The 70,301-nt window shown below is 50.4% G+C and overlaps 4 protein-coding genes and 2 pseudogenes across 4 annotated transcripts; 3 read left to right on the top strand and 3 right to left on the bottom strand.

Annotated features, from left to right (window-relative positions):
- Nucleotides 1-2,938, bottom strand: part of LOC143640155 (olfactory receptor 287-like) — an 11,081-nt pseudogene extending 8,143 nt beyond the window's left edge.
- Nucleotides 2,939-11,119: 8,181 nt separating this feature from the next.
- Nucleotides 11,120-11,998, top strand: LOC143640146 (olfactory receptor 6B9-like). The gene has a single exon (XM_077108053.1). It carries the CDS (start codon nt 11,120-11,122, stop codon nt 11,996-11,998), a length of 879 nt encoding a protein of 292 aa, XP_076964168.1.
- Nucleotides 11,999-18,621: 6,623 nt separating this feature from the next.
- LOC143640145 (shadow of prion protein-like) lies at nt 18,622-19,179 on the top strand (annotated as a pseudogene).
- Nucleotides 19,180-22,105: 2,926 nt separating this feature from the next.
- On the bottom strand, nt 22,106-29,376 carry LOC143640154 (mitochondrial ribosome-associated GTPase 1-like). Its single transcript, XM_077108058.1, is given in 11 exon segments — nt 22,106-22,260; nt 22,620-22,732; nt 24,978-25,059; nt 25,402-25,498; nt 25,909-25,970; nt 27,551-27,641; nt 27,861-27,899; nt 27,901-27,921; nt 28,318-28,398; nt 28,915-28,964; nt 29,124-29,376. Coding segments are annotated over 11 exon segments (1,044 nt in total).
- Nucleotides 29,377-31,917: 2,541 nt separating this feature from the next.
- On the bottom strand, nt 31,918-45,462 carry LOC143640153 (peroxisomal N(1)-acetyl-spermine/spermidine oxidase-like). Its single transcript, XM_077108057.1, is given in 8 exon segments — nt 31,918-32,061; nt 33,298-33,455; nt 34,174-34,286; nt 35,961-36,215; nt 38,117-38,314; nt 39,003-39,489; nt 39,972-40,276; nt 45,383-45,462. Coding segments are annotated over 8 exon segments (1,740 nt in total).
- A 1,246-nt stretch (nt 45,463-46,708) lies between these two features.
- LOC143640152 (enoyl-CoA hydratase, mitochondrial-like) lies at nt 46,709-52,385 on the top strand. The gene is made up of 6 exons (XM_077108056.1): nt 46,709-46,865; nt 48,371-48,568; nt 48,988-49,167; nt 50,773-50,877; nt 51,259-51,375; nt 52,300-52,385. Exons 1-6 carry the CDS (start codon nt 46,709-46,711, stop codon nt 52,383-52,385), a joined length of 843 nt encoding a protein of 280 aa, XP_076964171.1.
- Nucleotides 52,386-70,301: the final 17,916 nt, after the last annotated feature.

Below are 70,301 nucleotides of genomic sequence, written 5' to 3'. Positions count from 1 at the left end.
CTACATGGATTTTGTTAATAGACCAAAATGCTATTGAAAGGCAAATAGAAAATTCTGAAGTTGCCAACATGTTTGTGCTTACTCTTGGTCTTGAGAATGCCACCCAGGATTATAGGAGACATGCTAAAGGCTTGTCAGAATATTGGAACTGAAACCCAATATACTCCCTTTGGAAAATATAAATATATACATGTAACCATTGATACCTTCTCTATTATGATCTTTGCTATAGTACAAACTTCTGAGAATTTTAAAACAATAAGAAAACATTTGCTATCAGCCTTTGCCTTCTTAGGACAACCTAAAATAATAAAAACAGATAATGGTACAGCCTATACATCTAAAGCATTTTCTAATTTCTGTAGTCAATGGAATATTATCCTTATACATGATATTCCTTATAATCTTCAAGGACAAGCCATAATCAAACATGGGCCCCAAAATCTTAAAAACATGCATTTTAAATAAAAAGGGGAATAGACTCATTCACCACATGAACAATTAAAACAAGCATTATTCACTTTCAATTTTTTAAATCAAATGATCATAAGTTAACAGCTGTACAAAATCATGTTTATAAAAAGGTATTAGAGAATACCCAAGCTGCAAAAACACCTGAAAATCTTTTCTTGGAAATGATCTCCAAACCCATTGTATTTAGAGTGTTCCCATGTGCCTTTGTATTTTTATAGTTTAAGTTCTTGGTTGCTAACATATAACACTGATAATGATGTGCACATGGGAACTCTATAAATTATAATGGGTTTGGCATTGGGATGAATCTGAAACATTCACCATAGTTAATACTCCCAAAACATATATTTTAGTTTTAGTCCAAATAATTAATATTTCTAATACATATATTACCTCTTGGCCCATAAAATATCATTAGTAGTAAAACATACTTGCATAACTCCTTGCTATTTGAGGAGTTGCCTTACCACAGTAAATACATCTGCTATATTAATCCTCAAGTAAGGAGATAATGATTAGATGCCTGCCCATCAGTCTTACACTTCATTAGCATAACAAGGTTTCCTTAATGGATGTACCTACAAACTGTTAAACAAAAAGATTCATTGCAACATGGACAGCTGCAATTGTTGCTATTATAGTCACAGCTGCCATCCCTGCCACCAAGCAGCTAGCTTGGCTACTTCATTACAAACTGCACAACAAATAAATAGTTACATGAAAAATGTTACATCTCACAAGAATAAACTTTTACAGACCAACAAATCTTACAAAGCTTAGACCCTCTAGAAGCACCAGAGTCATGGCTTGAGGGACATCAAGAAGCCTTGTCCCTTCTGTGGTTCAGAAAAGCACAGATTTTGCATCACTCCATGACTACATAATGACTCCTGTGGAAATTTGTCTGTTATAAAAAATTCACTGTTGTCTGCATCTACTTTCCCATTGGGAAAGGTTGTAAATGCCTTGCACCAAGAACTGAATGAATAAATGCATTCTTTTTTAATATTTATTTTTTAGAAGTAGTTGGACACAACCTTCATTTATTTATTTTTAAGTGGTGCTGAGGATTGAACCCAGGACCTTGCACGTGCTAGATGAGCGCTCTATTGCTGAGCCACAATCCCAGCCCAACAAATTCATTCTTTAAAAGCACAAGGGCAAAGCAAAGCATTTCAACAGTGAGTTCAGTTTCTACATGATCCTTCTCCTTCTTGGTTTGCAGAATAAATCTTCAAGGATGGATCTTACCCATATTGTTGCCTTTTCCCTGGCTGATGATTCACTGTGATCCACCTGACCTGTTTGCTTGCTAAAGAGCATGAATCAGCAGTGTATGCCACCTGTCATCACTATGCCACTACCTACCACACCAGCACCAGAACTCACTGCTATGGCACTTTCACTACTAAATGTTTTTAAAGGGAGAAGTTTGAAATTCACAGTGAAGCACACTGACTGCCACGAGTGACTTCATTTGGTTTTCTGGCTCTATCTTGTGCTTGTGGGTGATTTTCTAAAGATAGACCTTGTAAAGAAATAGGGCAAAGGGAAGTTTAAAACAACAAGTGCTGAACACAGCAAATTATCTATTAACTGAAAACAGAACTTCCAAGAAAACTGTGACATTATTGGGAAAGTGGAATTGAACATTAACAATGGGAGAAAAACATCTCATGTTTTTATAAAGTTCTCGTTTGCTGGTTCATAATGCTGAGAACTATCATAATCAAAGGATGAGGACAGAACTCAAAGCATCGCAGCTCACTCATGACAACTCATGAGTTGTCCTTGATTTCGCTGCACTGCCACCCCAGCTGGGTCCAGCAGAGTGGATCTACCAGCCCTGACCCTCGAGCTCACCAGGAAAGGGAGTAGGCAGATCACCTGAGTCACTGTAGACTCACTGCTACCCTCATGGATGGGGGCCTCACTGGGATTTTCTTTATTTTTTTCTTTTTCGGGGCACTGAGGATGGACCGCGGCCTGGCACTAGCTAGGCAAGCGCTGTGCCGCTGAGCCACACCTCGCCTTCGCTGTAGCTTGGTCTATCTCCCTAACAGCTGTGGTGTTGATCATCTTTACAACTGGGGACAGACAGGCACCTGCAAAGACCAGGAAAGAACCCAAGAGGGCTCTGCTCAGGCGCAGAATAGGAAGCTGGCTCCAGGTGGCCTGGTGTACAAGCGCCCTCTGGCGGCTGAATCGGAGACCCCCACCTAGCACAGCAGGCTGTGTCCTGGGTCTGCAGGCAAAAGTGCCAGGTGTCCCTGGGCTAAAGTCAAGGCGCAGGAAGAGCTGACTTCTTCCAGGCTGCAGGGAGAGCCCACCTCCTGATGAGGCTCCAGTATCCAGAGTGTATAAAGGGCTTCTAAACTCAGCAACAAAAAGAGAAACAGCCCAATCCAAGCACTGCAAAACACCTCACAGGCGTTTTCCAAGCACCTATAAAGACCACCGACATGTCGCATAGCCATTGGAAAGACAGACCAACCACAGTGAGGGCGGCTGTGGCTCTGCGGTACAGCGCTGACCTAGCTCGTGCCAGGCCGCGGATGCCACTCCCAGTGCCCCAAAACAGAAAAAAAGTAAAATAAAAAACCCCGGGAGGCCCCACACCCGCGAGGACAGCGGTGAGTCCTAGTGGAAAGCGAGCGCAGCTGGCAGCGGGGGATGCAGAGCCCTGGAGCTGCCGGGTGGCCGCCAGAGGGCCACGCCTCCGGAGAGCCAGAGTGAAGTTCCCCGAGGGGGGCGCAGTCACCACAGGACCAGGAACTCCCCCAGGAGACTTGGAAACGGGCTTCAGCACCTGCGCGTGGACGCTCACAGCCGCAGAAAGGTGGCAGCCCACTGCCCATCAGCACTTCGGGATGCACAAGCAAAACCTGGAAGTGCGCAGCTTCTCAACTTGGAGGGAAAGGAGCGCCAAGGCGCCCACGAGGCTGCACACCCCGAAGTAGGTTCCAAGAAGAAGCAGAGCAGCACATCCATGGGGCAGAGGGCAACCTGCGTGCATTCCAGAGAGCACAGGGCCCACGGGCGGGCTGGACGCTCTGCAGCGGTGGTTGCAGGACCTTGTGGAAGGACTCGAGTCCACAGAACCGTGCGCTTTGAATCATTGATGTTATGTTATGGAGTCCCACCTCAATTGTTTAAAAAATAAGAAAGAGGAGAAAGCTAAGAAAGAAGGACCCTGAAGACACTTCACGAAAGTGTAGGTGGATGTCATTCCTGAAAGAAAGCAAGGACCCGGGAGCTGGAGACCGGCAGCCATAGCAGGAGAGCTTAATGTCAGAGCTGACAAATAAAGGCATTTCTCCATGGACGGAGAGAGCGGGGCAGGCTCAGGGATCAGAGCGGGCCTGGGTGCAGGCGGTGAAAGGTGGGGCTGCTGTGAGCAAGTGGTGAGCCTTTCTCAGGAACGCCCTTGGGCGGAAAAGCCAAATTGTCCTTAAATGGCTGCTGTCACTTAAGACGGCCATCCAGATGCTAAGCAAGTGATAAATCAAGCCTAATTCCCTCTTAAGATTGGGAGTCATCTCACCACAAAGGCATGAAAAGCTAATTTCGGCTTTACTATAAATTACTGGGATTTCTAAGCTGGGAATGCCTGCTCTGCCTTGAACTCACCCAGGTCTGGCTTTCCCTGAGGAGATAACAACCCTCTCTGAAACTTTAGTAGTGCCTCATAAGTTCTGGCTTTCCCTGGCCAGATAAGGACCCTCTCTGAAGCTGTGATGATTCTCATAAATTCTGATGTCAGGGCCAGATAAAATATTAACTAGCCTTTGTGTTATTATGCTTGTCAAAATTCTGTTATCTGTAAGTTCTCAAGACACCTCCCTTTTTGTAACTTTCTGGGCTCTAAAGCTGTGTTCCTAGAGAGCTGTGGGGCTGTCTTCTGTTCCCGTGGTTTTTGGGAGAGATAGCCTGGCTGGTCAAAATTATAAGGTTGCTTTAATTTGATACCAATTGGAATCGGTGGGTTTTTTTGTTTTATTTTTTGTTTTTTGTTTTTTGATGTTGTTTGTTTGTTTGGCTTTTTTTGCATCAGGGTCTAACACAAGGACCTTACAATTCCAAATTCAGGGCAGCCAAGAGCTGCTCATGAACCATGAAAGATGGAAATTTGGCTGTATCAAGACTTGACTCTTCACCACAGATACCTGGTGGGAAACACAAGAAGGTGTTTGGCCTGCTTTGTTTTCCTGCTCTGACTGTTCTCCTTCTGCCACTGCTCCCTGGTGTTTCTGGCCCCTGACACCCCATTGCTGGTTTTGCTTCTGCTTAACATTTCATAGCCCCCTGGGCTAGACACACTCCAAGCCCATCCTGTGCTTCTTGCCCCACCCTGGAAGCAGCTCCTCCAAGGTGTGCTGGCAGCTCTTATTAGGTGTGAGTACCAGTGGGGAAGAACGGCACAGGCACAGGGTGATTGCACAGGACCCAATTTTGTGTGTGCTCACAGGTCTGTAAGCTTGTCTCTGTGGCTTGTGGTTTTACTGGTCTTATGTGTTGCCTTTCCCATTTTCTATCCCACTGATTTCTGCTCTGATCTCCACGACTTCCTTGTTTTCCTCATTTCGGGCTTCACCGGTCACAATATCTCAGCTCCTTCAGGTGGAGGCTGTCACTGATTTAGGACCTTTTTCCTGTTCTAATACAGTCTGTGGTGTTATTTCTAAGTACTGCTTTAGTAGCATCCTGTGTCTTTTGATGTATTGTGTTTTCATGTTAATTTTGGATCCTTTTTTTTCACTTTATTTCTTCCTCTCTTTCTTCCTTCTGTAAGATTTATGTTTTCTTTTCTATCAAAGTTAAACCTGTAATGCAACACAGGCATGTTTACTGCAACGTAAGTTTCATGTGTATAATGGAGCTGTCTTAAGTTAGGGAATCTTGTGGTCAGCACAGAGCCATTTTTAAATTCCCTAACAGCCCCAATCCTGATGACAGCCCTTTTCCACGCCTGCCCCAATGTTGAATTAGCTGATCATGTAGATTGTCCCTCTTCCTGTCAGGAGCAAGGGCAGTGCTTCCTTAAGAATAGATATTGGCCAACTGCCTGCCCAGGTGTGCTTGCTCACCAGATTCCCTTTGGGGGCCCTTCTGCAGAAGTACAATTGTGCCTTGCCAACCTACTGCCGACTATTTGTTTAATTTCTTGTAGCATTTCAGCATTTCTAATACTTCTGTTCTTTTTTTCAGTGCTGAGGATCAAAACCAAAGCCTTACACTTGCCGGGCAAGTGCTCCACCACTGAGCCACACTTCTAGCCCTCAAATATTTTCTAATTTCCCTTATTTCTTCTTTGACTAATGGACTATGTAGAAATGCATTGTCTGAGTATTAGGACATTTTCCAGAAATATCTCTCTTTTATTGATTTTTATTTTAATTATATTGTGGTCAGAAAGCATACCATGTGTCATTTTGAGTTATTTAAGTTTGTGATTTCTTTCATGGCCTAAAAAATAAGTCTATCTTAATCAATGTCCCATATGCACCAGAAAAGAATGTGTGTGCTAGCCAGGCATGGTGGCAAATACCTGTAACCCCAGCAGCTCTGGAGGCTGAGGCAGGAGGATCACAATTCAAAGCCAGCCTCAACAACTTAGTGGGACCCTATTTCTAAATTAAATATTAAGAGGCTGGGGATGTGGCTCAGTGGTTAAGGGCCCCTGGGTTCAATCCCTGGTACAAAAAAAAAATGTGCATGCTGCTGCTGGGCGAGCACTCTGTGAATACCACCTGGGTCACCTTGATGGAGGGCCAGCCTTCCATGCCCTCTGGCTTTCTGCTGGCCCCTTTTAATGGGTTTCATGGAAAGAGCTGCTTTGGAGCCTGCTTCCTGGTAAGCCTGATGCTTGCTCTTCCACCAGCTCTTACTTCTTCTGGGGACATCTCCATGTGTTGGACACTGCTGGAAGGGTCACTTGAGGGAATGGTTCCACTCACTCTGATACTGACTTCCTCCAGAAGGGACTGTCTGTGTGTTTACTTCCTCCAGACACATGGTGGAAGTCTAGCATCATGTGACTCCAAGTTCAAGGTCTGCACTTTGACATGACTGGCGACCCCAAGTTGTCCTTGGCCCACAGAAGCTGGGTCCTATCTACTGTCCTCGATCCTGGGTTCAGCCCCTGGAACCCACCAGGCAGGATGGGGTCAAATAGTCCCTGGCTGCCAGGGTTTGGAGGCTTAAAGGGCTGGCATAGGCCTGGGTATGAGCCCTATGGCACTAGCCTTTCCTGCCCCTCAGCCTGGCAGCTCCTCCCTGACTTTTACCCTTGTGGGGTAAAATGATGGATGTCCCTCTTGTTAACAACATTCAGGGTGGCAACAGAATTGTTAACCTGTACTCTGTAGTGAAGACTTCAAGCAAGGTAGGGGAAGGGGAGCTGCAGAAGCTGCAGAAGCCCTCCAGGAAGCCACACATGCACAGGACAGACTCCACAGGAAGACAGGAAGTAGTGACCAGCAACAGAGGAACATTTGCAAGGACAGCACCTGTCCAGAGTCGCAAATGGCCATTATGAGCTGGTGTGTCCCACCTCTAGCTGGCCAGGGCAGACAGGAATTGTGGAGAACCTGGTGCTTTTAGCAAGGACTCTTGGCCCCTAAGACCTAGACCCCTTGGGGCAAGCACTGTGGCTCTAGACTTGCTGTATCGAGCTTAGAAAGAAGACTAAAGGGTCACAGTGACTCTACTTGAGCTAATTGTCTACCAAAACAGAAGATAGAACACTCACACACACAGTAACACAGAGCCCATGACCTGAAGCCATGCACGATTTATTACATACACAAAGGAGCAGAACTATAAGATCCAGAAGCTGGAAGAAAGTCTATCAAGAGAAGCAAAACCCTAGTGGCAACATCAGAACTAGACATCAAATATCTTCAAATTTCCATCACAAATATGATCATGCATTAAAGGAACACATGGGTATAATTAGAGAAAAGGGAATTATATAAAAGAAACAAGTTGGAAATTCTAAAATGAAAACACAGTGTGTTAGCTAAAACTTCACTGGATGGGCTAGAGTAAGACTGCAGACACAGAAACGACATCAGGAAGAGAGTTGGTGCTCACGGTCACAACAGGCCAGGTCAGCCAGCAACAGGAAGGACAGGAAGGGGCAGGAGGCAGGAGGAGGGGAAGGGCCGGAGCCCCATGGAGTTTGGGGAGGGACAAGCGCCACAGGGTAGCAGGATCAGCAGGTCCCCCAGGGTCAGCAAAGGATTGAATCAACAGAAGTTTGGGTCACTGGGGTCATTTCAGTGGGCTCTGGGCTGTGGGGTGGCCTCTAGCCTTCAGGCGCCTGGTCTTAGGGCAACTTAGGTCAGGAGAAGATCAGCTTGATGTGTGAGTTTGGTAAAGGAGATAGTTGCAATGAGGGCCCTGGATAGGTGTATCCGAGGTGCAGCACGGGTCCTTCACCTGTACAGGAAGCAGCCAAGCTGGGAGGGGACATCTCTCCAGGTTCACTCCCAAATGCCTGAGACTCAAGGACACAGAAAGCAATGAAATGTCACAGCCACAGCTAAACTGCACATTAGACACTGAAAATAATAGCTCTGAGAAACTGATAACAAGATGGAGGTTGTTCTAAAGACCCAGATGTCAACCAAGCCTCACTGCCCTGTGGCAGATACAAGCAGGCTACAGTAAATGTAACTGGACTCCCAGACAGAGGAGGAAAGGGAAAGAAAAAACCCATAAGTAACGACCTGATGCCCAGTGAGTGCAAGAGTTCAGAAGGAGGGGCACAAGGACCCCACACCAGGGGACATCAACCCACACAAGTGCTGTGCTCAGCAGTCACAGGACCCACATGCTTTGCAGGTGCATGTATGATACACATAGGGCAGGGCTAGTAAAGTTGGAAGGTTGAAAAAACTGCATACATTCTAACTACAACAAAATTAAATTTAAAATTAACAACAAAAATCTGAATGCCCCCATATCTTGATATTTTTTTTAAACTTTTAAATAATGACCTGCCAAACAAAATATTCTAAAACTATTTAAAGACATCCACTTTCAGACAAAATGGAGTAGCAGAAAATGAAAAAGAGGCTTTTAAGACACTGCACATCAGGCAGTGAAGGACAACAAGGCCAACAGATGGAAATGATCAAGGTGAACCTGCAAAGGTCCCAAGTGAGTCTTCAGGCCTCTGTGCAGGCATGAATTGATATGGGATGAATGAAAGAAAGCCAGGCATCTCCAGATGTTGGGAACAAATAAAGGAGAAAGTAGAGGTTGCAGAGAAAACCCCGCAGCCATGCAGAGGGTCCCCACATCCAGAGCCTCCTAGCATGCCTGGCAGGAAGCCTGTGGCTCTAATCACATTGCCTTCCATAGCAAATGAAGCTAATCTGCAAGGAAAAGAATCACAACAGAGCAAGGATGGCTAGGAAAGGGCATCAGGACATCTCTCAGCCAAGGAGTTACCTTGTTGAGCGTGATTTCCACGCACGCATGTGCACTTTGGTCAAAATCCATCAAACTCAACACACAGCATAAATTACACCTCAAAGAGATATTTAGAAAGTGATTTTTAAAAATAAGAGCTCCTACAAATCAAGTAAAAGAGGACACCATTGGAAGAAATGGACAAAAGATGGGGCACCTCACAGAAGCAGAAGCTCACATCTATAGGAAACACCCATGAGAAGCAGGGAAATGCAAGCCTCCGCACAGGGAAACACGGCTTAGCAAAGACTGAGCTTGTGGCCACCTGGCCTGTCGGAGAGGGTGGGAATCCATGTTAGGTGATAATCAGGCAGGGGCCTCCCCAGGATGGCGTCCGGCGGGCACCCAAGAGCAGACTCCTCTGGAGACCTCTTCTGGGCTGACTCCCAGCAGCGCGCCTCCTGGCTCCCTTCACAAATTGCCTGGAGAGCAATTAAGAGTCCCCCAAGTTAGGGAGCAGAAAGAAGACTGGGAGGAGGGCGAGGCCCCTGAGGAACCAAATAAAGACCACGTGGAGCCAGAGGCTGTAGGACCCCGCCCCCCACCCCCAGCCTCTCCCAGACCCTGTCCAGCTTCACCCAGACAAGGCGGAGACTGTGCTTTCCTACCCGGACCTTGATCTTGAGGCAATGCCCTGAAGGCCCCGTGAGCACAGCATTTTTCGGGCGACCCTCCGGTTGCCACCGGCGGGCTATCTGGCCCGAGCCACAGGAACCAAGACCCAGAGCTCTCCAGCCCCGAAGCAGCCAAGGCCAGACCCAGGCACTAAGCCCTGGGCTCAGTCTGCGTGTGAGTTGGGCCTAAGACCTGCGCGTCTTCAGCCTGCCAGTTCAAGGCGGGCCCACAGACCCTTGCAGGCCCCTCGCAGCTTCCTGACCCATCTCACTACCAGGGTGCTGAGACTTAGGGGCCAGTCCTCTGGGTCCTCCGCCAGAGGCTCTCTGGCCCCGCTGCGCCCCTGCCTGGGTGGGCTGCAGTGTTCCGCAGAGCTAGCCATTCGGCCCAGCGGGAGTCTGGCGTCTGCCTTAGCCATCGGTGGCTTTGGGGAATTCACCTTGGTGGAGCCCTTCTGCGAAGGGCGAATTGCCGAAGTAGAAGCTGAGCACACAGAGGAGCCAAGGACCTCAGACTCCCTCCGCACCATCAGCCCAGAAGAAACCCAAGTACAAGCTAGGAGAAGAGAAGCCTTGAGGAGCAGCCACAAGGCAGGGCCAGGAGCACCTGGCAGGACAGTGGGACACTTCCTCAGCCTGTATCTCAGGCCACCTCCTCCATGCAATCAGCCCATCTGCCCTCAGGCACATACCTGCAGGGGTGTCCTAAAACAGTTCCCAAACTGCACATCCAGTTTGAGGCTGGGAGAGGACATCTTCCACCCATTCCCCACAGCTACTTCGCAAGCTCAGAAAGCGCAGGCTCCAGGCCAGGCCAGTTGGAACCTTGAGGTGGGGACTCGCTCCCACCTCTCTACAGCCCCCAAGTTCTATTCACCCTGCAGGTTGCCCTGCAGTTAATGAAAGTAGTATCCTCTCTCCCTGTCTTTCCTGAAGCATGAGGGTCCCCTGGCCACAGAAAGCAGTATGAACCATCCAGGAGGCCTGGGAGTCAGCAGGGAAGGTAGGGAAGTGCCCCAGGGCACCCCAGGCAAAATAAGTCTTCCTGATGCTGTGTGTGTTCTGGCATGGCCATGTGTGTGTACACCTCCAAAGTCTGTGTGTATGTGCATCTTGGGGTGTGCATCTGATGTAGATTTCACCTGGGAGTGTACACCCTTGAATCCATTCTGTATGTTGAGGCAGGAGAGGATATATGCCTGAGGGCATATTTGTGAGGAGTGTCTCTGCTCAGACAGGTGTGTACAGGCCCTGTGGCCACTGATAGATGTTAGCCCTGGGTAGGTGTGCAAGTTGAGCTGAGAGGTGAGGTTGGCTGCAGTGGGTCCCAAAGGCGTGCTGTGTTCATGATGTCTTCTGCTAGTCCCTCAGTTCTTGGGCAGCCACATGGGGGTGGGGGAGGGAAGCCCTGCCTCTGAGACCCCCAGAAGGAGTGCAATGTTCACAGCTGCTCTCACCAGTGTAGAAGTAAGCCTAACCCTATTACGTGTCACATCTTAGTGTCACTGTTCCAGGGAGCTCAGAAGTGACTTCCCCTTCCAGGAAGGGCCATGAGCAACCCCAACAACACCTGGGTGGCAGAATTCATCTTGCTGGGCTTCCCCGAGCTGCACCACCTGCAAGGATTGCTGTTTGGGTCATTCCTTACCATCTATGTGGTGACAGTCCTGGAGAACCTGGTCATCATGGGCACCATCAGGGCCAGCCACCAACTGCACACACCTATGTACTTCTTCCTGGCCAACCTGTCAGTGCTGGAGACTTTCTACACCACAGTCACTGTCCCCAAGCTGCTGGTCAGCCTCCTGGCAGGAGTAGGGATCATCTCCTTCTCCTCCTGCCTCACCCAGCTGTTCCTCTTCCTTTCACTAGGCTCCTCTGAGTGCTTCCTTCTGTCTACCATGGCCTGTGACAGGTACCTGGCCATCTGCCACCCACTACGCTACCCAGCCCTCATGGGCTGGAGGCTCTGCCTGTACCTGGCGCTCAGTTCCTGGCTTGGTGGCTTTCTGGCCTCCTTTGTGTCCATAACTCTCATCTCCCACCTCAGATTTTGTGGCCCCAATGTCCTCAATCACTTCTTTTGTGACATCTCACCCCTGCTGCAGCGGTCCTGTTTAGATACCACTACCATCGAAACACTGGACTTTGTGGCAGCCCTGGCTGTGCTTGCCACCTCCCTGCTGGTGACTGTGGTCTCCTATGCCCACATCCTGGCCACAGTGCTAAGGATTCCAGGGAGAGGCAGCCGCCAGAAGGCTTTCTCCACCTGCGCCTCGCACATGGTGGTGGTTGTCATCTTCTACACTACTACCATCTTCATGTATGCCCAGCCTCACGCCATCAGCTCCTTCAACCTCAACAAGTTGGTGTCTGTGGTCTACTCGGTTGTCACTCCCCTGCTCAACCCCATAATCTATTGCCTGTGAAACCATGACATTAGGGAGGCCCTGACCAAACTCCTCCAAGTCCATGACCCCTCCTGAGGACCAGCAGCAGGATGCACACCAGAACTGCTGACCACTCTGCCCTGCTTGCAGACACTGCCTCACCACCAAGACCAGGCCAGCTGTCTCAACTGGCAGCAGAACTTCCTTCCTTTCCTTCCCCATCCCACCCTGGATTAGAGCTGCCCAGGACACAGTGGCCTCAAGTGGACATCTGAATGAGCACAGGAGGTGACTGAGACCTAAAGACTTATGTCCAGGCCCTGGACACTGCTGCCCAGGAGATCAGCACTGAACAATGGACAGCTCCCAGTTCTTCAGGCTTTTCCCAGTGAGATCAGCACTGAACAGGGGACAGCTCCCAGTTCCCCAGGCTTCTCCCTGGGAGATCAGCACTGGAGCAGGAATGGCTCCCTAGCTCCCAAGACCTCTCCCAGCAAGATTAGCACCCTGGCAGCCACTCAGCCTGAAAAGCTCAGTGCAGAGTCACAGGTAGTCCCTTTCTAGTGCCATTCCCCTGACCACTGGGGTCTGGACTGCTTTGGTGGTAGCCAGTCCCCTCTCCCTCTCCTAAGCCCTGCATGGATTGCCCTCTTCCCATGAGAACTTCAGAAGGCTCAGAGTGGGCATCAAGGAGCCCCAGGCCGCAGGTCTCAGCATCACTCCAACACACAGGTGACACCATTCCCCAGAAACAAGGGCATCCTCCTGCTTGATGCCTGGTAGGTTTTGTGACCATATAACATGCCCGTGCCCGAGTTTTCTGCCCCCTTTCTTCTCAGGATCATGGAACTTGGTAAACCACGCACTCCCTGCCCAGTGCTGTCAGGGCAAGACCTCTTGCACTTGATTTTTACTCCTGCCCCATTTCCTTAGTAATGGCACCAGGAGGTGTGCCTTGTTAGTGTGTATATGTGACAGATGTATCCCATGGTCTGTGTGAGAGTTAAATCTATGCAAAATTTTGTGCTATAAACATCATCTTTCTCATCATGTTGCTTTGTGCATTTTAAATTATGTCAGAATGAATACAATTTTAGGGTCATTTTATCATCTTGGTCAATTTAACCTTTATCATTAGGAGGTACTACTCTGCCTCTAGACAGTTCCCTGCCTTAATGTTTAAGGCTTAAATTCTACTTTGTCTGACGCTAATATAGTGACATCAGTTTCCTGTGGGCATTTTCCTGATACAGGAATCATTGCCTCTCAGCTCCTGGCTGCCTGCCATGCTTCTCCATGTGGCTCTGTAGAAGGCTCAGTGTCAGTCTTATTTTTATTCCTTTTGCAGGTGACTTGGGTTTCCTTTGCTTCTGGAAGCTTTAAGATATTTTTCATGGGGCTGGGGATGTGGCTCCAGCAGTAGCGCGCTCGCCTGGCATGCGTGCGGCCCGGGTTCGATCCTCAGCACCACATACAAACAAAGATGTTGTGTCCGCCAAAAACTGAAAAATGAATACTGAATTTCCCTCTCTCTCTCTCTCTCTCTTTAAAAAAAAAGAAGATATTTTTCATTTTGACCTCCAGCGTCTCTCCTGCACTGCTTCTCTGTTTCTGTTGCTCTTGGTTTGGATGCTTCCAAAGCTCAGATTTGCCCTCCTGTCCATTTTGGAAAGCATTTCCTTGAACAGTGCCTCTACCACATGCACTTTCTCCTCTTCCTCTGGTTCCAGAATCATGTACCAGACCTTTCCAGTGTCCCTCTGCTCCCGCCCTGATCCTATGCTCTCCTCTGTATATTTCTTCTGATCTTCCATCTCTCTAGCCATGTCCAATCTTCTGTTTTCACTTCCAGAATTTTCATTTTGTCCTTTTTATGTTTTCTGAGTAGATAATATAAACTCAGTTTCTCCAACTCCTGCTCAGTAGTCAACACAGAAGACTTCTGAAGCCAAGCAGGGGTCCCCACACACTCAGCAACAGTCTTGCAGCAGACACTGCTGGGTGTCCTCTATTCGGCTCATTCCTACACTGTTCACCTGGAGGTAGCTCAGTTCCCCCCAGGACTCAGACTTGAGGACCTGACCACTTCCATGCCAGTTTTAATCCTTGGATGTTTTATCTGCACTTCTGACAAACTGGCTATAAACTGGCATCCCACAACCCCTTGTTAGGTTGGATTATTTTATTAAAGGAGCTTACAGATCTCAGGAAACATTTGCTTACACATGCAACTTATGAAAAGGACTTCAGGAGATGCAGATGAAGAAATGTATGATCAAGGTATGGGAGAGCAGCTGGAAGGAATGGTCACCATGCCCTAGTTCCCTGTGCTGGTCTGCCTGTCCCTTGCCCAGGATGCTTCCTTACCATGACTTTCTGTGATGCCTCAATATCTGATATAGTGAGTCCTCTTTGATCTTCTTTCTAAAAATCATGTTAGTTAGTTTAGGCCTTTATGTTCTACAAAGAGTTTTTGATCCCTTGGGTCTATATTAGTTTTAGTACCATAACAAAATGCCACAAATAGCTTATATGATAGAAATTTAGCAGGAATGATTTGTAATTTGGCAGGAATGGTTCCTTCTGAAGCCTATCTCTATGACTTGTGGACAGCACCTCCTCTCCTCCCTGTGTCCTCACATGGTCATCCTTCTGTGCATGTCTGATCTCCCCTTCTTAATGATACCAGTCCTTTGGATCAGGGCAGCTCCTTATGACCCCAAATAAACTTGATTATTTCCTGAAAGGTCCTGTCTCCAACTACAGCCACCAGGGTTTGGGAGTCAGCATATGAATTTTACAGGGGTGCAGCTAAACTGACAGTGGGTTCCTTTAAAAATCATATCGAAATAATGCTCTAATAAAAAAAAGTGCAGGAATTTTTGTTGGTATTTCTTTGAACGAATTAACTTGTGGGTGGAGAATCATCACTTCCACAGTCCTGAGCTGTCCTATCCTTGTTCATGCCTCCATGCAAGCAGGTCTCCCTTTGTGTTCTCGAACAATGGCATCTCATTGTGGAATGCTAATTGCACTGCTGACTGCTTTCTCATTCTGGGGAGAAAAGCTAGAGCATTTACTCAAGTCTAAGATGAAGTTTTGCTGACACAGAATATCCAGTTGATAACTACTTTAACAAGCAGAGTCAGGAGGCAAGGTATGCCCAGCACAGGGCAATGGAGCAGCCGCGACAAGCAGGGACCCAGATCTCCACCCACCACCCTCACTCTGCCAACAGCACCCTGGGCACCATGTCCAGGCAGGACAGAAGGGTACAGAAAGGTTGTTCAATCTCTGCACAGACCCTCTTCCTAGGGGGAACAGAGACCCCCTGGAATGCCCAGAGCCCTCTGTGTGGGTCTCAGGGGCCCTCCAGTGCTTTGTGGCCCCTATTGCAGGTGGGAATTCAGCACCAGTGGGCAGCAGCAAGTGTCCTGCCACTGCTGACTTCACCCACTCCAAACACTGCTGTCTTGTAGGTGGCCCTGCCAGTCCTGTCTCACACAAAGTGGTGAAAGCAAGGCCATTCTCATTTGTGTTCTCAAAGGAGTGCATGTACAGCCCCACCACTGAGCAGGATGTTTGCTGTGGTTCTAAAACACAGCAGAGTAAAGAAAATTCATTTCCTTGACTCACTTTCTTGGCCTTTCTCCCCTCACCCCCACCACAAATGAGTGTTGGTTGAAATCCAAAGCTTTGTTTTCCTCTTTTGAGAAAATTAAGAGAGTCTCTCCCTCTACCCACTGAGGAATGAAGTCGCTGGCATGTCTTGAGACAAGACCTGAGTCCCACTGGATGCTGGCATGCTTCCTGCCACATCACCATGCACATTTTGCTAGTATTTCATTAAGAACTTTCATGTTCACACTCAAATATAAAGTAGCCCAAATGTTTTCCTTGCCTCCCTACATATCCTGAGACCATCCTACAATCTTCAGATAAGAGGAGGTGAGAGGACCTCTCCTGTGCATTTCCTGCTGGGTCACTAACCCTCCTGCTTCCATGTTCACCCTTGCACAACTGTCAGGGGTCAGAGCCCTCTCCTCTCATATTCTGTCTTTTGCCTGAGATTTCCTTAGCTTTATGACTCAATCCCTCTGTTCTCTTTTTTTTCAACAAATTGAGATTGAAAAGTTTCTTTTATTCTTTTTTCACAGCAACCTATTCTTATTTTATAAATATTGTAACTGCCAGTCATTCTAAGCCTTTGAGATTATGTATCCTTTAATGTCTGTTTTGAAGTTTCCCTCAGATTCCTTAAACTTCTTATTCCACTGTTCCATCTCTTTATCTTGGTCTAGCTTCTGTGTGTTGTAGTGCTCTTTGAATGTCTGAGAGGTTCTGGTTGTCATTTATGCTATTGCCATAAAGCTGTGGGAGGCTTCCTGGGAACTCTATGTACTTGAGTGGCCCCTTAGAATGAAGGGCAAGGAGCCAGGCACCGAGCTGGGCTCCTCCTCACTGCAGGTGACAGAAACCCAAATCTAACTGGCTTCAATGGGAAGAGAAGTTTCCCTCACTAACCTGGATCTGCTGGGGCAAATAAAACTGGGTCACCTTGACCAGCTCCCTTCCTCTGCCCCATCTGTAATAGGCTCCACTTCAGCTTCTGTGGGGCTCCTAGAACTCAGGCTGCAGACCCTGTGGCCAGGAAACTACATGCTTTTGGGAGCAGAGGTCATGCCCCTCTGAGGGCCAGGGAGGGCACAGCAACAGACTGACCCCATGGCTGGCTCCCCAGGAGAGCACTCCCAGAAGTGGTCCCAGAGCCAGGCCTGGCAAGTTCATCTAGTGCCATCAGGATACTCCCAGTGGAGCACAGGGTACCTGGCAGCATTTTCAGTGGCACTGCAAGAACAACAGGATGACCATGAGTCCCAAATTATGGTCAGGGGCACATCCCAGTGCCCATGAGCAAGTATCACAGACCTGGGAAGGGAGCCTGTTGCTAGTGGGACTCAGAAAGTTGGGACCCTGGGCAGGCATCCCCTCCTCTCCTCCTGGCACATTTTTGTGGCCCCTGTGGATGGGATGTCCACTCAGGTGGGGATAACAATGTGGAAGACCGGAAGGAGGAGCGTGGATGGGTTGGGGAGAGGCCCTGGGGAATGGGAATGGACGAAATGGGCAGGTGGGGAGGGCACGGAGGGAGGGGGCTGGTGTGTTCCGCTGGGTAAGACACAATCAGAGACGCCTGGGTGATGGGGACAAGAGGGTCTTTTGTGGGCAAGTGAGGAGCTGGGGAGCAAGGCGGGGAGAAGGAAGGAGGAGGGGGTGTGGCGACAATGGGGGCCGGACAACAAGAGGGGCTGCGCCCTCCTCCGAGCCTGCCTTATCTCCTCCCTTCCCCTCCGGTCTCCCGGGGCTGAGCCGCAGCAGCCACTGCTACCCTCAGTTCTCACTGAGGCCTCGGCAGCATCCAGCCGCGCGGGTTGGCAGAGGGTCTTCCCACTTGGCTGCGGCCCCGGAGCAGCATCTGGGCAGAAGTTCCGACCCAGGCCCGCAGCGGGTAAGTCCGAGCGGGGGTCCGGGCGCGGACCTGAGAGGCTGGAGTCGGGGCGATTGCGCGGTGCTGGAGAGGATGGAAACGCCGCCCAGACCCTCGGTGCAGAGCCGGGTGGGCCCATCCTTGTCCCCTTCTCCTCCCCCACTGCTGGGCCTCGGCCTGGAAGGGTGGGGTGCGGGGCGGGGACAGGAAGGGAAATTTCTGGGGTCAGGGCCTTCCCGGGTGGAGTCCAAGCAGTGTTACCAACCCCGCACCCATTTCGCCGCGGCCACTGGCTCTAAGGCTGCGGAGATACGAGATCGGGGTTGCCAGTGAGATCAGCACTGAACAGGGGACAGCACTGAACAGTTCTCCCTGGGAGATCAGCACTGGAGCAGGAATGGCTCCCTAGCTACCAACGGGCTTGCCAGGTCGGGTCACATGCCCGTTCTTTCTCTAGATGCTGATCTGAGTGTTTGGCATCCTTCAGTCACGACCCCCTCCAACACCCCCAACATGGCTGCGCAGAGCCGGGGATATGAAGCCCCTACCGCTAGGCCTGAGCACCCCCACCACAGGCGCTCAGCACCCCCCAATTCTGCGCCCCATCCCACCCCAGGCACATAACAGTCCTGCTGTGTTAATCCCTCCCGGCCCACCCCATACCCTTCCCAGTTGAACAGGACCCCAAGCCCCTACACCAGGCCTGAACACACACACATAGCCCAGTCCAGCCTCACCACAAGTGGTAAGCCTCCCAGATCTTCACAAAAGCAGCTAAATCTGTCCTCAGGCTCTGAGCCCCTGTCCCCAGATCCTGAACCCTATCCTCCCAGGACTTGAGCCACTTCACCACTGTCAGCAAGCCCTGAATCCCCTAACCCCATCCTGGTCCCTAGATCACAAACCTCTGTTGCCTCAGGCCCTGAACCCCCTCACCCAACAGCCTGGTCCCCAGGTCCTGACCTATATCTCCTCAGAACCTGAGCCTCCCAAGTCTCCAAGCTCTCATGTTCCTGTATCCAGACCCCGAGCCCACTGGTCCCAGACCCTAATTCCAGACCCTGTCTCCGGGCCCTAAGTTCCCTGTCACCTCATCTCTGCCCCATGCCCTTGTGCCCCTTCTCACAGAAGCTGAAGTCCCTTCTGCTTCCTTTCTGCAGTTTTGCCAATGAAGATGAACTGGACAGCTGCAACTTGCTGGGCTCTGCTACTGGCTGCAGCTTTCCTCTGCGACAGCGGTGCAGCCAAAGGTGGCCGTGGAGGAGCCTGGGGCAGCGCCTGCGGAGGCCTGCACGGTGGAGCACGTGGGGCCTCAAGGGTGTGCCTGAGGCCTGCCCCCCCCCTACAGCGGAGCGGGCTCAACTCTGTGCTTGGCAGCAGCAGGGGCTGCAGCAGGGGCTGCGGCGGGGGCAGCTGCCAGCTTGGCTGGGGGCCCAGGCTGGAGAAGGGCCACAGGGCCAAAGGAGGGTGGCCGGGAGGATGACGAGGTGCTAACCACTTGCCTAGGGCAGGTCCTGAAGATTTCACAGCACAGTAATGTTTTGGGGAGGAAAGCCATCCATTCCAGAAGGACCACGAGGACTGGGCACCCGGCGGCAACGGGACAGGCATGGGTGTGTGCAGCTACTGGACCTGGACTTCTGGTGCAGAGTCCACCCACCACCTGTGCCTCTGCCTGCTGCTGGGTGGTGCCCTTGGAGCTCTGGGTACCCTGGGGCTGCTACAGCCCTAGGCACAGCTGGGCTTGGGATCCATATCCTGGCCCCCAGCCCAGCCTTCTCCATAGGCCCCTCAGGCTGTCCCAGAGGCCAACAGCATTTGAACACATCTTCCCTCCACTGCCCACAGTCCTCAGGCCTGGAGGACCCCACCCTCCACCTAAGACTGTCCCAGCCTCCCCATCTCCCCGCCCTACCATGGAATCAGCAGCCCCCAGCTCCAGGATGTCAGGGTCCCCTGAGAGAGGCAATTAGCTGTGGCTCCTGCTCAGGCCTGCAGGCTGGGAGGTGTCAAGACCAGACATTCAGGCCACTCCTGCTCCCTGGCCTTCCTTGGACAGAAGAGTGTAGACAGTGTTGACCAACCAGGCAGAGGCCACCTTCAGAAAGGTTCCACTCTGCCACTGAAGCCCTGAGGATGGAGGACCAAGGGCTTCCCACCAGAGCAGCTGGAATGGACTTCCCACAGGAGCAGAATATCAGCGAGGGATGAACATTCAACTAGGCTGCAGTGAGAAACGTCAGGTGCTAACCACTTACCTAGGGCAGGTCCTGAAGATTTCACAGCACAGTAATGTTTTGGGGAGGAAAGCCATCCATTCCAGAAGATGCCCACTGTGGTTCTCAGAGCTCCCAGCAGAACATGCCCTGGGAGTGAGGCCACGGCAGCATCCCTCTCGGCCTGGCAGACTTCCCACAAAGCCCTCTGCCAGGTGATGGTCTCTACCTTAGAGCCAGTGGGCCCTAAGGATCATTTAACTCATCTTGAGACCCATTCTGGGGAAAAATCCACATTCAAGAGAATTCCATTTTCTTGTAATTTAATTTCACATCCAGTGATCACTCAGGGGACAGCAGCTGCCAATCCCACTATAGAGTCCCCCTGTGCTGTAAGTGGTCCTACACTTCAGGTGAGCAGCAGCATCTCCAACTGGGCAGTCCCTCCCTCAGAGCAGATGGACCAGGTGGAGACAGAGGGTCCTCAGTAAGGTTGTGGCACAGTGGCCGAGGACAGACAGGAGATACCATGGTTCATCAGACCCAGGGCCACCTGCAGGTCTTTGGAGGAAGGCTGACCAAAGCAGTGGGGCCAAGGCTCCGGCAGGTATAGTCAGACAAGAGCAAGCCTGGGCTCAGGACAGAAAGTTGAGCTCCTTACTTCACCAAGGGCTATCTAAACATGGACATCTTGAGGGGAGGAGTACCCAGAACAGCCTCAAGATGCTGGCAGTCCTTACAAGGATTGCCTCGAACTCCCAAACACCTCATGCATAGACTGGCCCCTTGTGTTTCCAGGGCCCACCAGCGCAGTGCCCATGAGCCCAGTTCAGGGGTTCCCAGCTCTGCCAAGATGTCTATCTCTAAGCACCTGAGGCCATCTCCTAGGTGCTCTTGTGAGACCCTCACCCACAGACAATCTATTTCCAGGACTTGCCCTCACCCTCGGGACCAAAAAGCCTTTGTGCTTAGCCAGAACAATGCTGAGATCAGCATCTCTCCATCCTGCACAAGGCTCTGGTTTGGGGATAGGTTTTAAGGCTACTGTCAAGACCTGGGCCAAGCAGTCACAGGACACTACTCCTTGCATCCTGTCATCCACACTGCCATTGCTCAGGGCACAGCCAGCCCCGATGCTCCTCCATACCTTCCAGACCAAGGTGGATGCCACCTAAGACCAGCAAGCCAAGGCCAAGCCCACCGATCTCTCAAAAGCAGATGAGATCCCTCCATCATCCAGTTTGGTACAGGGAGACCCACCAAAGCCCTCTTGGCTTCTCAGATGCCTCCCTGATGGGCTGCACTGGACCAGACCCTTACACACCACAGCGCATGAGTGTCAAAAGGTTCCAGAGGCAACGAAAACATTTTTCAATGCTTGCTTCACGCCAGCCTCACCTCAAGTGTGTTTAGCTTTTTGCACAGCCAAGGGCCCTTGGATACCTCCTCAGCAAGACACAGACAATGCTAAGAAGGCACCCTCAGAATGGGTCAATCATGTGGCAGTTGCAGTGGGAGGCACCACTCGAAGACCAGCCTCTGGGAGCAGCTGCCCACAGCATGGAGAGAGTCAGCTGAGCATCAGAGACTGCAGATGCTCAGGCACCTGTGGGAAAGCTAGGCCACCACCAGACAATGAGGTCAGAGCTATTCACCAGGTCCAGGCTCACCAGCACCTCCCGTCTGTGCTAACCCAACCAACCTGCCTTCTAGAATGCAGGCTGCTGACAGCAACATTCCCTACACAACACTGGGATGGGTCCTCGGCACCTCCTCTTGGCCCCCCTGAAGCAGAGGGCCATGTTCCATTGGCTAGGAGGTGGTCTGGGTCCCCTTGAAGCACAGGGCCACTGTCCCCTTGGCTAGGAGTTGGCCATCCATGACTCTCTGGCCTGTTGTACAGCTAAGCCATGGGCCTGTGGCTTCCTGAAAGCGGAGCACTGAGGGGGAGGGAATCCTTGGGTTCCACTACTCTGAACCTCCATCCATGTTTATGTATTCATTTAATAACAAAATTAACCAAAATAAACCCCTGCACTGGGTATAAGACTCTTGGTCACTGCAGGGCCATAGGACATTGAGGGCCCCATTCCTGACTTGCCTGTTCCAGCTTTCACTGGTAAGAGGGACTTTAATATGTGGGCCCAAGGTAGCATGGGTGTGCAATGAAAGAGCCAGAAGAGAGAGATCTTTTCATCCAGAACTCTAAACATTACAGATTACAGCTTTAGCTCCTCGAGTCAGCATTAGCCTCTCTTAGAGACACTAAACAGGAACCGCCTCACCAGGCCAGTCATGCAGGCCTGCTCCATAGGGCTGGCCAGGCCACAGTGATTGGGAAAGTGGGGCTCTGAATCAAAGGGACCAGCATGGTTGCTTCTGGAAAAAAGTGGGAAGTTGTAAGCCTCAAACACTCTGTCCACATGAGGTCCAGGAAGCCATCTACCACTCAGTAGGCGCTGAGTCTCTGTCGGCAGCGGGGCAGTCCGGCAGAACATCACGGTCCAGCATCACCGGGCCAAACAGCCCACTGCGGAAGGTCCGGAGGAAGTCGTGGGCTGCCGCAGAGTAGTTGAGCTGGACGACATTCACATCCCCTAGAGACAGTGGGTCGGATGAGAAAGAGTCTTCCAAGAAGGATGGCCCAGCCAGCCCCAAGACAGTCACATTGGGCATCGGTGAGTAAAGCTCAGGCCAGGCCTGTTCATAGAGAAGAACATAATGTCCACTCAGACCACCCAAGGACAGGGGACAGGGCCAGTCCCACACTATGGAGCCTGGACTACAAGCTCCTTTCTCTCTAGATACTTCAATAGCTCCTCTGCCCAATCCCCAACCCCAGGACAGCACCACCGCCCATGCATGTTCCAACCCCCATGCCTCCCTCCTCCTGCTCTCCTCTAGGGACAGCCAGGGAACACACAGACCCTGAGTGGTATAGCACAGTCTCACTCACTGGTGCCTGTAAGCACTTTCACCTTCCGGGTCTTCCGCAGCCACATGGCCACTCTCTTCAGCACATGCTCAATGTCGTCAGAGGCGCCGTCCAGGCCATAGTGCTGCACGTACCTACACACAGGCCACAGCCACATCAGACCTTGGGAGCCTGCTGACCACACCCCAGAGCAGCCAGTGGCCAAGCTCCTGAGCATCCCAGGACGAGGCTCAAGAATTCCTTCAAGAAAGAAAGATCCATGGCCCAACAAGGTGAGATCCAAAGTCTGGTACCTAATAGCACTGACCAGCCTGCAAAGCAAGTCAGATCCCAAATGAGAGAAAAATTGAAGTGGACCGAGAAGTGGCAGGTATCAGAATGTACAGACTCACATTCACATGCCATGTGGTTACAAGAGCTGAGGAACAGATGATGACAGAAGGCAGGACCTGAGCTTTGAGGGTCCTGATAAGCAATGGGATAGGACGAACAGCAGACCAGACACCACAGAAGACAGTGACCAAAACTCAGCGAGGACCCAGACAGGACCCAGCATCTCAGAGCAAGCAGCACACAGGCCAAGTGCCCAGCAGCTGGCACCCAAGCCCTGGTGAGCAGGAAGAAGGCAAAAGAAACACCGAAGAAATAACACTGGAAATTAGCCAAGTGAAACAAACACATGAAGTCACAGACCGGAAACCAGCACACTAAACCACAGAAACACGAAGAAGAGCACAGCAGGGCAACATAACAGCTCAAGGAGTGACCAGGAGAAGTCACTCAAAGCAGCTAGAGGAATATGAAGACAAAGAACAGGAGGGCAGGAAGCAGACCCCTCACCAGAGGAAAACCAGCACGAGGCTGGGTCACCCATCCCACCAAAAATCTGCCCACAGGGAAAGCATCTCCCTGTGAGGTGAAAGGAGACAGACAACAGGAGCTAAAAGACACACCTCAGCAGACCCCTTCCCTGAGAGAGGGGGCAGGCAGACCTACCCCCACAGAGGGAGGGGCCAGGCAGACCTGCCCCACAGTAAAGATTGAAGAAAATCCTTCAAACACAGTGAAAGACCAATAAACTCAAGAAACAAGCAGCACCTTGAACAGCAATGTGCTAGGTAAGCATATAATGTGCTCTTCTTACAGTCTGAGTCTCCTTAAAAGATGACTGTTTATGCAAACAGAAGAGAAGGAAAGTGTGTGCAGGACTTATCTAACATGCAATGGTGGAATGTGTGATGACAGTGGCAAGCTCATCAGGTGAGGAAAAGGGCCTGCCTGAGTGCTGCAGGTGACTCTTGTGACTCCTGAGACTCCTGCAAACCTGAAGCATAAGACCTCAGGCACCAGACTAACAAAGAAGATGGAGCTGGATGTCAAGAGGCAGAAAAGGGAGAGAAGACACAAAACTCATGGGACAACTAGAAAACCAACAGCATAACACATTCAAACCATCAATGATGACACAAAACATAAATAGTCTAAATATCTAATAGGAAAGGTAGAGATCGCCACATTGGATAAAAACAAGGCCAAACTCTACGCAGCCTATAAAAATGCACTTTTACTATAAAGACAAATGCGCAAAGTAGAACGGTGGGCAAGGATATACCATGATAATATCAATCAAAAGAACCTAGCATTCTGTGCTGTGGACAAGGGGCCCAGAACAGAGAGCTCTCTGAAGATAAAGAAGCACTTCACAACACCCTGCACACTACTGCACCTACAACAGAGCCTCAAAATGCACAGTGCCAGTGCAAGAGGACGCCCAGGGAAGCAGACTGGTGTGTGAGGGGTGAAGACTTCAATGCCCTTCTCAACAATCAGCAATACAGATCGAAGGAAAATCAGCAAAGTATAAATGAAGAAACAACAAAGACTGAAATCAGTGAAGTAAAAAACAGAAAGATAACAGAGAACGTCAATGAAACCAAAAGGTGACTCTCTGGAGATTAAATAAAAGTAAATCTCTGGCCAAGATCTGCAAACAACATGGTGTCCACCCACAGGTGACTGGATAAACGTACTGCAATGTCTGAACACTGAGCACCACTTAGCAGGTCACACAAAGATAAATTTCAAACAAGCCAATTGTTTGTGCAAAATTCTAGAAAATTTATATCTAGTGACAGACAGCAGAGGGCTGCCTGGGCGCAGAGGGCAGGAAGGGAAGACTACAAAGCACAATGGGCAATGGGAGTGCCCGTTTTCTTGATTATCGGATGGTCTCAGGTGCATTCATGTCAGACTTACCCAATTTTTAACAATGTGCAGATTATCACGTCTACAATACCTGTGTGCTGTATCTAGAGCCGCACCTGGCCAGGACAAGCAAGCAGGGGCTGCCCACCCTGCCCTGCCCTCACTGCCACTCACCCAAACAGCTGGTGTCGGTTAAGAGTGTAGAGGAGGTAGTTGGCCATGGTCTCCTCCCCGACCAGGTGGTCCAGCACGGTTCCTGGAAGATGTCGGCAAAGGTGAGCACATCCAACAGCCTGCATCTGTGTCCCCAACAAGCTTGCTTGCCTCCCAGTCCCAGCTGCTACAGACACTCTCCACAGAACACAGCTGTCATCCTGACCTTCCTCCCACTTGGCTAAGCCTTTGCTATAAGGTCTGACTGCCCACATCTGTCAAATGGGAGAGTGAAAGTCACTCTCACAGGGCAGGGTCAGATAGCAAGCAGCATGCTTTGCGAAGCATCTAGTAGCAGCCAGGGCAAAAGTGGAACACCTACTCCTGCTGAAGGTCTGTGCCAAGGTCACTCGAGGTAGGAGGGAGGGCACCAGGCTTAGCTCACCACACAGGGCCAGCTTCAAGCCCGTCTCCACACTTCCAATCCGAGGAGCTAGCACCCCAGGGGTGTCCATCAGGAATATCAGAGGCCGTTCACACACCTATGTAGACAGAGTTCACAGTGAGCCCCCACAGCAGCCTCCTGATGAGCTGGCCCCACACACTAGGCCTCAGAGGCTCCGTGGGAGGGCCCAGGAGCAGACCTTCCCTCAAAGGGTCATCATTTTCACCAAACACAGGGGTGGCCAGAGGTTCAGATTCACCCGATTTGGAGAGTAAATAAGAGCACTAGGTCCCGTGGAGAACAAAAGGGAACGTGTAGAAAGTGGGTCTGCTCTTTCCTGACAGTGGTGAGCCCTGGCAGCTGGGCAACAGGACAGGGCAGTGCCTGGCATAGGTGAGTACCCGGTGGAGATGCAGTGGAGTGTGGGAAAGGACCGTCATGGGCAGGGCCAACAAGGTTGCTCAGCAGCACCAGGCAAGCACCTGTGCTTGGCCACAGAGGACCCACCTGGACTCTGGACATCACAGCTCTGGTGATCCCAGGCTCACCACCCACCCTGGCAGCTTTTCCTGTAAGACAGAGGGGGCTCTCGTGTGTTCAAGACACAAAACTACAGAACGCGTGGTCAGACACACGTGTAACTAACCCATTTGACAAGCAGAATGAAAACCCCAGAGGCCAAACCAGCTTTCCAGGGCTATGATTACCCACTTTTAGCCCCAACAGCTCATGCAGGGGCTCTTTTTAAAAGCCAGATGCAGGGGCCACAAGGCTTGACAAATGCCCAAGACTCATTCCCCAGAGCTGGGAAGGCCCACAACAGCAAGACCTGAGCTGTCCCTCATCATGCCCCACCCTCCTGGACTTGCCCACCTTCCAACAGCCCGCAGCAGGCCTGACCAGCCTGCCCAGACTCTGAATGCCAAGGCCACTGCACAGGTCCCAGCTGAGGGCACGCCCCAAGGACTGCTCTACCCACTGCCAAACCAACTCAGGAGTAGGAGGAGCAAGAATCCAAATAAGCTTTGGCAGAGACACAGCAGAGGACACGGAGCCCCAAGAAGAAAGAGTTCTGACAGGAGCTCCAACACAGTGCACAGGGCAGTGCACTGCTGATCGCAAGAGCCTGTCAGAGGAGGGCTGCACTAACACAGACTGGTCAGACACAGACCGGGGCTGCAGGGGTGGGGGGACCAGGAGCTGTGTTGCTGTAAGTCTGGGGACAGTGAGGATAGTTGAACAACACTAAGAACACACGTAATGCCACTGACCACAAAAGGACAGAGAAAAATACACAGATGTCTGGCCAGGCATGGTGGCACAGGCCTGTCATCCCAGCAACTCAAGAGGCTAAGGCAGGAAGATTGTAAATTCAAGGCCAGTCTCTGTAACTTAGCAAGGCCCTAAGCGACGTAGCAAGACCCTGTCTTAAAACAAAAAATAAAAAAAAGGCTGAGGGCTGGGATATAGCTCAGTTGAGAGAGTGCTTGCCTCACACGCATAAAGCCCTGAGTTCAATCCCCAGCACCAAAAAAAAAAAAAAAAAAGAATATAGATGTGGCTCAGTGGTAAAGTGCCCCAGTGCACCCCCAACTAAAAAAAAAAAACCAGATCACCAGATAACTATGAACTCTCCAATTAATGCCAAAAATACTCTCTGGAATAATGGTTCAGCATGGCTTAAAGCTCTCAGATTTTATATTGTGGATAGATTTGTTAATAAACACTGTAATACTAACATGAACAACAAAATCAATACAGTTAGATCCAGCATTAAACTTTAAAATTGTCAGTCAAGGCACTGTGAATGAGCATAGCAGGCCACATTTTTATCAAACATGAGGATGAGCAGGAGACCGGTGCTGAGGGCTCAGGTTTCCAACTAAGTCCAGGAAACCTGGCATGAGAACACCCCCGCACCCTCTACCCTACAGCAAGTGGAATTATCTGCACCAAAGGGGTTTGAACAAATGAAAAACAAAAACCATCGAGTTTAGAAAACCATTCCACATGAAAGCCATTAGAAAACAAATCAAGTGTAAAATCCAGTGCAACAAACAGCTGACCCCACACTGCCCTCTCCATTGCTGTCCTGGCGGAAGAGCCCATGAATGCAGGGCCAATTCAGCAGCAGAGGGCACAGGCTCACCTGTCCTGAGGTGCTGTCTCCTCAGGGAGTTGATGAGGGAGGACTTGCCCACGTTGGGAACGCCAACCACCAGGATGCAGTAGTCCAGGTTCTACAGAGGCAGGGAAGACCCTCAGCCCCATCCTGCCCAGGCCGTGGACTCTCAGCCCAGGAAGGAGGTCAGGCAGAGACTTACCACCTGATGGGCCACCCAGCCCTGCTGGCTGAAGAGACCCAGGAGAAGGGCCAAGCCTCCTTCTAGGGCACTCCCCGTCCTCTCACAGGCAGGAAAGGGCTGGCCCATTACCAGTTCTGTGCCCCACTAACCAACCTCTGATCGGTGGTAGCGGTAGCTGCTCCCAACCAGTTAGTTCTATGATCTTTGGGATTATCTGAAACAAAAAGCCATTCATTTAAGCCTGACAGCCCCTAATGCACCCCCCTGCAGCCACCTCCACACACCAGCATCAGGGACCCTCTCCATGCCACTTATCAGGAGACACGGACCTCACACACAGACTCCAGCACCTGACAGGGAGGCCTGAACTGCCTGAATTTCTGGAGGTAGTACTCTCAAGTGCCCAGATCAAAGACCCAGAGGCAGACTGTCCCCACCCCTACACTAGGGAGGAGTAGGTGGCTCCCCCCAGGGGGCTTCTATGACAGCTATACTCTGGCTGACTGCCCACATCCCTGGAAAGCAGAAGCCAACCCCAGGATCTTCCCCAAAACTGCTTCTTATAAAATAATGTTATAAAGCAGAAACATGTGAGCAGAAAAAGGCCTACCTGCTTGACGTTCTCATCCTTTATGCAGTTTGTAAAAATGACATGTTTTAGGCCTTCTCCTGCTAAGTGCTGCTGAATTTTCTGAAAGAGATATTGCCATTTTACATATTAAATGCAAATATGGGTGGCACAGCACAATCAAACTCCAGGACTGAGCTCCAAGGAACAGTTGGCCAGGAGCACCGTTGCTCAGAGCCACCTGAGCTCTGCAGGCCACTAGGGTGTGCCAGTCACCCAGAAAAATGAAGGCACTGGTGCTGCTGCAGCAAGGAAATTTCCATGCTACTAACAACTTTTTAAAAATTGCCTTGAATTTAAGACCGTGACACCACTTAGCAAAGGTCTCGACCACAGAGCAAGAAAAGCAGAAGCAGCACCTCCGATAACATTTCCAGCCTCCACATTTCCTGGTCACACAGAAAGTACCCTCCCACCTGTGCCCAATTCGGCTTGGCTCTGGAGAAACCAGACCTCCCACACCTCTCCCAGCCCTTCCAGTTTCCGGATCACTGTGTGTGCTGAAGGCAGCCAACCACAGAAAACCTAGGGTCAGGTTGGTGAGTGCGGACACCTGGGGGTGCTGCAGTCATCACAGACCTCGATGACACAGTCCACCAGTTTCAGACTGCTCTGCATCTTCTTCAGCCCTGCAAAACACAAGGGCACTAAGGGAGGGGCCCGTGGGCTTTCGGAGGGCAGAGTTTTAGTTGGCCTGACAGGGAGGACACCCCCGAGTGAACGCCCGTGGTGGAGTCAGGTCCCCACAAGGTCCCTCAGCCGGCCGCACAGGGCCAAACGTGGTGTACAATTGGAGACTCCGAGGCGGGGCAAACGACCACAGAAGAGCGACAGCGCTGCAATAACGCAGGGGGAAGCCCTGCGCCTGGAGCGACCCCGCTGCTCTCCGCGCCGAGCGGCGCCCGGACAGCGCGCCTCCCGCCGGACCTCACCCTTGGCCATGTGGCCCGGGAACCAGAGTGCCACGTCGCAGCCCTGCATGGGGAAGCATTCGCGCCAGGCGGCTCCGGCGGCGCGCAGCGCGACCGCGGACAGCCGCATGGCATCGCGTCCCGGAAGCGCTCTCAGCGCACAGCCTTGCCAGGCCCGCGACCCTGCCACAGCCGCGCTTCCGGAGCTCCGGGTGTAGCCGCGCGGTTACGCCTGCGCACACCACTCTTCTGGCCGCGAGGAAGCCTGTACAGGCGGGCCCTCGGGGCGGGGCGGGGCGGGGCGGGGCGGGGCGGGGCGGGCCCTCGGGGCGGGGCAGGGCGGGGCGGGCCCTCGGGGCGGGGCAGGGCGGGCGGGGCGGGGCGGGCCCTCAGGGCGGTGCGGGGCGGGGTGGGGCGGGCCCTCGGGGCGGGGCAGTTCTCGCTCAGGTTCTGGGTTTTGTGGGATTTTTCTTAAGCAATTAAGGCACGTATTAACCCTAGTTAGATTTAAAAAGTTCCAGAGATTGGGATGCATCTCAGCGGTGAAGCTCTTGCCTGGCATGCTCAAGGCCCCGAGTTCTATCACCAGCACCGCAGAAAATAAAATTAAAAACTGAAAAATCCCAGTTGCCCCTTAAGCATATTCTGAGTATATATAGCAAAACTTCGTGTCAATGTTTGGCCCCTTCTTACAGACTTGTTTTAAAACGCTATCATACTTTAAACTTACCTTATACACTTAAACAGCTCCACTTCTTTTTCAAGTACTCCAAGTTTAGTGTAACAATGCTTCCAAACGCTGATTGCAACGTTTAATAATACAATGAGACTGCAGTGCTCCTCCTGGCTGCAGGACAAGATGAGCCTGCCCAGGCTGCCCCCATGTGAGCAGGCCAAACCACTCACCCCAAAAGGGCTACAAGAGCCTCCCTCCAATGGCATCATTGAAACAATGTCCTAAACACTACACATGCTCAGATTACCATGTTATGATGTTATGATGCTTAACCTCTAACACTGAGCTCCCAACGCTCCTGGATTGGATCTGGGTCACCACAGTACACAGCAGAACCCTTCCCAATGAGGCATTCAGAGCCTCTCTTTCCTACAAAGAGAGGGCGGCCTGGGTCTGTGAAAACAGAAATGTTTCCTCAAGGCATGTGAATTGATGAAACTTCAAAATCAACAATGAAGATCTTTGCCGTTGAAGAAAGCTGCACTTTCATATCCTGGGACCATAAACTATAACAAAGCATTGTTGAATGTTTCCCACACCAGTCATGCTATGACATGCTATGGGGGAAGCCTGAGTAGTCTCTGGGCCATCTAGGGGTCACAGCACGCCCTGGAGGACTGATAAACCTAGACATGAAGTATGAGAAAGGGCCAGGGGCTGGGGATGTGGCTCAAGCGGTAGCACACTCGCCTGGCATCCGTGCGGCCTGGGTTCGATCCTCAGCACCACATACAAACAAAGATGTGTCCACTGAAAACTAAAAAAATAAATATTAAAAAAAATCCTCTCTCTCTCTCTCTAAAAAAAAAAAAAAAAAAAAAAAAAAAAAAACAAAGGGCCAGGCAGAGCTGAGCTGGGCTGCAGAGGTAAGGGCATGAGTCTGGCAGCTCTGGAGGGGTGTGGCCTTGAGACCTTCCTTCCAGATTCTGAAACCAAATGGGGATGCACAGACTGTCCTGAGGTACCTAGGCCAGGAGCTCCCCTACACAAGCCCTCCAGCAGCCCCCAAGCCTGTGGGGGTGGGGAGCAGACTTCTGATGTTCTTGTGCCTCCCTACAAAGTGCCCCCCTCCCAGCTATACCCACCTGCCCTCTGGCCATAGTGCTCCAGGACAAATGTCAAGAGCCCAGGGTAGCTCTGATGCAGGGCAGTTACTCAGTCTGAGCTTTCTGTCTCTTCTGCTGTGAAACAGGAGTAGCATGGCTTACCCCTCAGAGCTGCTATAAGGATGCAGTAAGATCAAATAGAAAGCACCCAGCAGATCCACGCCAGCACTGCCTGGCTCCCTAATACCCTGCCCAGGCCTACTGCTGTGCTTGACCAACCTGCCCCCCCATCCTCCCCTTCTCCAGAAAACTTGGGACCCCCAGGTGAGGATGGGGTGCCTCATGCACCATCTATCTCTCCAGTTTCTCGCCCTTGCCCAGCCCATGTGCAGAGGGTGCCTTATGCAGGATGCAGCATCTTTGATGGGTAAGGTGGGGTGGCTCGCCAACCACACTGTGGCCCCAGATTGCAGCAATGGGAACTTGGGGAGCACCTTAAGATGCCAGGGATCAGGGGCCAGGGGCAAGGGTACCCAGGGACAGAGTACACACTAGGGGCACAAAGGGTCAGAGACATGGCCCCAACCTGGCCTGCAGCACAGCAAGAATAAAGGTGGCAGTTTCTGCAGCCCCAGGTACAAGGACAACTCTAGACAAAAGGAGGTGGCATTAACTGCTTTATGTACATAGCATCCCCACTAGCAGTGGCATCCAATGACTTCCAGATCAGTCCAAGCTCAATCCTGGCAGGTTCCAGTGACAGACATAAGAAATGAGGTGACCCAGTTATCCAAAAAGGACTGTCAGTGAGGTCCTGGAATCTCAAGCCAGACTGAAAGAAGGCAGGTCCCAGCATCCCCCAAGGGAGCAACCCAGGTCGAAACTGAGCTCAGAGCCAGGGTCGGGACTGCTGGGACTGCAGGTCCCACAAACCAATGAGGCGGTCAGCCTCCCTCCAGCCAGACAGCAGGGCCTCATGCGTTGTAGAGTAAAACGTCCGATGTGTGGCTTCCCCTGCAAACAGGATCTGGAGCTGCAGAAAAGGGTCAGGATTGGATGCAATTGTGACAGCTGACACAGAAACAGAAAACAGAGCCCCATGCTCACCTATTCACTCCCAAAGCTTGCAGGAGACCTCATGCTGGACTGTGCAGGTGTGAATAGCACCTGGAGAAACCAAGCTGTGAGGCAGTAAACAGTGACCTCACCAGAACTGCTGAGTCCCCCAGGAGGATAAGGAGAGACTCCAGAGCCAGGCAGACAGAGAAGTAGACAAAAGCTAGAGCCTATGAGCTGGGCAGAAAGTGACCAGTAAGTGACTTGGCCCATAAAGGAGCTGAAAAAAGATCATAAGATGACTGGAAAACTGAATGGTGAGTACTGGATGATGCTCAAGAGTGTTTCTTTTTTAGTGTGGTAATAGTACAGCTACATGTTTGCTGGGCTTTTTGTTGTGGTTATGGTTTTGTAGTGCTAGGATTAGAACCCAGGGCCTCGTGCACACCAGGCAAATGCTCTACATTGAGCTGCACCCGACCATACTTTTAGAGTGTCCTTATTGTTTAGAGTTACACACAATATATGTGCGTATGACCATGCTCAGAAACCATGGGTCGGGAGGCTGCTGAGGACAGGGTAGGCCCCTGCAAGCTTCTGCCTACTTCTGTATACATTTGATGTTTTCCATAATTTTTTTATAGTTGTAGATGGACAGCATACCTCTATTTTATTTATTTTTATGTAGTGCTGAGGATTGAACCCAGTGCCTCATAAATGCTAGGCAAGTGCTCTGCCACTGAGCTACAGCCCCAGCCCCTCCACAATTTTTTTTGAAAGTGATAATATAAACATGTACTTTACAGAGAGAGTAAATTTAGAGATCAAGTCAGCTGAGGGGCTGAGGATGTAGCTAGGGGTAGAGACTTGCCTAGTGTGCATGGGACTATGAGTTTATCCCTGCACCACAAAAAAAAAGAATAAAAAAATTGTTTGAAAGAATAGTCTGGGTAGGGGATGAGTTGCCCATCAGCTACTTTTGTTTTACTTTGTTAGCCAGTATTGTAGAATTATGACTCTTGAAGCTATTTGCATAAATAGTTTTGATATAACCAATGTACTTTTAAATTAACTTTTAATTTTGAAAAAAAAATGGCTGAGTCTGGAGGTCCAGCCCTACCCACCACTCACTCATACTCTAGTGCCTCTGGGATTTCACAGGGACTAGATCTGCAGTGGGATGCTGGTACCCCACCAGGGCCTGCCATCATACCTGGGTGCTGGAGTCATCCACAGGGAGAGGCTGGGCCAGCAGGTCTATGTCATCTCCAGTGCTGCCCATGGCCACGAAGCTGTAGGAGCCCCGGGTGTATGGAGCACTGTGCCAGCAAGACCTCAGCACACTCTTAGGCGCAGGCAGCTGTGGGTTTCCTGAACCAGAGATGTAGCATGTCAACCTGGAGCCCTCAATCATGTGTCTGCAACTGGTATTCATTTTAAAGACTGAGGAATTTAAAGTGAAAGACACTGGCTAGGGAAAAACTGAGCCACCAAGTGCTTTCCTTCTTTCTTTTACCTGGTGCTGGGGATGGAACCAGGAGTGCTTAATCTTCAGTCCTTTTTATTTTTTATTTTGAGACAGTCTTGCTAAGTTGCTGAGGCTGGCCTTGCTTGAACTTGCAATTCTCCTGCCACAGACTCTAGAGCTGCTGGGACTACAGAGCATGCACCACTGTGTCCAGCTTCAAGACTGTTGTAAGAGGCTCTTCCCTTCTCAGCTGCTCTGCTAAATGCTGCAAACACAGCCAGGGCCAACAGGAAACACCAGAGGCCAGAGACCCTGCTAACCTACTGACCCTTGGCTGCCTGAGCAACTTTTCTGAGCCTCAGCTTCTTCACCTGAAAGTCTCTGTTAAAGGACAAACAGCATTTATTTTGGTGGCAGATTTTAGTAAAAAGAAGTAATAAGTGTTTATAAAGGCATTTTAGTTCCTCAATGATAAGAATGTTATTGACTCCACCAGTAGGAGCAAGGGCTGTCCTGGAGATGCACAAAGCTGATTTAGTTCTCTGTTCTGAAATGTAAACTTCCTGCCTACAGATTACCCAACAGCACAAGGCAGTAAATCTGCTTTGGTGAGTTAAGCACCTGTCACTCTCTGGAGCACTTGGGTTAGAGAGAGAAGTACTTCTTCATCAGACAGAGTCTCCATAAACTCAGACTCCAGGCCAGCAATGAAGCCGCAGAGCACGTGCACAGATCTGCTGGAAAGAGACCATAGAAGAGCCACAGCTAGCCCAGCTCTGCTGTCCCTCTGCAAGGACCCACACTCTGTGGACCCCACCACACCCACACAGTGTTCCAGAGCTTTCCAGGACAGTGCTCTAAGGGTCCGAGCAACTGCATAACACCAAGATGATGTTTGCTGCTCCGGCCATCATTTGCAAAGATGTGCACTGGCAGTGACGTGTTGCAAGGTGCGGGGAGCTGTGAGCATGGCCATACGCATGTGCAGTGAACAGTGCTGACTATGCTGGCTTCACTCGGGGTCCTCACCAAGAGACTTTTCTGAGATTGGTGGTGACAGGGTTTCACGGTGCTAGGCAAGCCTTCTACCATTGTGCCACATACCCAGCCCCAAACTTTTTCTTATTATATAACAAAATGTGTCAACATTTGGAAGATTGCAAAAACCAATATTTTCTGAATGACCAAAATCAGAGATAGGTGAAGGATCCATTCAAAGTGCCAGATAGAAAAATGGACTTCAGTGGAACAAAGTGCAAAGTCCCTGGATATGGCCTCAGACTCCACGCCTGGCCTTCAAGAACCACCACATGTTGAGTGGTACAGCTGTCTGAAAGCTGTGTCTCACTACTCCCTCCTTCCAGCTGCAAGTCTGTGTAGCTCGGCCCTCTTCCTGTCCACCAAAACAAAACACCGCTGCAGGGTAAACCCAGCAGCAGCTTTGAGAACCAGCAGCTCTGGAGCCAGACTCCAAGAGATCTGCAGACAAGCAAACTCCACCACCCTTCTCATCAAATTTGTTTGAGAAATATAGTTATTTTTAATTGTGAAATGCTACTAATGCTATGGAATAGGTTTATTACTGTCATCTTAAATAAGACATATCTTTAAATTTCTGAGTTTCAGTTTCTCACATGGTAAGTGCAGACATGATCCCCATAGATGAAAGCTCTTGAGATCCTCACACTTTATAAAGGGACCTGGTCACAAGTCTGAGAGCCACACATCATCTGCCACACTGTTTCCAAACTCTTGAAAGTAAGTTTTCTCTTCAATGAGAGGGGATAGTGGAAGGGCTACTCAGAGGCCACGCCTCCTGCTCCCATCTGGGACCCTAGTATTTCATGCTGGAAATAAGGTCCTTGAGTATAATATAAACTTCTCTTTGCCACAAGACCACAGAACACTGCCTGTTCTGTCTCACCCTCTAATCATACCTGGAGCTACTTCCTGAATTAGCACGAGCTAAATATGTCATGCTGCTGGACCTGAAATCAAACCTTCCCCTATGGTGCTTGATCCATTACTTATGAGGATTCAGTAATCGCACCCCTTCAAGTATCATCTCTCCCCAAAAATGAACAGACCCATATTTCACATTTCTTCTGCATCAACAAGTCCCAGTTTCCTACAGAATCCCAGTAAGTGCAATGGAATCAAACATTCCTTCAATCCACCAGCACATTCTGGCCCTTTGAGACACTGAAAACCTGTGTGCAGTTAACCTCCATCTGTCCCTGCAGGAGTGAGGCCCAGGATGTCAGTAGTCAGACCCTTAGAGGCTCATGCCCCCCAACCCATTAAGCCCTCAGAAATGGCTGGCAGTGAGCTCCACGTGTTGTTTTCTCAAGCAGACAGACCTAGTGAATGGGCCAGCCTCCCTCAGAGCCCTTAGGACACAGACATACCCGAAGGGTGGCAGGACCAAGAAGCCAATGAGCTTCTTGAACCAAGCATCCTGCATTGAGGGAGCTGTGCCCTGAAGGGGTAATGTGTCCTCCCATACCACCTGGATGAGCTGGCAGTCGGGCTCCCAGAAGGGCTCCTCAAACTCCAGGAAGATTTTGTTGTTGGTCCCAAAGCCTATTTTCCTGATTGCTTCTGCTTTCTCAGCAGGCAGTGGAGGATCAAAGAAGGTATTCTGTTGTTCTTTGAGAAAACCTGGAATTCAGAATTAGATGTGATTCACACCACATAGTTCTGAAACTAGAATTTGTGCCAACAATATCCCAGCCTGAATGACAGTGAGGCATCTAAACATGCCACATGTTCATTCAGGACCCTGGGGACACAGAGATGAGGCTGGCCCTGCCCACTGGGTCTCTAAAGGAACACTACAGGCCCAGTGGCCACCACTGGTCAGGTGAAGCAGTTTGCATAAGGGAACCCACACACTGCTTTGCAGGAAAGCTCATTCCTGAGCCTTCTGTCTCTCCACTCTACAAGTCATGTGGCTTGAGATCAGTTAAACATATAGGCCCATACCACATCAGAAGCTATACAAAAATTAGTCTGCATGGCAAAAATGTAACTTCAGTCCAGAGACAGACAAGAGGATGAACAACAAACCAATAGCACAGTCAAATGAGGTGATGGAACATATAGAGCACGTGAGACGGCAAGCCAATTTCCCAAAGTCAGTGAGGAAAGGAGGAACAACCAGCAGCAAACAGCAAGGTCATCAACAGGCAGTGAACAGCAAGGTCATCAACAGGCAGTGAACGGGGACAGGGCTCCCTTGCGTGGTCATGGGGACACAGGTGGGGTCACCCTGTCCAGATCTTCAGCCAGCAACTCCCAGCTGGAATCTACTTTCAGACCAGCCACTCAGTCTCCAATGCACACAGACACTGGTGACACAGGCAGTGAGGACCACTGCACGCCCATCACTATGATTAACTACCATGTGGTGAAAAGCAGACATAAGCCTGGAGCACTGCCTTGTGAACAATGTGGACACAAGGGTCAGGTCAATCTACTGACCACATACCCAGTGTTCAGCCCTAGCAGCTTGGTTAGCATGAACTGCAGATGTACATAAATTAAGCCATTGGTGTTCAACAAAAAGAACTCATAACAGATCCATACATGCTGATTTGGAGACATAGAAAGCTCTGTTAAAAACAAAGGAAGCTGTGGCTGGGGTTATGGCTCAGTGGTAGAGCACTTGCCTAGCATTTGTGAGACACTGAATTCGATACTCAGCACCACATATAAATAAATAAATAATAAAAGTACATCAACAACTAAAAAAATATTTTTTTTAAAAAAGGGAAGCAGAGCAGATGCTAATATTCCCAGTATGATTCCATTTGTAAAAATAGCACAATCTTGTCCATCCTGGGCACATAGCATGGCAGCTGCAGCCACCTCAGGGCTTTCATCTCATACCCTCGACCAAACCTAGACTCCCAAGTCAGCTCTGGCACTTGCCATGACTTGGGCAATCAAGTGAATGCTCTCATCACCTACGTGTTCAAAGCTGTCCAACAGCAGGGAGTGGCAGACACTTCCTGAAGCTGCTCTAAGGAATAAAAGACCCAACAGAAACACAGATCCATGGGTTTGACACACACACAAAGCCCAACTCCAGTCCACAGAAATTATGCTGGCCACTCCACCTTCAGCCAGCCCCGCTGGTATCAAATGGCCAAACAACTTTGGCTCACACACTTAGGTGTAAAGTACCAGATCTGGAATTGGGCAGATTGGGCAGATCCTTGGGTCTAAGGATCCCCACAGGACGTAATCTGCAGATCAGATTCTTTCTGCCCTTTCCTCCCCCAGAAAGCGGAACTTCACAATGCAGTTCCAGCCTTTCCAGTCCCCCCATACCCCCCGGCCCACCAAACAAGCAGAGCATACTTTTACTTGCATTTTCTTACTGTGAAACCCTTAACCCAAAGCAGGCAATTGCTACAAACATGAGAGTGGTTCCTTCCCTCTATCCAAACATTATCAGAGTAAGAATGGGAGCCCACAGCCCAGCAAACATCCCAGAGCTTATTCAGCCTGAGGCCATTGTACCAGGGAGGGGTATTGGGACTGAAAGTGGACTCTATCTAAGGGAACGGTGACAATGACGTGATGTGCTGGAAGGCGGCTGCCATCCTCACACTCCACCAACACAGGAAAGGCCTCCCCAGGAAATGTGCCCTCCCGGAAGGACCTGTTCCAGTGAATAGTCTTCACAGGCATGTTGAAAATCACCACGTCCTTAGGCAAGGAGGCCATGATGCAGTTGGTAAGTTCCTGGTAGCCCCTAGGAGAGATAGATGTCAGAATTGCTTAAGAGAACCATAAGTCTGAGGGAAATAAATCCTCCAAGTTCCCACAGATGTCAAACGGAGCACCACTCCCAGCCAGGCATGGGGAGGTAGGTGCAGAGTCTGCCCAGAAGTGGGGAGCGTCTCCTGTGGTTTTCCTGTCAGCCACAGGAATGCTAACACCACCTTCCTGAGATAATGGACAAAAAGCTGTCCAGGTAAGCATGGAGAACCAGGGCTCCCTCCTAACCACCCAAGACTACTGTGTCTGCACAGAAGTCACAAATGCCCATCTCCTGGGCAGAAGCCTCAGGGCTGACTTCTGAGAGTCCAGTGGATCAGCCCTGCAAAGCCACCCTGTCACAGGGGAGAGGCCTGCCTGGCACTCTGCAGCTGAAGCCCCTCTGGTAGCACTTTGTACTTAAGAGGCCTCAGGGACAGGAGAGAGAAGGCATTCCAACATATCTTTCCCTCTCCCAGTTGTGCTTTTGAAAAATAACTGTCTTTTGCTTAAGTAAACAAAGCTAGGAAAAATAGTGACTGGTTTTTCTGCATGGGAAGGGCAAATGTCTCTAGTTTTCCCCCACCTCCTATGCCTCTCAAAGTCAGAGAACAGAGTCCAGCCAGCCCCTTGGCCCTGGGGTGTACAGAGGGCTTTCTGGGGAGGCAGGGCCACATCCATACCCAGAGAAGGTGCAATCCAGCCCTGGCAGCACGGTGTACTCTCCAAAGGGTGCAAGGGACACCAGGTCCATGCTATGGGTGCCACTCAAGCAGCACTCCACGTGGAAGAAGGTGTTCAGGATGACCAACTTGAGCTTCCTGGTCTCCTCATTCTCTGTTCAGCCGGTTACCTGCTGGCTGATCTCCGTCTTGAGGTACTCCCCAACGCTGGGCACTGGGGTCTCAGTTGCATGAAGGAATTCCCGGGTCTGGTCTATCAGCCCGTAAAACAGACTGGCCATCTCTGCCACCAGCTCAAGGCTCACACGTGCCCCAGAGCTAGTACAGCACACAGAAGGCAGGCCCACATGCCCACCTGTCTCCAACAGCTGGTTCTCCTTGGACAACTCCTTCACCCCTAGGAGACCATACTCAGCAGCCAGCTGGAAGACAGGTTTGCCCTCAGAGGGCCCATGGATCCAGTGTGCACCCACCTCCACCACGCCACCTGAGGGCATAGGAAATGCCATTTGGAGGTCCCCTATTCAGAAAGGTCACCCCAGCCCTCCCCTTCCCAAGCATGCTCTGAAGACCAACTTGAAGGCCACGCTTCCCAGGACAGCCATCGATTTTGTCCTGGAGGGCCAGGTAGTTCCCACTGGCAGGACTCTGACAGACCTGGCTTAAGGGGATCACCCAGGAGAGGTGCTGACCTGCACCTGCTTCTGCAGGGCACTTATAGGAAAGACTTGGAGGGAAAGAGAGGGTGCCTGAAACGACCCTGGGCTGAAGCGGGCACGGTGCAGGGCCCTAGGCTGCCTTCCCCTGGCCAGACGCCTCCTGACTAGCTTTGGGTCATGTTTCCCGCCCAGAGAGCTTGGGCTGTGTGGGTGAGGCTACCGGCATGACGCCCTTGTGCCCTGGTATAGTGGACTGGGCTCCGGAGTGGGGATCAGGAAGGGGTTCCGCGAAAGGGTGCGAGGCGGTTACCGAAGCGGCGTTCCGAGCGGATGCGACCCCCGGCGCAGGCCATGGCTTCCAGGACCCGCAGATGCTGGGCGGCCGGGTGGCGGCAGAGCCTCTGTGCCGCTCCGAGCCCCGCGATGCCGCCGCCCACCACCAGCACCCGCTGGCCGCCTCCGAGCCATCGCCACCTGACGCCATGGCTAGTGCTGGCGTCCAGCCGTGGGACCTGAGGTGGGGTGCCGGGTTTGGTGAGGGGGGGCGGGGCCTGAGGGCCAGGTGAGGCCTGGTGAGGATGAGGCGGCCGAGGGCAGGGCCTGAGGGCTGGGGCCCTGCGGGGAGAAAAGGGAGGGGGTGAGTGGGGCAGGGGCAGAGGTAAGCGGGTGGAGGGCACAGTGTGACGCTAGCCTCTCCTGCCTCCGCTAGCCTCCGAGTTACGCCTCCCACCCTAGAGAACTGGACACTAGGGGCGCCTTTCTGCTGGCCAGTTTCGGCGGCGGCGCACATGGGTGGGTCATTCGGCGCCTGGAGCTGAGGGCTGGAGAACCGGGGTTTGGAGTGTGACCCCCCGCTGCCGAGAGGTGTGGGCGAGGGTCGGCAACTCACCAGTGGCCAGCCGGATAAGCACTTCCTAGTTCAACTAAGTAGCCAGCGCAGTCACCCAGAACCCCTTTCACAAGCGCCGTGGAGTCAGTTTAAGAATCCAAGAACGGGTCTGGGGGTGCCTGGAGCGAGGCTGAAAGATCTCCGCTGGAAGCCGTGAGATAGCCCGGCAGGGACAGGGTGTGTGTGTGTGCGTGTGTGTGTGTGTGTGTGTGTGTGTGTGTGTGCGCGCGCGCGCGCGCGCGCTTTCTTGTTTACCTGGGTTACCTCCTGATAATCCCATTGTAAACTGAAAATATCGCCAGCCTAAAATGCATTTAATTCCTTCAACTAGGAACATCATAGCTTAGCTGCGCAGTATGCTACAGCATTGGCTGTTTATCCCCTGCATCGTGGCTCTCAGAGAGCAAGATGGTCCTACATTCTCCTAGCTGAAGAAAACATCAGAATTCAAAATTCAGCTTCTACTGTTGCGTTTACACCATTGTAAAGTCTAAAGATGAGAAGTCAAACTATATTAAGTAAGGGTCCTCTATCAGTCACATGTCTGTGCATAGATAGGATGTGATAAAGGTTAAGTGCAAAGTTCAACATTAACAAAGGACACGTGGAGAAAAGTCTCTTAGTCTCTCCTCTCCTCCTCCTGGGCTTCTCTCCAAGGAAGTTGACTGCTATTCAGCCAGCGTCCCAATTCAATTGGGTAGTTCTCCACTGCATTGCAGTCCAAGGAGCTGGAGGCCTTGAACTTCCCTGAACACCCAGGGGCACCAAGTTTCAGCCATACACAGGACCTAGGAAGAAACACCCCCCACCCCTCCATCTGTAGCTGCCTGTTACTCTGGGGTGAGGACAGCCAGGGACCCAGGCCATTCCAGGCTGGGGTTTGCCCTCCCCTCCTATTGCTTCTCTGGCATTCTGGGAAACTACATGCTCCACCTCCAGCGCAGGTGTCCAGACGGTTGATAGACTTTGTTACAGTGCAGCTGACCCTTGAACAATGGAAGTTTGAGCTGGGAAGGTCCTACATTTGGATATATTCTTTCTCTCTCTCTTCTCTTCTCTTCTCTCTCTCTCTCTCTCTCTCTCTCTCTCTCTCTCTCATTCTTTTTTTAATTTTTCAAGAGTTAACACAATTTGAAAAAACTCATAGAGATAAACCTTATAGCCTAGAAATACCAAGAAGAAGAAGAAAAATGTAGGCATATAATAAAGGCACAAAGTATATATAGACAAGTGCCTATCATATCATTTACTAACATAACCATACACAAATCTATTTTTAAAAAAATTAAAAATTGTCAAAACTCACACAAATAAAGGTCAAGCATGGAACTATTTGCAATTCAAAGAAATGTAAACAGAAATGCAGAGGTAAATCTTAACTACATGAAAGGCACTGTCTTGTCTACTGCACTGCTGTTAACAATTTCACAGCAACCTTGTTGCTTTTGGATGCAGATACTCAAGGTCTCTGCTGAGCAGTTTTTCTCTGGTAAATTTCCTATCCCAGTAAAAAGCCATCTCAAGTATGCTTCTTGTATGCTTTCATCATATATAATATGTACAATATATAATATGGGTTAATTGGCTGCAATGTTATCTCGTAAGTTTTCCATCAGAAGCAGATTATTATTAGTTCAATTTGAGGAAGTCAAAAGTTACATGTGGATTTTTGACAATGAGATGGGTCAGGCCCCTACCAATTCCCTTGTTCAAAGGTCAGCTGTTTTCCACTGCCCCCTCACTCCCAGCCCACCTCCCCTCTTCTCCACCCTATGACTTGGGGAAGGGCCAAAGCTTGCTCCCAACCCCTGAAGCCTCTGCAGTCCTACAGGGACCTGGAATGAACTGAAGGGTTTGCACATAGTTGGCAGGGAGGAAGAGGAACTAGGATGGGTATGGGGCTGATTCTTTTTCAATATTTTTAGTTGCACAATATCTTTATTTTATTTTTTTTGTGGTGCTGAGAATCAAACCCAGTGCCTCACATGTGCTAGGCAAGTGCTCTACCACTGAGCCACAACCCCAACCCCTGGGACTGACTTGGGAGTTAAACTTGGAATTTCAACTACTTAATGAACCAATGATATTTACAGTGGGAACAGTGTGTACTGTTCACCAGATTCACCCAGTGCCAGGATGTGCCAGAGACTCTCTTAAAAGTAGCTAAGATTCTACAGTAGCCCTGGGAAAGGTCCCAGGTCAGCAAAGTGGCCTCCCAACTGCAGGTACAGACATACCCCACACACCCCTTTTAAGACACATCCTTGCTTTACCTGGGGAAAACTGACAAGGAGAGAGCCAATGGCCACTAGAAGCAAAAGACAAGCTGGGCTGGTGACACACATCTGTAATGGAAGCTACTCCAAAGGTTGAGGCAAGAAGATTGCAAGTGCAAGGCCAGCCTGGGCAATTTAACATAAAAAGAGCAAAAAACATAAAACGTCCTGAGGATACAGCTGAGTGGTATGGCACTTGCCTAGCACATGTGAGTCCCTGGGTTTAATCCGCAGTACTGAAAGAAGAAGGAGGAGAAGAAGACTATTTGGGGTGTGACCACTGTAGCTCTAGTGTCACTTGTTTCTCCTAGGTAGGGTTGATCTCCCTTAGAGGGGACTTGGTCCTCTCCCCAACCCAATGCTGCCTGAAGCAAAGAACTAGCTCTACCTCCCTCCACACACAGGTTGTCTACAGGCTTGAGCTGGGAGCTGAAGATCCAGCTGAGCTGAAACCCAATGGTCTCATGTGTTGCTATGGTTCAGATCACCCAGTGCCCAACCTCTGTCCTTAGCAGATTAAAATCCAAATTGGCAAAAGCCTTAGGTCGCATGCATATGCCCAAAGTGAGGGATGATTCCTTAATTGACTTTCTGAAATTGAGCTGCAAGTTAGACAGCATGGCCCAGCTCCCCACCCTCTGTATTGACACTGTGTGTGCCATGTTGGACTCCTGTGTGTCCTACACTAGTGTTGGTCTCATGGCTCCAGGCAGATGGCCACATCGGATCTTTGGCCCACCCTGGGGTCTGTGGTAGTGCTTCATGGCTGCTGCCATGTTTTCAGGTTGCAAAGTCCTTGTCCCATTCTTTAATGCCTATCTCATGTTTCCAGCTTTCTGGACCTTATCCAGTCTGCCACTGGCCAGCCTTTGCTGGAATCCAATCTGTAATGGGCAGTAGACAAAGTATAAGTGATGCTCAGTCCCCTGGTGCCTCGCATCACCTCCCCTTGAGGCAGCCCCTCAATGTCAAATCAGCAAATTTATACCTCTCAGCCCAGTCCATCATCCTGGCCAGCCCTTCTCTGGTTAAAGATCAGAATGATAAAGGATCTCAACCTCCCCACCAAAAGTCTAGATTCTGCAATGACCACCCCTGGTCTTGGGGCCAGCCTCCTGGCATACCCTCCTAGTAAGAATCCAGCCATGAATGACCTGAAGTGTTCAAATTTATTTTTGGCTCAATCCCTAGACTCCTCTGTCAATCATGAAGCTGAAGCATGAAGTCAAGAACCACTTGTCTTAGAACACTTCTGGTTAACCCCACAGCAGCCTAAGGGTAGAAACCCCCTGTCCCACTTACATACACCCCCCGCCTAGGCTGGAGACCTGATGGGGTGAGGGTGATAGGAAAAAGGGCACCTGGCCTGGAACAGGTGCCCTTATGGCTATGGGGAGGACACCAACTCCAATGCAGGGGATGAGACCACCATGGACCCCAAGAGGTGCAGGGTGGGAATGATCAATGTTCTTCTTATCCTCTAGACACTGTGACCTGCACCTTGGTCTTCACCCAGCCCCACATCCTCTGTGTCAACCAATGGGGACTAAGTCATGTGCTTCTCCTGACACTGAGGGCCTTGGTGATGACTTCATGGGTGACACTACCCAGACGGCTTAACCAAATCAGGTTTGTTTCATTTCAAAAAAATAGTTTTATGGACATAGGATTCATGTGCCATATTCTTTGCCCGTTCAAGTATACAGTTCAATGATTTTCAGTGTGGAGTTGTGCAGCTCTGACCATGATCAAGTTTAGAATGTCCCCATCACCATAAAAGAGAATACTCCCATCTTTAGCAGTCACTCCCATTGCCTACTCCCACCAGCCCCTTACAACCGCTAATTACTTCCTGTATGCTTTGTTTGTTCTGGATGTTTCACATAAGCAGGATCATACATCAGGTCTTCCTGTCTGGCTTCTTTTACTGTCATACTTTCAAGGTCCACCCACAGTGTGGTGTGTATTAGTACTTCATTCCTTTTTATCCCCAGTATTCCAGTGTATATTCGTGGGGGAAGGGGATCCAACACAAGGTCTTGTGGATACTGGACAAATATTCTATGATTCAACTGCACCCTTGGCCCCCAGGGTATCTTCTAGTATATTTTAATGTGTCAATTGTACAAAACATTCATGAATTGGTGGGCATTTGTATTGTTCCACTTTTTGGCCATTTTGAGTAGTGCAGCTATGAATGTTCACTTATATACACTCATGTGGCCATGTCTTCTCTCCTCTTATGCTTGTATCTGGGGTTGAGTTTGCTATTTTACCTTTTTTTTGGGGGGGAGGAGGTACCAGCCCTATTTTTTTGTGTGTTTTATTTAGAGACAAGATCTCACTAAGTTGTTTAGCACCTCACCATTGCTGAAGCTGTTTTTGAACTTGTGATTCTCCTGTCTCAGCCTCTGCTGGATTACAAGCATGTGTCACCACGCCCAACTGCTCTTTAATACCAGACTGCTTTCCAAAGTGGTTGTGCTTGGCACTGGGGGTGTGGCTCAGTGGTTGAGGCCTGCCAGGCTTGTGCAAGGCCTCAGATTCCATTCCCACCACTGCAAAAAGAGGAGCAAAGTGACTGCACCCTTCCACTCGCCAGTAGAGGGCTCTGTCTTCTCCATATACTCCCTCATCGCGCATTGTCATCTCTTTGTTATAGCCAGCCCAATAGATGTGAAAGCATTTGGCTTGTACCATACCTGTGAAAAACGATGTTGAGCATCTTTTCGTGGGCTTTTCAGACACTTTTGTGTCTTTATTGGAGAAATATCTATTCAATACTTTGCCTTTTTTAGTTGGGTATTCTTTCATTTCTGGGTTTGAGAGTTCATTACACATTCTAGACACAAGACTTTTACCAGGTATAAAACTTGTAAAATGTACTCTCATTCTATGGGAGTCTTTCACCATCTTATCTTTTGAAACAAAAAAGGTTTTAGCTTTACTTAAATCCAATTTATATTTCCCTTTTACTATTTGTGCTCTTTTCCCTAAATTCCCTTACAAAAGACAGTAGCCCTGCCCTCAACACCAGCCCTTCGTTGTTAGAAAAACTTCTTCAGTGTTTGAGTCATTTCATTTTGGGTCTGTCACATGGCTTAAAATTTACTAACCCTTAGTAAAAGTATGTGGGTGATTGGTTTCCGTTAATATGAAGATTTTAAATTTTACCTCAGAAAAAAGATTCAAAATTTTTTAATTTTTAAATTTATCTCAAAATAATAGAATTTTTTTTTTGAAAATATCAGTCTTGCTTTTCTGAAAAGTGATCTGAAGGTGATGTCTTTTTCTCCACCCTAGCATTTGCAGAATCTATGCAAGAATCAGATGAAAGAGCCAGGCGGAATGGCACTGATCTGAATTCCCAGCAGCTCAGGAGGGTGAGGCAGGAGAATCTCAGGCCAAAGCCTCTGCAACTTATCGAGGCCCTAAGAAACTCAGTGAAACCCTGTCTCTAAGTAAGACACAAAAAGGACTGTGGAGGGGGGTGCTGAGGCTCAGTGGTAGAGCGCTTGCCTTACACAGGAGGCACTGGGTTCAATTCTCAGCACCGCATATAAATAAATGAATAAAATAAAGGTTCATCAACACTTAAAAAACCCGCTAGAGATGTGCCTCAGTGGTCAAGTGCCCCCGAGTTCAGTCCTCGGTACCAAAAAAAAAAAAAAAATACAAATAAAGGCCCAGTCATACTTCTCTAAGTATTTAAAAGCTATGATTCAGAATTATTTAAACTAATAAAAATCACATTGATTGTAAATTCACGTAAGTCCTATCTGTGCCCTGGTCTGGTTCTGCCGCGAGCGGGCCTGCTGGGTCTGGGCCTACCCTGGAGCGTCTCGCAGCGGCCGTCACTGACCCCGGTGACCCAGGGCCTCCATGTCGGGAAGAGTGGGAGGGCCTCGGCGGCCTGGAGCCTGGCGAGTGCACCGCCTCGATGCGCTAGGCCGACCGCGGCCGCAGCCAGGACCGGCCCAGCACAGGCGGAGGCTGCAGCTACCTGCCCGCTGCCCAGCGCTGCGGCCCTTCGCCTCGGGTGAGTGCGGGCCGGGAGGGGGTTCGACGCCCCGAGGCCCGAGGCCCACACCCTCCACTGGATCTTGGACTTCCCCGACTGACCCTGACCCGCACCCCCGACTTTCACTCCCCGCCTGACTAGACCACCACTGACCCCGGGCCTCTACTCCAGACACTTGATTCTGAATCCACCCCAACATCCCACCCCGACTCGACCCTGGACTCATGACCCGGTCCCAGCCCTTAGCTCTTATCCTGACCCCGACCCACACCCCTCAGTTTGATCTCGGACACCCTCGTTTCCCGACCTTGGGCTTCTTTACCCCTCTCTTGGACCCAACCCCACACACCTCCCAAATCTTAGCCCCCATATTAACCCCAGCTACATCACCCTAACTTTCCTGATCCTGGTGCCTGCAGGTCATGTCCAGAGTCTGGGTGGGTCAATACTGTTTTCTCAACTCCTGTACCTAGACTGAAGGCCAAGACCTGTGGCCTACTGGGCACTTGAATGTTGGCTGTGAAATTCCACATGTGTTTAGGTAGCTTTAAGAGCACATGTAATCCTGTTGAACAAATCAGCCTGAGAATTGAAAATGCAGGCTTTGCTTGACTCAGTGCCCCCTGTCCAGGCACGTTCAGTGCCCATTCCTCCCTGAGGCTGCCCTTCAGCTCATCCACTCAGAAAGGCTCATGCTTACATTCAGGTTCCTCCTACAGCCGGCTGTAGATAGGACAGTCCTATCCTTTACTCCCGCTCCTTCACCTTGGCTTTGCTCTCCCGCACACACCACTGCTCCAGTATTGCAAGGAATTCTTGGCCTTACCCCATGCTGGGTTCCTCCCATACCCTGTGGGTCCAACTAACTATCCAGTGGTGGATAGTAGTTGGCTGCACCCCCAGTTCTTGCCTGTTCACTTCTGCACTCCAGCCTGGGGTTGGCAGCAATTCCTGGGTTTCTTAATGGCAGACACATTGCTGCTCAACATTCACACCCAAGGACTAGGTGCAGCTCAGTGATTAAGTACTTACTTAGATGCACAAGACCCTGGCTTCCATCCCCAGCACCACACACACAAAAGGACACTTACTCCAGGATATTTTAGTCATTCACCTGCATGTTCATGGGACAGGTTCTGTGAAAGAGGACTGACCACTCAACATATAGATGCCCCTTATCAGGCTGTCCTTCCTCTCGAGTCCCTGACTGCTCCCTCCAAGTCTGAGCTAGCTGCCCCTCTGTCCTTTGTCTCTGTCTTCCTCCTGCCAGCCTGTCTACCCTGTATGACCAGCGCCCTGTCCTGCTGTCCCCCGGTGGGCATTCATTGTGAAAAGGCATTTTCCTCTCCTTGATGCCAGGGAAGACTGACCAGGCATATCAGAGGGGACAGCTGTGTTCTGTGCTGGGGATTTTCTTTAACTTACGGATTCAAGCAGAGTGGTGGGGCTACAGGCTGAGTACCTCTGTGTCCCTACCTTTGACACCTGTGTGACAGATATCTCCTTTTGCTCTCTTGCCCTAGGGGCTAACTTTGAGTACATCATCACAGAAAAAAAGGGGAAGAATAGCAACGTGGGGTTTATCCGATTGAACCGCCCCAAAGCATTCAATGTCCTTTGCAACGGCTTGATCAAGGAACTCAACCAGGCACTAGAGACCTTTGAGGAAGACCCCACCGTGGGCGCCATCGTGCTCACTGGTGGAGATAAGGCATTTGCAGGTGTGGTGGCAGCAGTGGTGGCAGATGGGAGGGGTGCTTATGGCCTGTGGAAAGTGGCAAGACAGACTGGCCTCTCGGTGTTGGCAGGTGTCTTAGGATCTACCCAAATGAGCTGCTTAGATGAACAGCACTCTTGGACGTTCAAGTGTGTTTCATCAGCAGAAGGCCGCATATCCAGAGCGATTCAGGTTTTTACCAGCCAGATTAAGTTCTGATAAACAAGACTGTCTTCTCTTGAGTCCACCAGGCCATCTGTTGCCTGCCCTGTGACCTTTCTGCATTATCTGGTTCCAATAGGCATCTCACTATTGGCTGCTCCTTGCTGTTCCCAGAGCCTGACATAGTCCATGGGATAACTACTTGTGGGTTTAGGGTTTATAGGACTGGTAGGATCTCTGCTGCCTCTTTTCCACTCCTAGCTGGAGCTGACATCAAGGAAATGCAGAGCCGGACATTCCAGGACTGTTACTCTAGCAAGTTCTTGAGCCACTGGGACCAGCTAACTCGGGTCAAGAAGCCAGTCATTGCTGCTGTCAGTGGTTATGCTGTGAGTGTGGACATCAAGGATCTGCTCCTGGGGTGGTTGATGGGTTCTGCTTGTGAGAGGGAGCATGCACGATCCTTATCTTAGAAAGGCCTTGCGTGTGGCTTGCAGGCTAGCAATCCCTTTCTGCTGGTAATGTTGAATGAGGAATAGGAATCTTTTGCATCCACTTCGTTTTGTGAATGCTCAGCTACTGGTTCTTTCCAAATGGGTTAATGGACATTTCTGTATTAATATAATGTTATCAGACCTATGCTGTACCTGCAAAGGCATCACATCCTCTATTGGATGTATCAGGGCCCCTGGCGTGGATTGGGGAAGCCATACAGTCATTTCACATGGTGTTAATTTAATGAAGTCCCCTTCCATGTGTGCCACGTTCTCCACATCCACATGCTCTGTGGCTGCTTTTGAGCCACTATGACAGAGCTCAGTGTCCTCAGAACTGAGAATACTTACTGTCCACACTTTGCAATAGAGTTTGCCCTCCCAATGAGCAGAGCAAGCAGACTTTGATTTTCGGCCTGGACTTCCCTGGAAAAACTGCTGAACACTGTCTTGCAGCTTGGTAGGGGCTGTGAGCTTGCTATGATGTGTGATATCATCTACGCCGGTGAGAAAGTCCAGTTTGGACAGCCAGAAATCCTTCTGGGGATCATCCCAGGTGAGAACACAGTAGCAGGCACTCTGAAGGTAATTCTTCAAGGCTAGCCATGCCTTGGGGCCTACAGCTTGCATCCAACCAAAAGCCCCAGAAAGACAGTCCCAGGTCTGATTCATGCTCTATTTGTGGACCAGCACATGAAGAACAGAGTGGACATAACAGCTCAGAACACAGCTTGGTTCCTGTGGTTACAACCATATCCCACTTCTGGTGACATAAGATCACGTGAATCTGGTCCCCAGCCACAGTTGTTCTTTCCTGCTTGTGATCCATACTTGAGGCGGATCCCTATAGGTCAGAAACCTTGGAGAGAAAACAGTGATCTCGCACTGATGCCAGGAGATCAGACCAGTGTGACCCCAGCCTGTCCATTCCCATGTCATTGATTGAGGCAGGTCACATGGCTTTACCAAGTTCAGCACATGCAGATGTCTAGATCCCCATCATCCCCTGCCAAGGAGGGAGCTGGGGTATTGGGCATAGAGCAACTCTATCTATGTGCAGGGGTCCACTGGTAGACCTGGGGGTGGGAGCGGACCTCAGGGGGATCAGCATACTCCCAAGAGCCTTCCACTGCCCTTTGGGTTCAGCCAGGCAGTTTCTGAGGTTTTGTGCTACAAGGTTCATGAATTTTCAGGGTATGTCTTGGATGGGGCAGCAATTGCTAAGGATCTAGCACATGGAGTGAGGGAAAGCTGGAAGTTCCTAGAATGTTGGTGAAAACCTGAGGAGAATCCACATATGCTGTGCAACACTATCCTAAAATTGGGGGCCTGAGCTTGGAAAGGGGCCTGCCCTGAGGTTCTGAGCCCTTTTTGTTCCACCTGCTGACCACTTGGTTCTGCCTGACCCCTGGCTAGAACTCATCTTAGGCCTTATCTTCAGCATAAACTGGTAAGCAGCACATCTGTGGTTTATTCTCTCTCTCTCTCTTTTTTTTTTTTTGACCTTATGTGTCATGTAGCCAGCTACAATACGCAGTCTCTATCCCTACAGGTGCAGGGGGCACTCAGAGACTTACCTGTGCAGTCAGCAAGTCCCTGGCAATGGAGATGGTCCTCACTGGTGACCGCATCTCAGCTCAGGATGCCAAGCAAGCAGGTGATGCAGGTCTACCCTCGGGAGCTGGGTAGAGACTGGCCCGGGTGTCCTGGGAATTAGCACCAGAGCTTTTAGATCCTGAGAATCTGGGAGGTTGACTATTTGGGGGTTTAGATCTTGAAATATTCTATGTTCAAGAGAGTGACAACATACTCTCAGGTTTAGAAGGAATAGCACAGCATCCCATTTCCTATAGAACCAAGTAGGCTGTGGGAATCTAGACCCTTGCAGGCCAGCCCTTTCCCTGCCATTGGTGGCCACAGTTCACCTTCCTCCTCTCTCTGCTGTTTGATGCTGTAGGCAGCCTGACTGGGCATCTGTGGACTCAAGCAGTGAACTTGTGCCAGATCTGCACTTCACTTACCTCCTTTTTTGTTGTAGGTGATGTGAGCAAGATTTTTCCTGTTGAGACAATGGTTGAAGAAGCCATCCAATGTGCAGAAAAAATTGCCAGCAATTCCAAAATTATAGCAGCCATGGCCAAGAAATCTGTGAAAGGTAGGTTCTGCAGGAAGAGAGTGGAGGGTCCCAGGCCGTAGCAACGCAGATGTAAGGCTCCACACAGTACAAATCAGCCTGTCCTGGGCAGCAATAGAAGGGTTTTTAGGACAGTGATTCTGCCATTAGAGTGCTGACTCCTAGTCTCTCAGGCTGTGGAGATGTTCTGAGTGTACCTTTGTACCCGGACTCGAGAACTGGGCCAGACCTGAAAGGTGATGGTGACACAGTGCCAGATATGGAAGGAAGAGGCCATGAAAGGAACCTGGTCCCCATGCTCAGCCTGTCTGTGGCTTTCAGGAAGCCCTGTTTTCTCCTCCTGAGCCCAGGCTGCATGGTTCCTCTCAGCACAGGCTGACCCCAAGAGCATCCATGTGAGCCTCAGGCAGACTTCACACTCTCCTTGGTCTGGACACTTGGTTCTCTCTCTGCTGGCAAAGCAATCTGACTGCCCTCCACAGAACTGCTTGAACCTGAATGTGACAGTCCATCTTGGCATTCAGAGTGAGACAGCCTTTCCTCACTATAGTGACTTGTCAGAGTCAGCCCATCACAGGAGATGTGGCCCAGGAAGTCCCCCAGCCTCTGTGAACCTGATACCACCTCCAGAGAGAACTTGCCTCCAGGGTTGCTGTTATCCTTAGGCAGATGTACTAGTTCAAGGAACAGCCATGTGAGGTTTGGGGGAGCTGAGACCTTGGGCAGGATCACAGCTGAAGGCACTTCTCTCCAGGTGTTTAGACAGCAGCACACCTATGTCCTCCACTGAAAAGAAAGGCCTGGAATGAGGCCCAGAGCATACGACACTGCTGGTGTCTGCTCACTCTCTCCTGATTTTCTTCCTTATCATTTCTCTGTGCTTTGGGTTCCTTGGCCACTCAGATGCTCACAGTTGAACAACTTGTTCTTTTGGCTTTCCTTCAGTTTCTTCTGCCACCATTGAGGGACATTCAAAAGACCTGGGAGAGCAGTTTGTTCAGCTGGGGCCATATGTGCACAGGGAGGCATGAGCTGAACCAGGGGAGGCCTGCACAGAGCTGGGCCTCCTGGCACTACTGAGTCAGGTTTCTATTGGGTCCCCAAGCACTACATGGACACTCTGTGTTCCCACATGTAGCATCTGAGTTCATGACCACCGGGTTTCTCTTCTAGCCTTTGAAATGACATTAACAGAAGGAAATAAGTTGGAGAAGAAACTCTTCTATTCGACCTTCGCCACCGTGAGTAAACCGTGTTCTGCTGAGAGTTGAGCGTATTCCACTTACAGCAGCTGCTGGGAATTCTTCAGATTCTATTATTAACTACCATTTCCTTTTGATCGGAACTATTAGAACCCTCTGGCTGGACCAGATTCATTCTATCACTGGGCCATGTTTTTAGCAAGAAAGTAGAGTGTATGGAGGTTAGAAGAATGGGAATACTCCAAAAGGCCACTTCCTGTTGCACACCTTAAGCAGCAGTTCCTAGCTAGGTGTGTGGTGGCACCTGCATCCCAGCTACTCAGGAGGATCGCTGGAGTGCTGGGCAATATAGTGAGACCCCTTCTCAAGAAGAAATGGAAGTTTAAAGAATTAAATATAGTTCACTTCACCCATATTTTCCCTAGATCATACCACTTATTTGGAATGTGATTCAAATGTATTGTAATAACTCTAATTCTACACTTTCAAGCAACATTTCTAGGATTTTTGCTAGTAATTTAAAGGAAAATGTCTTCTAATTGCCATTGTAATTCACCTCTTTTGTTATCAGAAAGTCATATTGAGGTGTTTTATGAAAAAATTAGAATGGTTTTGGAAATGGCTTTTTTTTCCCCTACTTAAACCATCTTTATTTACAAAATACTATCTTAAGAATTTTAGTTCCATTGAGCTTCAATTGGAGCTAAAGTATAGTCAATTACGGAAGTAAAAGCAGTTACTTAAAAACTAAAAATGAGAGATAAGTCAAATTACTTTTGAAGAGAGAGCAACAACAGGTTTCTGGTTTGGTTCTGGATGTTAACAGGCTTATTTGCAGGTGGAAGGAACCCTTCAGGGAACTCATTGTACTTTCAGAATGTGGGGGTGGGGGGATGAATTCCAGCTCGTGGGGGAAGGTCTTGAGGAAAACCCCTCCCTGCATAGACATTTTGCATTGGAAATGGAATGGGTGGTGGGGCCGGTGGAAAATAATCTCCAGGTTCTCCATACCAGTTTCCTGGGAGAGGTGGAGGAAAAAAAGGTCCTCTTCTCATGAACTGACTCCTTGGGTCGGCTGGAAACAAGGCACCTCTGACTGGAGGGAAAGGTGCAAACACAGAGCCAGAGCCAGTTGCTTTGTTTTCAGCATGGAGAGGTGAATCAGGCACATCAGAATCCCCGAGATCAACTATAGTCTCCTTTCTACTGGATTGGAAATGGCTTTTTTTACAGAAAAAGTGAAGGTGTTTGCATGTCTGTGGGTGCACGTGTGTGCGTGCATGCGTGTGTGTGTGTGTGTGTGTGTGTGTGTGTGTGTACATGCAGCAAAGGAAGAGACAGGTGCAGGGCTCCACTGTGGTCCTGCTTAGTGCCTCACGTATGCTGTGGACACAGACCCTGCCTCTGCTATTTGTGGGCCAGGGTGGCCAGAGGTTACCTCTGAGACTTTCTGAGGTGTGACTACTCTACACTCACATGGGTAGTTCCTGAGTGACTGTTGCTTGGGGTATAAACCTCCTCTGCAGGCCTAGGCCTATTGGTAAGGAATTCTGTTCTTCCCAGGCTACAGGTGAGCCTGCTGCAGAATCACCCTCCCTGCCCCATGAGCATGGACAGCAGACCGGGAGAGAGCAGCAAGAGCAGCCCTGAGACCCCCACAGGTGCCAGGTGATACAGGTGCATGCACCACCTCTGCTTACCTCCCTTTCTTGCAGGATGACTGGAGAGAAGGCATGGCTGCATTTGTGGAGAAGAGGAAGGCCAGTTTCAAAGACCACTGATAAACCAGCTTCCTGGGCCTCAATCTTCATGGAGAGGGAACTGCAGGCTGTCAGCTTAGAAGCAAATAGATCACCATCTTTGAAAAGGTAGCAGAGACCACATAGAGTTCTTGCTGATGGCTATGGAACTGTGGTCATTGATCAAGCCTTCGCAGCACAGCTAGCCAGTGATTAGCAGGATCAGTCACCTGTGTTCTGACTGGAGCACATTTTCTAAGTCAAAGGTCCTGTTGAGGAACTTCCAGCACGTTCAGCCTTTTCTTCACCTCAGGAGCTGAGGTGCTTGCTTGGCCACCACTGTGCTATGTTGGGGTGGAGGCAGGCGCCGTCTGTCCTGTGCCTGCAGCTGCTGGATGTGGCTGCTCAGAAGGAGATGCTGCTGTTGCTACTTTTGAAAAGAATCATGATTAAAGTGACTATTTCAAATTAGTTCTGCCTTGTAATCATCTCTAGAAGGTGAATATTCTATAAATTAGTGTATTTTTTTAACTTTCTTCATTGTAAATGAAAGCATTCAAACAAAACAGAAGTCCATAAGGCAAGCAATCCCCATACCACATCCCAGGTGTCTGACTTCTGTGAACACTTGGGTTTGTAGCCTCCTTTAGATTTTTCTGTGCCCAGTACCTGCTGGTTCCTGAAGCACAGAGAAGCTGATCTGGGAAGTATTGTCATGCTTGGTGCTGCTTGCCATGCAAGACATGGAGACCTAGTCCTCAGGGGTGGGAGCACCACCCTGAGGGATGGGCTTCTATCAAGGTTCCTCTGGTGGCTGCACACTCTGGGAGGATTGACCTTGGGCTGAATTGCTGTGCAGCCTCTGGCACCCAGTAGAGCTCAGTGTGGTGACCTGGTTATTAGAAACCGCTGCCCCTGCCGCCAAGCATCCTCTTTATTCCCAGAACACTAAGTTCTCCAAACTGTTCTCAAGCAAGTGTCTATGAGAGTTGACCATCCTGGATGACCTCCCATCCTATATGGTCTGAGGCCTAAGATGACATTGGCTGACCCAGGTCAGGGGCTCACAAGCCTTAGGGAATCCTGAGACCTGCTAAGGAGAGGCTGAGAAATCTGCATCTCTACTGATGCACATTGGCTTTGGCTTTTGAGGGAAAATAATTGTAGGCTGGTGCTGTCATGAGCCCCCACGGGTACCCCATCAGTGCCAGGCAGGATTTTGCCTAAGAGAAGGGGGTCTAAACCTGCCTGGGACTCTAGGGTAAGGAGCACTCACAGTTTATTGAATAGCCAGTATGCACCCCAGGCCACAGGGACCAGCATGGTCATCACACAGTGTGCAGCTAGGCCAAAGAAAATGATGCCTGTCCTATTGGGTACTAGGCCTTGGGCCACTCATCTCATGGGAAAGCACATGCCCTCCAGCTTGCTAACCATGTCAGCACCATATACTGGCCACAGCTAGGAGTAGGAAGGTGGTCTGAAGTATGGTCACGGCTTTGGGCTGGCATAAGCCAGGAGCCTGTGAGGACCAAGCTGGACAAGGGGAGGATCGCCCACACTGAGAACTAAGAACTTTCGCGCACCTCAGATGACAGCTCTTGTTCAACTTCATTTATTCAACACAGCATGTCTGCATGCACTGTGGGGACCATGTCCCTTGCAGGTATCAGTTCTGCAATCCCCCCATATCTGCCTGTATTATTGTGTCCTGCAACCAGGAATTGATGCAGGAGAAAGGAGCACATCATGGGTTCTGTTGACTCACCCACCAGGGGCAGCACTGAATTCTCACACAGTTTCCCCTTCACACAGGAATGATGTGTTGCTGATAATCCTCAGGATCTTGAATTCTTTGGCATGTGCTTACTTACAGAAATAGGGCCAAAGGGAATTTGATTCAGGCCAACAGGGAAGAGCAGACTTTCCCTGAGGGCAGGTTGGCCCTGGTGACACTGGATGTGGACTTGCTCATTGACTAAAGCTGAACACACCTGGAGGTTTGTGCTGGGCCACCATCAATCCTAGAGTCTGGAATAAGTGTGTAGAGGAGACATAGTTTGAAGTATCCAAGCAGGAAAACCTTAAAACTGAGAAAATCCATTTATTTGTGTGTTAGGTTTCTATAGCTGTGACAAAATACCTGAGATCATCAACTTGTAAGCAGGAAAAGGTTGTTTTGGCCCATGGTTTCAGAGGTTTCAGTCCATGGTCACTTGACCCCATTGCTTTGGGCCTATGGCCACGCAGTACATCATGGTGGGGAGCTCATGGTGGAACACAGCTGCTCATCTCATGAGGCTGGGAAGCAAAGGCAGCAGGAGAGGTCAGGGTTCCAACCAAATTCTCCGAAACATTTTTCTAGGCCCCTCCTTCCAGTATTTCCACCCCTCACCAATGAGACTTTGGGGAGAGCTCCAGTTTCACAGTATAATAGTTTAATTTTTCTTTTTTTAAAATATTTTTTTAGTTGTTGATAGACCTTTATTTATCTATACACGGTGCTGATGAAAGAAACTGAAGTTAAAATGTAAAGGACCAGGTATTGTAAAGTTTCTAAGCTGCACTCAAAGCCTGAAATTCCTGTGGCAGTTAAGATAATTCCCGGAACTGCCCATTAGATGTGTGTTGAAATCCCCCTTGGCTATCTAGTTGCTTAATAACCTGGACCCTGTGCAGCTCAGCATGTAGGCACCTCAGGGCCTAAACCAATCAGTTTGAATATATCCCCCTCGTTAGGACTGACCTATCACTCCCGCCCGATCTGTTCCTGCCAATGAATGTACTAATCATGTTTGAGAGTTGTTTGATTTTCCCGCGCCTCATGATGATTTGCTCTGATGTATGCAAAGCCCCCGCCCTCCCCCAAAAGTGTACTTAAGCACTGCTTAACCCCTGCTGAGGGCTCTTGGCCGCTCTCCCTTCTTGAGTGAGCACGGAGCCCCAGTGCGCTGGAACTTCAATAAACCCCCATTTGCGGTTGCATGAGTTGGTCTCTTGGTGGTCTCTTCCTCCGTCATTCGCCAGTCCCTTACAATATGCCAGGCAAGTGTGCTACTGCTGAGCCCCAGCCCCAGCCCCAATATTTAATTTTTCACACATGCTGGGCATTCAGCTCCACAATCTCACTTTTAGCGATTGAACCCTAAGTGGTGTTGTTTTTCTCAGTGCTAGGATAGAATCCCGGGCCTCGCCCATGCTAGGCAAGTCCACTCCGCCCTTCCATCAGATCCCATCCCTCCATCATGTCCAATCCTGGAGTATGCTGCATGGAGGGCTCAAGGGTGTCCCTGCACTGCTGTGCACAGAGCTGCTGTACACCCTGGCACAGATGGGACATGGAGACAAGATCAGTTAGCGCTTGGGTTGTGGGGAGCCCCTGGCAGGTGTGCTGTCCATGCTCATGCCCTCTGCAGGGAGTCTGGGAGGTAGGGAAGCCACAGCTGCCCCCTGTCTACCCCTGCTGTCAAGTCTTCAGTGTCTGGGCCTACGATCACAAGGTGGCCCTTGGTCAGCCCTGTGTCTGGGTCAAGGAACCTGAGCAGGGTGCTGGGAGGGCCAGGCTCGCCCCCAGCTGCTGGGAGGCCAGGCCCACCTCCAGCCTCAGATCCTTCCCAGGCCAGGCCACCCTGGTCTTCAGCAGTTTCTCTCTCCAGGTCCCAGAGCCAGGTTGTGCAACCGGAAGATGGGGTGGTCTGCCCCTGGCCTTCTCACACCTCTGCCTTTCTTCCTTACTTCCTCTGAAGGGGGGTGGGAGTGACCCATGTTCTGGCCCACTGACCAGGGTAGAAGCAGAGGCCAGCTGACCTACAGGTGCTGGCTTCTGCATTCCACCAGGGGTCCATGCTGACCTGGGCCTGGCTGACCAGCTCTTCAGTTTTGCAGATGTGAACTTTCCTACCTCCTCCATCTGCCAGTGAGGGCCAGTAGAGTCTGAGCAGATGCTGAGCCAGTTGCCAGTGGCAGGTTGGGAAGTGGGCAGTGGTCCTAGTTCTGTCCTGGGTCCTAAGTTATCATTACCTGTGACTTACTGAGGCCCAGGAGTGAAAGTTGGTGAAAGAGGACAGGCCTTGGGGAATGGCCCGAGTCTGAGCCTAGCTCTTCCCCTCCAGCCCTGGGCATTGTGCAGCTCCTGGCTGCTATGCTGAAGTTCCTGCCTCTGGACACCTACTGGGGAGCCTGGTGTGGGCCCCAAAGCTACACTGCTGCTCTGAGCCTCAGTGTCCCTTTCCTATATTTCACAGGGTCACCTACCTTGGAGTAGGTGGTGGAAAGGGTTCCTAACCAGATCCATGGAGCCCTGAATCATCTCTAGCTGGGAAGTTCTGAAGGTACCCAGGACCACAAAGCTGACCCCTGCCCGCCCCCAGGCTGCTATCATGGATCTCCCAACAACAAGGAGAGGGACCTGCAGAGTCACTGTGAAAAGATTATGAGTCTCTTTGTGGTGGGCTGCACAGTGAGGCTGTGGGAAGGGGATAGGGACTCTGCCTCCTGGAGGTTCAGAAGAGTGAAAGATGAAGTTCCAGATGCCATCACATGGCCCTTATGCACAGCATACAGTGCTCAGGAACACAGGCACTTGTCCACTGGCTGGGACAGAAGAGGTGCATCTGGGCTTGTGGCTGACTCCGTCTCTGCCCACTAGCTTCCCACCTCCCTCCTAGGATCCTAACCTATCTGCCTGGGCGTGGGGAAGCAGACTGGGAAGAGGTTGTACCAGTGGAGCCAGCTTTGGGGAGGGGGGCTCTGGACTTCCTGATCTTCCAGGGATGTGTCTCCAGGCCCCAGGTCTCCCTGCTTGCCACCCCACCCTGGCTATGCTCTGCAGTCACATGGCTCATACTGTTACCGCTGCTGACCGGTGACGAGTCCTTGCTTCCCCAATGTTGAAGAATAACACCAGAGAAGCACTCCAAGGCAAGGTCAGAGTGGAAAGTAGAAGTTTATTAAAGTGTAAGGGTAAAATGTCTAAGCTGTTTCTAAGCCACAAAGCCTGAGTTAAAGTGTAAAAGACCGGGCATTGTAAAGTTTTTTAAACTACAAAGCCTGGGTTAAAAAGTAAAAGACCAGATATTGTTAAATTCCTCTGCTACCCCCAAAACCTGAAATACCTGTAGCTGTTAGGACAATACCCGAATTGCCCGGTAAATATTCCCACTGACTCTCTGGTTATCTAATAACTTGGGACCCTGTGCAGCTTGTCACATAGGCATTTAAGCCCTAAAACCAATCAGTTTGAATGTGTACCCCACTTAGGAGTGACCAATCACCCCCATTCAATCTGTTCCCGCCAATGAATGTACTAATCATATCTCAGAGTTGTTGTTCAATTTTCCTGCGCCTCATGATGATTTGTTCTGATGTATGCAAAGCCCCCACCCTCCCCAAAAAGTGTACTTAAGCACTGCTTGACCTCTGCTCTGGGCTCTGGGCTGCTCTCCCTTCTTGAGCGAGCCTGCCTGGAGCCTCAGAACACTGAATTGGATCCTCAATAAACTCCCTCCTGCTTATTGCATAAAGTCAGTCTCTTGGTGGTCTCTTCCTCCGACGCTTCGCTGGACCCTTACAAAAGGACAGCAGAAAAGACTTCTCCCGGAGGAAGAAGGGAACCCAAGAGATGGAATCCATGGAAGTGCAGTTGTTTCCCCTTTTTATAGTTTCTTTCAGTGATGGCATGTAGGTGGGAAGGCCTGAGGGGGGGGGGACACAGGTGGGCCAAAGAAGTAATCTGGGCACTTCTGAGTCAGCATCTTCAAGTTTGCTGGGAGCTGTTCATTAACACTTCTTTGGGATGGGCTCTGGCCTTGGGCTTTTCCCAGACTTCATTAACCTTCCAAGAGTTGTTCAACTTTTCCTGGAATTCATTCTCAACATGGCCTCCATTTTAGATCTTACTCGATATTAGACCCGATTTACCTAACTACACTGACTACCTAACTTTAAATCTGGCTTCATTACCCTGCCAAGTGAGTGGACACACCCATCCCACCCCCCAGACCCCCACCCCCATTGGCAGATCTTGAGCAAGAATTACCTCAGGGAAGCAGTCCAGGGACTCCTATCTTGGAGGCAACTCCCTAAGGCAGCTCAGGGGCACTGGAGGACTTGCCAAGCTGCCCTCAGACCCAGTCCACCATCGGCCCTGGACAGGGCATGAGAGTTGCCCCATACCCACTGCCCAGTCCTTAAAATCCAAGACTGAGCCCCCTTGGGACCTCTGCACCAGGAGAACAAGAGAGGTAGACTAGAGGGCCAAGACTCCCAGTTCCCCCACCTCCTGCCCAGGGACTCAGGGCCCACCTGCTAGAGTTTCTCAGCTAGGTCCCTCCAATTGGTTCATTTCTCTTCCAGAAAGCCCTGGAAAAGATAAAGAGATTTGAGTTTTATGGAAAAGGCCTCTGCTGTTGTTGCAACTGGGTACGTTCTAGTTGGCCCAGGTGTGCCCCTGTTCATGCTCCTGAGAAGACCCCTACCCCTACCCCTGCTTAGCTCATGTCCAGTTGAGACTTGAGGTCACCCGAAGGGGGCATTTGGGTGGACAGGGTCCCTGTTTGCCCAAGGCTGCTGGTGTCTGGACCTACAGTTCAGAGAATGAAAGCAAATGGGATCCATTCTGTGTCTTGAGTTTAGACCCTGGCTCATGGGACCCGAGCCTCTGCTCCTGCCCCAGCTTAGCTTGGCTCCTCCTGAGGGAGATGGCATCCTCATCCTCAAGAAAGGAACACCCATCCTCAGCTTGATGTGGTAAGTCTGGTAAAGACCACTCCAGAGACAGGAGAGTGGATGATGCCCTGAGCCCAACCAACAGCCCTTCCTAGGACAGAGCCAGACCAGGCCCCAGCCAGGGGATCAAGGGTCTGGCAGATCTGGGAGGGCTCTGATGACCAGAATTCCCCTGATTTATGAAAGTGATGGGGGAAATGCAGTCAGTGTCAGCCTTCAGCATAAAGACTCTGTTCTTTCTCATTGACTTATCCCTGAGCTCAAGGCAGCTACTAGATCCCCAAAGAACAGGCCCCTGCCCAGCCTTGATGCATACTCAGCTGTGAAGAGGGAAATGAGGTCTGGGGATGGGGGCTGGGCAGAAGGCCAGCAGGAGGATGGAGGTGGGTTCAGTGGCTGCTGGGTGACTTGAGTCAGTTGGAGGCTTCTGCACCAGACCCAAGCTGCAGACACAGGTGGTTCTTGACCAGGACCCCTTGCTCACCCCTAAGCAGGAGGACAAGTGTCAGGGCTGGCCTGGACACTTTGCAGGGAAGATGGCCAAAAGTGATCATGTCACATGCCAATGAGGGTGGTATAGAGTAGAGAGGCCTGGTGTTATGGTTTTGATGTAAGGTATCCTCCAAAAGCTCACGTGTGAGACAATGGAAGAAGGTTCAGAGAAGAAGTGACTGGATTATGAGAGTCTTAACATAATAAGTGAATTAATCACCTGATGGTATTAATTGAGTGGAAACTGAGGCAGGTAGGATGTGACTGGAGGCAGGGGGCATTGGGGCATGGCTTTAGGCTATATATTTGTAACAGGTGAGTGGAGTCTCTCTGATTCCCTCTACCATTCTTCTGCCATGATGTCCTGCCTCACCTCGATCCCTGAGGAATGGAATCTGCTGTCTATGCACTGAGACCTCTGAAACCATGAGTCCCTAAATAAACTTTTTCTCCCCTACCATTGTTCTGGTTGGGTCCCCTTAGTCACAGCAGTGGAAAAAGCTGACTAAAACAGATTACAAGCAATGCCCCTACCGGACCCCTGTTCATCGGTGGCTGTGTTAGTTCACATTCCCACCACGAGGGGTCGCCCAGCTTCATTTCCTGGGTGCTCATGGTGGCCTGACTGTTCCATCCTGTTGAACAAATGAATTCTGTATCCCTTAGGTTCGAATTTGCATTCCCCTACTGGTGTGGAGCATCTTTTCTGGGTCTGTTTCTCACGTACGGATTGTCTTGGCTGATGCCAATACTCAACTCTCGTGTCCAATTTTCACTAACATTAGACTTAAGTCTGGGTCCATTCTCTTCTGGGGAGTCCAATGCCCAACAGCTGTCTGTTGGGCCCAGCTAAACTTCAGATTTACATGAGAATAGAGGCCACCCTGCCACAAGTCCACTCAGTGGAGATGTTGAACCAGGATGTGGCTCCCAGGCCGGGGGTCAGCTCAGGTGTGTGAGGATGAGTGAAGGGCACAGCTGGCTGAGGCCAGATCCTCGTTGCAGCATCTCTGGTCACAGTTCCATAGGCAGTGTCCCAGGTCCCCACTAGGCCATTGCACTCAGTGAAGCCCAAGCTGTGCCTCCTAGACCTCCTAGAATTCAGCCCTCCACCACTTCCTCTGTTCCCCAGATGTGTTGACCAGTCACATCTGAGAACAGAGGAAAGTGACCTAAGATGAGCACCACCCAGGCAGCCACACCTAATTGGGGTGGTTAACCTTCCCCGCAGGCTCTAAAATTGTAGGATTGAGCTGGTCAGTTGCTTCCTTCTGCCTACCTGACCTGCCCACCATGACAGCACAATCCTGAGTCTCCTGGTCACACTCAGTAGTTAAAGAAGTGTCCACAGTGGGTCCTGCCTCAGGCAAGAACACAGAGAAACTTAGCCACAAACACCATCCTAGGCCAGTGGCAGCCTTTGAGCCTGACAGCCCCAGTAACCCATGAGACCCAGGGAGGGTGAATGGGTAAACATGGGGAGACCAAACCTTAGGGCCACTGACTACCTGTGCCTGACGTGAGTTAGCCTGGGGCCTTGAGCCCTCACAAACAGCAGGAACTCTGCCCACCTGAGACTCTGGCAGGATTTTGGAGCCTCTGTGAATGCTGTGCTGCCAGGAGTGGTCCAGGAGGAGGGACATGCGGATTCAGAGAGCCCCACTAAATGGGTATCAGGATAACAGGGAAGGTGCACCAAGGCGAAGCAGGACCTGCTAGGCCCTATCAGGCAAGACCCTGAAGTTCACTCACTGTTCCACCATGGCCAGCTCATCCACAATGTGGGGAGGCTAACTCCTGCTCACAGGGTTTGAGGCCAAGGCTTGGACATGAACCCTCATGGCTACCATTTGTATCCTCAAGGGAGTAGAGACATGCAAGGAGACACAGAACTTGAGGGCACATGAGGTCACCTGGACAAACTACTGCAGTGTGTGCAGGATGGGCACCCAGGATTGAGAGCTGCTTCAGTTCCAGCTTAGCTGCCAGAGCCAGCAAGAATGTGACTTGGGACTTTGCCCTGGTCCTTCCCTCTCCCTGCAGTGCAGGGTTACCAGTCTGCAATGCATCCAGTGTGTGAGACCCCAAGTGGCCTGTGCCCATGCCAAGCATTGGTATGTTGACCTGAGTAGGACTGGCCCCCAAGATACAGCTAGGCAGCTGCCCAGAAAATCTGGTCAGAAAGTGTGTCCTGGCCTGTGTCCTGCTCCACTCACCTGAGCCCCTGTATGCTTGTGTACCTGTGCACCTGTGCACCTAACTCCTGAGCCCATCTGTCCACTGGTGCACAAGCATGCTTCTGCACCTGTTCACCTGAGTGCCCACTGATGCCATCATCTTGCTCCCCAGTCCTCTCCTTTCTGACCCCTTCTATGGGGAGCTCAGATTAAACTCCATTTTTCTGCTGAGGTTGGTCCAGTGCTCCCCTCTGGTTCCCACCACTCACTACCGTCATACCCCTCACCCCATCCACACATGCACGGGATGAGCCTGGGGGACCAGAGTAGTCAGAGCCAGGGTCAGTTAGCCCTTGTGCAGTCTGGAAGGCTCTTGATGTGCCACAGAAGGGGCAGACACAGCTCACTCCTCCTGGTAGGAACAGGCCCACCTTCGTCACTGGTCTAAGGACACATGTGGCCTTCCACCTCTGTTTGCAGGCATTTATTTTTCTAGCTGGGAAGGATTAGCAGAGGCAGCAGGTGGTCTTCAGGCAGAGGTGGGAGAGCAGTCAGGGTTCCCTGGAGTCCTCCATAGGGTGGTGGATGTGGTCTAGGTCTTCCTCTGGTCCCTCGAGCACCTGGTGAGGCAGCAGCACTGGGGACCAGGGCCTTTCTTTGCCCTGAACCTCCTCCACTGGAGGGTGGTACAGACTGTCAAGATCCAGTTCAGGACCCTGCTGTGGGATCCAAAAACGGCCCAAGATGTCCTCAGTCTGCACCCATGCTTTGGGGCCTAGAGACAGATAAATGGAGGTGTAGCCTCAGTTCCTATCTCAAGGCCCTCCCTCCACTGGCCTGTCCACTGGCAAGTTCTCCAGCTTATCCCTTTGGTGTCCCCCTGTGTGGTATTGGCCCCAGATTACCTGGGTGCTTCTCCTCAGAGGCTGCAAGCTTCAGCTTCAGCATTGGGGGCAGCCCCACCAACTGACCATCCTTCTTCAGAGTCTCTACAGCTTGGATGCCCCAGGCCCTGCTCACAAGCTAAGTCAGTCCACATGCAGGTAGCCAGCCCACCAAAGAGAGTGCTCACCAGCCCCAAGATGCTGGTCAACCCTCTCTCATTGGTCTTCAAGGGCCAGGGAGGTGAGCAGTCATCCTGTTCCAAGACTGAGCCAGCATGGGGCCAGTGGGTAAGAGAGCTGACCAGAGCCACCAGGGTCCCCTGCTCCTGGCACAGATCTTGTTGCTGATGGATGGATAACTTTTGGCCCTGAGAATTGCCCTCCATGGAGAACTACAGGACAGGATTCCTCTCAACCCACCATGTGCATCCCAGGTCCAACAGGTCTAGGCTTCATGGGTGAGTGCAGTAGGGCTTCTGGGGACACTTACCTTTCCACGTCCTGCTCATTTTTTCCCTTGTTCCTGATAGGGGCCTGAGAGAGCGAGTCACAGGTGTGAGCACTGCTATTCAGGGGCTGGGTTGAAGGACACATGGTGCAGAGGCTGCTCCACGTGTAAAGGTGAAATTTTTAAGCTGATTCTAAGCTCAGAGGCTGAGTTAAAGTGTAAAAAAGATTGGACATTGTGAAGTTTCTAAACTGCAAGGCTTGGGTTGTAAAGTAAAAGACCATTGTTATGTTTATTATTGTTAAATTCCTCTGCTACTCCCGGAGCCTGTGATCTCTGTAGCTGTTAGGACAATACCCGAACTGCCCAGTAAACATTCTCACAGGCTCCTCTGGTGGTCTGATAACTTGGGACTTTGAGTAGCCTGGCACATAGGCACCTCGCCCCAGAACCAATCAGTTTAAATGTTCACCCCACTTAAAAGTAACCAATCACCCCCCTCCAATCTGTTCCCGCCAATGAATGTGCTAATCATGACTCAGAGTTGTTGTTCAATTTTCCCGTGCCCCGTGATGATTTGTTCTGATGTATACAAAGCCCCCCTGCCCTTCCCAAAAAGTGTACTTAAGCTCTGCTTAACCTCTGCTCGGGGTTCTGGGCTGCTCTACTTTTTTTGTGCGAGCCTGCCTGGAGCCTCAGCGCACTGAACTGGATCCTAATAAACTTCCCCTATGGTTGCGTGAGGCTGGTCTCTTGTGGTCTCTTTCTCCGACGCTTCGCTGGACCCTTACATCTGGTGCATTGACCGGGAACTGCGCATCGCCGGACAGGGAGACCCAACGGACTGCTTCAGGGGTAAGTAAGGCGCCTTTCCTCTCTCTCTCTCTCTCTTTCCCCTCCTTCTTCTCCTTTTCTCCTTCTTGTTTTTCTTTTGTGATCATTCGGGTTTGGTTTCTGCTGGATCAATGGCAGGCATAAGCTCACAGAGGGCGTAAGTTCTCAGAGCCATGGTTTGGGTTTGGCAGCGTGTAGCTGCCAGTGGAAAGCATAAGTTTTTCCTGGCTGTGGTGGACAGACGTGTCTTTGGAGCCACAGGCCACCCTCCAAGGGACGCCTTGGAGGACTCAGGGGGTGGGGGACAAAAAAAGCCCCCCATCAGGTAGAGGGAGGAACCCTCGTAAGGTGTATTCTGCTGCCTACCCGTCTGTTTTTTTTTTTTTTTTTTTGTCGGCAATCCTTTTTGTTGTTCTCAGGTTAAATTCACTGTCTGTCTTAAATTTTTGCTTCTGAACTTGTGTTAAACATTTTACTGTGTGTCTGTGATTGTGTCTCATCGTGTCTCGTTTGTATTGTCTTGTCTCTGTCTCGGTTCAAGTAACTCCCAGTATGGGACAAAGCCATTCCACACCTCTGTCCCTGACCCTTGATCATTGGACGGATGTCCATGCAAGGGCACAGAATCTTTCTTTTACTGTGAAACGCCGAACCTGGCAGACACTCTGCACCTCAGAATGGCCCACCCTCGAAGTACAATAACCCCCGGAAGGGTCCTTCCATCTCCCTTTAATCCGTAAAGTCAGAGATTCTGTCTTTCAGCCAGGACCGCGTGGCCATCCAGACCAGCAGCCATATGTTTTGACCTGGCAGGACCTCTGCGAGTTTCCTCCCATATGAGTCAAGCCTTTCCTTGTTCCCACTTCTGTTCCAATTTCTTCCCCTATGATTCTACCACTCAAATCCTCCGCTCCTCCCCCTTGTCCCTCTGGTCTCCCTGAGTCGCAGGATTTAACTTTATTGGACTCCACCCCCCCCTTATCCTTTACCCATGCCCCCAAACCCCCAATTCATCTTAGGTGACCCTCCTGCCGCTGACTTGGGCACCCCACAGCTAGAGGTATTCGGGTCAGATCAAAGCCTTCCCAGGGACTTCCCCACGGCAGCGACCGCAACAACGGCAGCAGCAGCCCCTCCCCCACCGGAGGAGCCTGGGCCAGCTAAAGGGACCCACAGGCGGCGGACAATGAACAACTCAGAAGCCCCAGTGATGCTTCCTCTCCGTCCTTATGGGCCCACAATAGATGATGGGCATGGGGGAGAAATGCAGGCTTACGAATACTGGCCTTTTTCCTCCTCAGATTTATACAATTGGAAAAATAACAATCCCCCTTTTTCTGAGGACCCCACCCTACTTACAGGTTTAGTTGAGTCACTGATGTTCTCACACCAGCCCACTTGGGACGACTGCCAACAGCTTCTGGGGACTCTCTTTACAACAGAGGAACGGGAGAGAATCCTCTTAGAAGCCCGAAAGAATGTTCTTGGACCAGAAGGGAGACCAACCCAACTTCCTAACATCATCGAAGCTGGCTTCCCCTTAAACCGACCCAACTGGGACCCTAACACCTTTGAAGGTAGGGAGCATCTGTCCACTTATCACTGGGCTCTTGTAGTGGGTTTCCGAGTGGCCGCTAGGCGGCCAACTAATTTGAACAAAGGTAAGGGAGATTATTAAGGGACCCAATGAATCTCCCTCCATGTTTCTGGAGAGAATTATGGAAGCATACAGGAGATATACTCCTTTTAATGCTCAGGCAAAGGACCAAAAGTCATCTGTTGCAATGGCTTTTATTGCGCAGGCTGCCCTAGATATTAAGAAAAAGTTACAACGTTTAGATGGATTACAAGATATGACCTTAAGAGATTTGGTCAGAGAGGCTGAGAAAGTATATTATAAGAGAGAATCTGAGGAAGAAAAGGAACAGAGGAGGGAGAAGGAAAGAGAATACAGGGAAGAGGAGAGAAACATAAGACAGACTAAAGCATTGGCTAAGGTCCTGGTCACAGCCACAGATAGGCCAGTAGTCGGAAGGCAGGGAGACAGGAAGGGATACCTGGGCCCACGCCAAAGGCTGCCCCTGGCCTCAGACCAATGTGCCTACTGTAAAGAAAAGGGACACTGGGCTAAAGAGTGCCCCCAAAAGAAGCAGATGCACTGACCTGCCATGCTGACTCTAGAAGATGACTAGGAAAGTCGGGGCTCGGATCCCTCCCCCCCCGAGCTCAGGGTAACTTTTGAGGTGGAGGGTATCCCAGTGAACTTTGAAGTAGATACAGGAGCAGTATATTCAGCCCTCAAGGCCCCACTGGGCCCTTTATCTAATAAAAGATCCCTAGTGCAAGGGGCTAATGGCAGTAAATATCGGGCTTGGACAACAAAGAGGACTATGGACCTAGGAAGGGGAAAAGTTCACCACTCCTTCCTACTAATCCCAGAATGCCCGGCCCCATCGATGGGCAGGGACCTACTCACCAAGCTCCGGTCTAAAATAACTTTTAACCCCGATGGTCCCCAAGTGGAGTTTCTAAACCCCTCAGTAAAGACCCCCATAGTCACAGCTTTGACTATGTCAGTAGAAGATGAACATCAACTCTTCACGGCCCCTGGGACCGATCAAATAAGTAAACTACCCCAAAAATGGATAAAAGATTATCCTGATGCCTGGGCAGAAACTGCTGGGTTAGGTCTAGCTATAAAACAACCTCCAATAGTAGTAGAATTAAAAGCTTCTGCCTCTCCAATCAGTGTTAAACAATACCCTCTAAGCAAAGAAGCTAGAGATGGGATAAGACCTCATATTCAGAAATACTTGGCTCTTGGGGTCCTAAGGCCCTGTCAATTGGCCTGGAATACCCCCCTGTTACCTGTAAGAAAGCCAGGAACTGGGGACTACCGTCCTGTTCAAGACCTGAGGGAGATCAACAACAGAGTGCAGGACATTCACACCACGGTGCCTAATCCATACAATTTGCTTAGCACTCTGAATCTGGAGCGAATATGGTATACTGTGCTGGACTTAAAAGATGCTTTCTTCTGCTTGCCCCTGCACAAGGACAGTCAGTTGTTGTTTGTTTTTGAATGGATAGACCCAGAAACAGGAACATCCGGCCAACTAACCTGGACTAGACTCCCACAGGGGTTCAAAAACTCCCCTACTCTCTTTGATGAAGCTCTCCACAGGGACCTCAACGACTTCAGAATTGCATACCCTGAAGTCACCCTACTCCAATATGTGGATGATCTGCTGCTGGCAGCCAACACTAAGGAGAACTGTGAGTCTGGGACCCAAGCACTATTATCCGAGCTTGCTCAGCTTGGACATAGGGCTTCTGCTAAAAAGGCCCAAATCTGTCAACAAGAAGTAATCTTCCTGGGTTATTCACTTAGGGGTGGCAAACGATGGCTTACTGAGTCCAGAAAACGGACTGTTGTGCAGATACCGCCCCCATCTGATAAGAGACAGCTCAGAGAGTTTCTTGAGACTGCCGGCTTTTGTAGGTTATGGATTCCTGGGTTTTGCATCTTTAGCTGCCCCTCTATACCCACTGATAAAAAGGGATGCCCAATTCCAATGGACCCCTGAACACCAACAGGATTTCAATAATATCAAAAGGGCGCTGCTATCTGCCCTGGCCTTAGCACTCCCAGATGTAGAAAAACCCTTCAATCTCTACATCAAAGAAAAGAAAGGAATAGCACTGGGAGTGCTCACTCAGACTCTGGGACCTTGGAAAAGGCCGGTAGCATACTTATCAAAAAAATTGGACCCAGTGGCTAGCAGGTGGCCCCATTGCCTAAGGGCTATAGCAGCAGCAGCCCTTCTAATAAAGGATGCTGATAAATTAACGTTGGGACAGAGGCTGACTATTATACCCCCCATGCCCTGGAGAGCATTATCCGTCAGCCTCCAGACAGGTGGCTATCAAACTCCAGAATAACCCATTACCAAAGCCTCTTGCTTGACGAGGACAGAATAATGCTGGGACCCCCTGCTCCACTTAACCCGGCTACACTGCTGCCAGAAGAATCATCAGGACCTATTGCTCATGATTGCCAACACATACTGGCAGAGGAGACCAGTGTAGGAAGAGACTTAAAGGATCAGCCACTGCCCCACCCTGAGGTCATATGGTTTACGGATAGGAGCAGCTTCCTCCAAGACGGTAAGTGGCAGGCTGGAGCAGCAGTGGTTAGCAAAACTAATGTTATCTGGTCCTCTGGCCTTCCAGAAGGAACATCAGCTCAAAAAGCAGAGCTAATTGCCCTTACAAAAGCACTGGAGCTAGCATCAGGCAAAAGAGCTACTATATATACTGATAGCCGCTATGCATTCACCACTGCTCATGTGCACGGGGCTATATACCAGCAAAGGGGGTTACTAACCTCCGCCAGGAAGGAAATAAAGAACAAAGATGAGATCCTCCACCTTCTCTCGGCAGTA

The sequence above is a fragment of the Callospermophilus lateralis genome, unplaced genomic scaffold (genome assembly GCF_048772815.1).
Source record: "Callospermophilus lateralis isolate mCalLat2 unplaced genomic scaffold, mCalLat2.hap1 Scaffold_124, whole genome shotgun sequence".
Classification (NCBI taxonomy): Eukaryota; Metazoa; Chordata; class Mammalia; order Rodentia; family Sciuridae; genus Callospermophilus; species Callospermophilus lateralis.
This window is presented reverse-complemented; position numbering and strand designations above follow the sequence as displayed.

Coding starts and splice junctions, on each gene's coding strand:
- LOC143640146 (XM_077108053.1), top strand. CDS start 11,120: ATGAGCAACCCCAACAACACCTGGGTGGCAGAATTCATCTTGCTGGGC.
- LOC143640152 (XM_077108056.1), top strand. CDS start 46,709: ATGTCGGGAAGAGTGGGAGGGCCTCGGCGGCCTGGAGCCTGGCGAGTG. Junction 49,168..50,772: donor GTGGTTGATGGGTTCTGCTT/GTGAGAGGGAGC, acceptor CTATCCCTACAG/GTGCAGGGGGCACTCAGAGA. Junction 51,376..52,299: donor GGCCAAGAAATCTGTGAAAG/GTAGGTTCTGCA, acceptor GCTTTCCTTCAG/TTTCTTCTGCCACCATTGAG.